Below are 57326 nucleotides of genomic sequence, written 5' to 3'. Positions count from 1 at the left end.
GAGGCCAGGTGGGTGTTTTTTTTTTTCAAAATATAATTTTAATAATATTCTACTGTCAAGTCTTGCAGACAGTAAAAGTAGATTTTTTTTTAAACTTTTACTTAAATACAGTTGTTAAACTATCCATCCATCCATCCATTTTCTGAGCCGCTTCTCCTCACTAGGGTCGCGGGAGTGCTGGAGCCTATCCCAGCTATCATCGGGCAGGAGGCGGGGTACACCCTGAACTGGTTGCCAGCCAATCGCTGGGCACAAAGACACAAACAACCATTCGCACTCACAGTCATGCCTACGGGGAATTTAGAGTCTCCAATTAATGCATGTTTTTGGGATGTGGGAGGAAACCGGAGTGCCCGGAGAAAACCCACGCAGGCACGGGGAGAACATGCAAACTCCACACAGGTGGCGACGAAGATTGAACCCCGCACCTCAGAACTGTGAGGCTGACGCTCGAACCAGTCGGCCACCGTGCCGCCTTGTTAAACTAGTACATTGTTTTTTACACAATTATCAGACTTCTTCTTATGTTCTGAGTGCGCGTGTTTTTGCCACCTCTGGAAACCGAGCTGCCAAATTTTATGTAGATAATAAACATGACAGTAAGTTATCCAGTTGTAAAACACACCAATTAAATTATATACCCCTAAAAATGTCTGTGCCCAAGAAAAAAAAAAATAAAAAATCCGGATAAGAGCATGGATTTCCGAGGTGGCTTGAATGTATCTCTGTGGGTTCCACCCATTTTGTAGTGACGTCACTACTCTTGTTTCCGGGAGCTGGGCTGCCTGACGCCCTCCAGTCTGCTGCCAGTCCAGTCGAGCCTCGCGCGCCATCGTGATTGCAGTGGTGGGCACCTGGCAAGCGCCAACACGAAAAGTCACTCCAAAAGTTTTCAGACTTTTAGTGAGGATTTCAAACTCGGGGTGACTTAACGGAACCAGACCGAGGGTAGCCCAGGTGATGTAAGAACACATTTCTTTTATTTTATGCTGTCGTACTGGTACTCGTAATTTGATTAGCTTCTGGTGGATTTTCATTTATCTGTATTCATGAGTCTACTATTGACTATTGTCAGAGAGTAAGCATGCAACATAGAGTAAATGTCCGACTAGTTCTTTTCCTACTATCTGCCCTTTCTTGGTTGTCTTTCCCACGCCACTGTCTGAGATAATTACTGTAACGTACTGAATTTTGCTGCTGGCGGTGATCACTGAAATAATGATGATAATGGTAGCGAAGCCAATTGTCTCCTGTTTGTCTCACTGGTCGGAGGTGAGTCAGTCCCAGGATGTGCAGCTGGCAAAGAGCGCTCAGGAACCAGGAGCTCCCTTTGCATGTGGGAAATGCACGAGGCGCAAATGGCTCACTAGCTTCATGTAATAACGTTGTTTCCGCAGATTAAATTCAAAGGTGTGCATGATGTCAAACGAGAAGACTTAACAGATGGTGTAGCACACAGGTGTCAAACTGGTGGCCCGGGGGCCAGACCTGGACCGCCGCGTCATTTCACGTGGCCCGCGAGAGTGTGCATCGACTTTGTGTTTCTTGCTAGAATACCAACATTGCAAATTGGCTTCACTTTTAAAAATATTGAGTTATTGCAAGCATTTTTTGTTATCAACCCCCCTTTTAAAATACAATTGATTCATACTGTAGTTGAACAAACAGTTTTTACTGGCTTCTGATTTAAAAAGTAATTATCCATTAATTTGTGTATATGTAATAATATGAGGCCATCATATGGGTTTGCAGCCATAACGGCCCTCCGAGTGGAACCATAACTGCAATGTGGCCCGTGACAAAAATGGTGTAGCAGGTCACTCGCCTGCAGACAGCACAGGTTTAGTTCCCACTCACTGACTGTGTGAATTGTTGTCTGTCTCTTTTGTGACATTTGCCTGACTGGCAACCAATCCAGGGTGGATTGAACCTTTTTTCTCAAAGTCAGCTGGGATAGGCCGGCGCCTACAACCCTAAAGGGAATAAGCCGTATAGAAAATGGACGGTGTTTGTAATAAGTAGCTCTGATTTTCAAAGAGGTTGGTGACCCCTGCTGTAGTGAAAGATTCTTGTCATAGCACATCACAGGTGCACATTAAAATGTTGACATGGCATAACCATAGTCTGAATCAGGATGTTACAGTTTGTAGCTTTTATTGAATAAGTCACAGCAGTGTTCTCGAAACAGTTTCTCCCTGTCAGGTCTCTTGGAAACGGAACTCCAGAAATTGTGCACTGCTTAACAGTTATGACTCCGCACACAACTTTTTAAAATGAATTTTCATGCTCGTTTGGAACATCTGGAGTTGAGTAAAACTAAACTGCCCTTCAGACAGTTGCGATGACAATAAGTGATGCAAGCGTTTTATGGGGATATGGCTTCCACTTACTGTTTCCAAAGCACCCCATTCTCTGTGTAGCTCACTGCCAACAAACCCCTCAACACATTCACAAATACTCACATTCACTGATCACAGTTCACCTGTATAAGTGGATGTTTTTCATTTTGGCTCAGGTCTATGATATCACTGAATTAATTAATACACGTGCTTACCAGCTGGTGTGAAGTCGTATGACATCACCTGCCCTTTTGCTCGTTTACGTGGGTCAAACCAAGCAAATAATTAATTTATGAATAAACATTGGCTGTCCTACCCAAAACAAAAACAAACAAAAAAAGCTAATTCAATTGGTCATTCTTATCTAAATGCTGCTTGTCATTCCTCAAACTGATCCACGTTCATTGTGATGACATGACGGGCACAAGTGGGGGATTTATTTATTTATTTTTAAATTGGGCGGGACGGTGGACGACTGGTTAGAGTGTCAGCCTCACAGTTCTGAGGACCGGGGTTCAATCCCCAGCCCCGCCTGTGTGGAGTTTGCATGTTCTCCCCGTGCCTGCGTGGGTCATCGCCGGGGACTCCGGTTTCCTCCCACATCCCAAAAACATGCATTAATTGGAGACTCTAAATTGCCCGTAGGTGTGACTGTGAGTGTGAATGGTTGTTTGTTTGTATGAGCCCTGCGAGTGGCTGGCAACCAGTTCAGGGTGTACCCCGCCTCCTGCCCGATGACAGCTGGGATAGGCTCCAGCACGCCCGCGACCCTCGTGAGGAGAAGCGGCTCAGAAAATCGATGGATGGATGGATGAATGGATTTTTAAATTGTTTTAAGGCGAATAAACAATCACAAATCACTTTTTCTTTTTCATGCAGTAAAAGCTAGGACAAGTCCAGCAAAGCCATGCCCACTCTTTGAATGCAACAATGTAAGTAGTGGCATGTAGTCATCAGAATCAATAAGATTTTTACTGTGAAAATGAACGCGCCGAGTGTGAAAGCCTGACTGTGTGGAATGACTGCAGTGGGCGGTGTCAAAACAGTGCCTGACATCATTAGTATGACAGAAGAGTGGTGCGAATTATAACATTGGCATTACAACTACCTGATAGCATCAGTATATGAAAACAAAAGTAAACCAATTGACTGTATAGTAACTGGTAATGATACAGAACAAAAGCCATGAAATGTCAAAAAGCAGGAATTATATGCCTAATTATTGCATTGTGATATCAGGTTAATTAAGTACACAGTTCTTCTTCGTAAATAAAAATGACAATGTAAAAAAATTATCTTTGTTGCTGTTTTGATATAATCATCACAACACAATAGGCTGCTTAATAATGATCCCCTTTCATTTAGGTTTTCTTGGGTCAAAATGCAGGCTAAACCCCTGAGTTTTTTTCCTCTCACATACCCTATTTTTGTCCCTCCACAGGTGTCAATCTGCGATGTTGTCCGTCCTCACCCATGTTTTGCTGTTATCCAGCGGTGAGTTTAACCTCCAGATGTGAGCTCTGAAGTGTCTATGGCTCCAATGTGAGCTGGTCGACTTTTTTTCATGTATCATTTTAAGCTCTCCTCACATCAGGTGTAAACTGGATTTATTGATTATAGTTGATGTTAATAGTGAAAGAAAATTGCTTTTAACAATCCATGTTCCCACATAATGTTTAGATATTTTCATTTAAAGCGTTGCGGAATACCAATACGGTGCTTTATTATGTGCTGTATTATTGCTGTCTCATGTCCAAGTAGTTGTGATGATTTTTTAAATCTTCTAATATGATGTGAATCCCAGTATTGTCTTCCATGTTTTGCTCTCACTGTGTCATACGGTGTAAGTTAATTTAAGAATTGTACAGAATAGTGATGACTGAAATGATTAGTTAATATTTTAAATACCTTACATTAGTATTATAAATGCATTTCTGAATAGTGATCCTTTTTAGGGCGGCACGGTGGCCGACTGGTTAGAGCGTCAGCCTCACAGTTCTGAGGACCAGGGTTCAATCCCGGGCCCCGCCTGTGTGGAGTTTGCATGTTCTCCCCGTGTCTGCGTGGGTTTTCTCCGGGCACTCCGGTTTCCTCCCACATCCCAAAAACATGCATGAATTGGAGTCTCTAAATTGCCCGTAGGCATGACTGTGAGTGCGAATGGTTGTTTGTTTGTATGTGCCCTGCGATTGGCTGGCAACCAGTTCAGGGTGTACCCCGCCTCCTGCCCGATGACAGCTGGGATAGGCTCCAGCACGCCTGCGACCCTAGTGAGGAAAGGCGGCTCAGAAAATGGATGGATGGATCTTTTTTAGTGGTGACAGTAAGGGCAATAGTAATGCTGTGATAGTTTATCCTTCAAGTTGTATTGTCTGCCCAAGTGGTTTAATGATTGTAGTCAACATTCCAATTGGGAGCGTGTTATTAATTACCTGTATACAGTATGCCATTTTCAAAAATGTAAACTACATAGATTAAACACAATCCCTCACCCCCCGAACTTGAAAACAATGTTTCGCTGTTTATTGAAGGTAGATATACACAAAAAGTTATACAAGTTAACAGTGAGTCAAGTCAACAAAACAAACAAGACCAGGTTGAATTTGAAGTTTCACTTTTATCATAAAAGTCAACTTCCCAATTCTGAACAGTTCACTTGGTAATCGATGAGGTAACACTGAGCATGTTGTATGAAGTCCTACAACAACCTGAACAACTCATTCCATTCTTGACACACTTGACGTAGTTGTAGAGAAGACAGATTTCCCTTGAGTGGAGAAAAAAATAAATAAAATAAAGTGAATTTATTGTCTCCTGCCAGTTGACAAACAAGTGACATCACTTTCACCGAAGTTAAATCAATAATCAGTTACACCCTAATCCAATACATGCCATGTTATAGCCACGGACGGTATTCACTATAAGGACACTTTTTGCACTTCACTATTGCAAAAGAAGAAACAGACAGAATAAACTGAAAGTGTTTATATAGGAGACCCACTGCTCACCTCACCGTCTCTCTGTCACTAGGAACATTGTGCTTGAAGCCTGAGGCGGGAGCAGGACTCCTTTCAGGTGCTCGAGACTTGCCATGGCAGGACCAACTGTGCTATGACTCACCCTCAGCACACGAAAGGAAGGGTGGCGGCACGCCTCCACCTGAGAGAAACCGTTCTGAAACAAACCTCCCACAACACCCTCACTGCTACTTCAGGAGCATTTCACCTGGATCAAGTCCTAATAAGGCCTCTGGTAGTAAGACTTTTTCATAATCATACTTGTGCAGAAATGTCATTGAACACATTTTTAGATCATTCTGTTATACTTTGTAGGATGTTAAAATTATTTGAGCTAATTTGATGATTATTGTGGATTCTATGGTCAGGATTATGCAAAAACAACTTTTTCTGAAGAAACAACTTCACAGCAGGGCATTTCTACAAATATTTGTGCGGTGGGTCATTGTCTAAGGAAAGCCCAGTTAATTCTAATGCTAATACAGATGCTATTGGTGATGCACAAATTTTGTTTTTCACTATTGTTCAGATGCATTTTTTTGACGAGCCATGTATTGGATCACATAGTTGCTTGTTGGACTGGGATCAATTACTTTTTAATTAATTGTTAATCATACTTAATTCAGTGATTGTTTTGTGGACCACTAAAGATAGCCCGTGTACCACTAGTGGTACTCAAACCACACCGAGAATCAGTAGTCCAAGGCATTTGCTTTGCGATATCAGCCACAAATCGAACACAGCACCAACTACATGGCCTTTGTCCAAGTCAAGTTTATAGGTCTCCATAGGTACAGTGGGTACGGAAAGTATTCAGACCCACTTAAAATTTTCACTCATTGTTATATTGCAGCCATTTGCTAAAATCACATAAGTTATTTTTTTCCCCTCATTAATGTACACACTGCACCCCATATTGACAGAAAAAAACTGAATTGTTGAAATTTTTGCAGATTAATTAAAAAAGAAAAACTGAAATATCACACAGCCATAAGTATTCAGATCCTTTGCTGTGACACTCATATATTTAACGTAGGTGATGTCCATTTCTTCTGATCATCCTTGAGATGATTCTACACCTTCATTGAAGTCCCATCTGTGTTTGATTATACTGATTGTACTTGATTAGGAAAGCCACACCCCTGTCTATACAAGACCTTACAGCTCACAGTGCATGTCAGAGCAAATTAGAATCATGAGCTCAAAGGAACTGCCTGAAGAGCTCAGAGATAGAATTGTGGGAAGGCACAGATCTGGCCAAGGTTACCAAACAATTTCTGCTGCACGAAAGCTTCCTAAAAGCACAGTGGCCTCCATAATCCTTAAATGCAAGACGTTTGGGATGACAAGAACCCTTCCTAGAGCTGGCCGTCCGGCCAAACTGAGCAATTGGGGGAGAAGAGCCTTGGTGAGAGAGGTAAAGAAGAACCCAAAGATCACTGTGGCTGAGCTCCAGCGATGCAGTCGGGAGATGGGAGAAAGTTCTAGAAAGTCAACCATCACTGCAGCCCTCCACCAGTCTGGGCTTTATGGCAGAGTGGCCCGACGGAAGCCTCTCCTCAGTGCAAGACACATGAAAGCCCGCATGGAGTTTGCTAAAAAAACACCTGTAGGACTCCAAGATGGTGAGAAATAAGATACTCTTTTCTGATGAGACCAAGATAAAACCTTTTGGCTTTAATGCTAAGCGGTATGTTGTGGAAAAAAACAGGCACTGCTCATCAGCTGTCCAATACAGTCCCAACAGTGAAGCATAGTGGTGGTGCAGTGGGGGTGTTTTTCAGCTGCAGGCACAGAACGACTGGTTGCAATGGAAGGAAAGACGAATGCGGCCAAGTACAGGGATATCTTGGACAAAAACCTTCTCCAGAGTGCTCAGGACCTCAGACTGGGCCAATGGTTCACCTTCCAACAAGACAATGACCCGAAGCACACAGCTAAAATAACAAAGGAGTGGCTTCAGAACAACTCCGTGACTGTTCTTGAATGGCCCAGCCAGAGCCCTGACTTAAACCCAATTGAGCATCTCTGGAGAGACCTGAAAATGGCTGCCCACCAACGTTCACCATCCAACCTGACAGAACTGGAGAGGATCTGCAAGGAGGAATGGGAGCGGATCCCCAAATCCAGGTGTGAAAAACTTGTTGCATCATTCCCAAAAAGACTATGTCTATATTAGCGCAAAAGGTTGCTTCTACTAAATCCTGAGCAAAGGGTCTGAGTACTTATGGCTGTGTGATATTTGAGTTTTTCTTTTTTAATAAATCTACAAAAATGTCAACGATTCCGTTCTTTTTTTTTTTCTGTCAATATGGGGTGCTGTGTGTACATTCATGAGAGGGGAAAAAAATAACTTAAATGATTTTAGCAAATGGCTTCAATATTACAGTGAAAAATGTAAGGGGGTCTGAATACTTTCCGTTTCCCGCTGTATACTGTTAAGGTTGAGAGCTATCTAAGTCACAATTGTTCAGCCTTTGGCTTTGTGTGTTAAAATTAAAAACATACTTGACTTGAATTAGAGCAGACTTTTATATATGCAGTGTTTCGTTTACTTCTATTATGAGATGTGACGATTCACTCTTGTTGACCGATTCAATCGAGGCCAAACATCAGTCATTGCATGAAGGAACACAGCCGTGACTGTTAAAAAAAAAATAAAGCTCTTGATACACCAAGCCAAAGGGCTAATGATGTAACTACTGCTCATCATAGAAAACAGCAGTGTGTCACGGGATCACAATGCCGCACAATCACTTGTCACTGGCAAAGATCACTCCCACAGGATCATTGCACTTTATTGCCATTTTATCTGGCATTCCCTGCAGCCTCTGGTTAAGGTGGGGGACCTTGACACTCCTGTGCTGTGATCCAAGACATGGCTGTGATGAGATCAAGCCTCTTACTCTACAGTATGAGAGAAAACTACTTGAAATTAGTTTTATTTGGGGGAAATGCATTCATACATACATACTTACATACTTACTGCATACAAAATGATTGTGGGTGTCAGTTATAAAATATCAATGGATATTATTACTGGATATTATTAGTGCAGTGGTAAAGATGATGGTGTGTAATGATGAGATGTCGGGGAGATGGCTGGTCTGCTGTGAAACACATCAATAATCTACTCATTGTATTTCATCTTCTGGTCCAATCAAAGCGAATTAGATAGGGAAGATAAAATGACAGTACTTTGCCCCTGGTCATATTTACACATTGTGTTCAAATATTTTTACATGGCTATCAATCTAAAGGCTTTTACAGATTACAGATTATTTGTCAACTGAAATACATACTAGTGTCTGAAAATAGGCACTGGACATATAGATATGAACATAAGAATTTAGTCGCATTTCATGTGAAAAATAATTATAAATAAATAAATAAAATAATGACTCTCTCCAACATCCTAAACAAGCACCTTTGTCTGAAGATTGTTTGTCGACTCAGCAGTGCATACTGCACTTTTTAGTGGACAATTCACTGTAATTTAAAAAAAATCTCATTTGTTTGTACAATATCCGACTAAATTCTTGCAACGTTATTCTGTGATTTCTTGGACAACTATTAATGATCAACTGAAGTAAACGGGCAGTAGCTTTCATTAATGAAAAACGTTATATTCATATATTATTAGTATTTTTCATGTATGTTTCCAAAAATTACACATTTGTGCTATTCTTTGTAACATTTCTCTATTCATGAAAATATCCAATATTCCGTTGTGTGTACCTACAGAGTGTATACATTTGATATAATGTACAGATGTCTGTTTAAAAAAAAGAAATTGGCAGGAAATATAAAAATATTAGTTTCTCATGACATCATTGGCATAAAAATGGCTCTACATTTAAAAAAATTCCAAATGACTTAATTTCTGAAAGGCTTTAAACATTCCTTTTTCTCAGAAACCTAAAATAGGAAGTAACATTTAATTGGTGCTGCTTTCCAAGTTTCAGTTTCATGTGAATGTTATGTAAATGTGTCGACAGGCACCTGTTTGAACATGCTGTGCGGGATTGATGAAAACTGGGAAACTTTGACTTGTGATTTGGGGGTTCCCAAACTTCCTTCAGGCAGGCTGAACTCTGCTCTTGTGACAGTTAGCCTACAGCGCTCGATGTGAGTATGAAACTCCTTTTATTTTATTCCTGTTGTTTTCCACCACTTGTGCGCACGTCCCCAAATTGTCTCCTTCCAATTTAAACACGCATGTGACTTTTGATCAGCAGATGTCAAGTCACTTAAGATCACTCGCCCTCCAGGCTTTCTCCGTGGGTGGCTGAAAGACAAATTCAAAACTCATCTAAGTTGTTTGATTCTGCATGTTGACCCTGGTGTGGCTTAACTCAGTAGGTGGAGCCTCCTCCTCACTCTGCCTGTGACCATGTTGAAGTGTGAAGGCCACTAAGCAATTTAGCACTTAGCTTCCGGTTGTCACAGTAACATTTCATGTGACCTTCCTATGATTATCAGTCTCATGTCATATCATAATGTTAATTTCATGCATCGTGAATACAATATTGGGAAAGAAATGTGTAAAATCTGTCAAATTTTATGAAGAGGGCAATATGAAACATGAGCAAAGAGGCACATTACTACCAAATGTAACAGATGACATTATGTGTCAATGTCCTGAAACACAGTTACTTAACACATTAAGATGTTGCTGCATGTTTTACATTTGAATGTTTTTCCCTGCACATGAAGTTGTTATAAGAATGGATATATGTTTTTTTTGTATGTGACTTCATTGAGAAAATAACTTCCCCAAAAGTAAATTATCTTTTGTCTCCATTTCCAGGTTCCCCCAAAATTATACAAAAATTAACCACGCGAGTATGGAATCTTATGAACCTGTTGTTTGTGAAACAAAGGATTCTTGCATGTGCTCAATTCCCATTGGCCCTGCAAGTTTTGTTACCATTGTAAATGTCATCCTATCCGGCTGTGAAGCTGGACCAGTTCTGCTCAACGTACCAGCTCGACCTGGTAAAAAAAGAACTTTCTTTTTGAAATGTTTTTATGTGTTTATGTATGTTCAAAATCCTTCGAAAAGTTCTAAGTCAGAACGACCCAACATTGAAATGAGTTTTAGGTAAAGCATACAATTGGCTTTAGTCAGTGTCACATTATGGTTGTAATTTTCCAACTGGTACTATTAGTGCTTGATTTATATGATTTTTATCTTGCAGTAAAACCCAGGAGTCCTTTGAACCTGTCACATTTCCAGACCATCAAGCCAGAACTGATTTTACAGTGGGATGAGCCAAAAGACTATGTTTCCGGCGCATTAAGATATGAAGTCCGATACTCAAATGACACTCGTCCTTCTTGGCAGGTGAATACTAATCCTTAGTATACATTTTTTGTTTGGTACTATATACAATTATGTGTTGTGTCTTAATTGCCATTTTGCATTGCACGGTACCCACTGAACACCGCTCACACAGATAAAAGCAGGTACTATTTCTAGTACTTGATCAGTCAGGATTCCAAAACCATATTGGTGATGTCAGTCACTGCTGGTCCTTCATTCATCGCCGTAGCATTGTAACAACTGAGGATACATGACTAGAAATGAACAAATAAACACAGATGCTGAAAAAGCTTACCCGATTTCTGAACTTTAGTTCTGGACGCTGCATTATTATACTCCGCCGTCTCCACATTACTGCAGAGCTTCCGTTTTCTGGAAAAAAAATATGTGCCAGTTTACAATGGCCCACAGCCACATTCAGAGAAGTAAATACAGGCGACCCTTATGTCTGACAGATGCGTTTAATGCAGAATGGTTTTCGCAGTTCCCTGTGACTACTGAGGCGCATTAATTTGGAGTAGTAAACCAATGGCGATGGCCCAAACCGAGGCGAGTAAAGCTTAGCTGGTACTGTGCAATGAAAAAGCAACCTGACAGGGTTTGTGATTGGTCTAAGTATTTTAATTATTATTTAATAAATTGACAGCTGACGATGACGTGACACACAAGACTTTACATGTTACAGTACATAGGCAGCAGGTCACCAGGTTATCCACTTTGACTGTTTGCTTTCATGTACATACTTTATGTATGTGTTACTTGCTGACAGGCAGTCAAGGAAATGTTTATCATTCAGCATGTTACACTAGCAAATTAATTCATTTACAAGTGTTTCAAATACTTCGACAAAGATCCTGGTCCAATATAAATGTTAGGATTTTGTGTTGTGGTAACGCTTAAGGATATTGGGAAAACATCATTGTTTTTATTAAAGCGAGGCCAACTGACATATTTCGGCATGCAGGCGTTTTCTCACCTCTCCCTGCTGCCTGCAGGTGGTGTCGACAGGCCTGGATCGCAGGTTGATTCTGGGCCTGAAGCCTGAAGTCAACTACACGATGCAGGTTCGCTGCTCTGGCCTTCAGGAACCTCCATTGTGGAGCAACTGGAGTCAACCCTATCTCATCTACCTCGGCAGTAAGGAACACTTTTTTCTTTTGCGTTGCTGTTGTTTTTTTGACAGTTTGACATTCTAAAGATATTCAACAGGCACACACACAGACATACATGGACGCGCAGAGTCATACACACACACACACACCTGTTTACTGTTTATCAGTTGAATGATTTTTGTCACTGAGAGTGTTTTGGATTGAACTCCACATTTTAGACTGAGGCAGTCAGTCATTACAATCAGAAGTTTTATTTTGGTGTTATGTGATGGAGTTATGCTCAGGGGAAAAAAAAACTAATAAAGGTGTTGTGATGAAATCTCAGTCAGACCTGTTTGGTTTTCTGCCTTGTGCCAACCTTACGTCGCTAACATCTGCCTCAACCCAACTGGTCCACGTTGCTCAAAGAGAGGATTAATTTTAGAATGTGTTGCATTAATCCAATGACCTCAATTATTTCCTAGGTAAATTTATATCAGCGCTTGAGCATTAAAAATGGCTGTTGCTCATTAGCAATAGCCTTTAATAAGACACTTGTCCTATTATGGCCAACGTCAACGGACTGTAAAGGTCACCTCACCATTATAGACCTGCTACAAATCGCACATCTTGGAAGCATGTCCATGTTGTTATAATCTATTTACTGCCCTTCTATAGTGGTGTAATTTAAATGTAATTTAGTAAGACAGATGATTGGTGTGACCAGTTTTAGACTTAAAGTGAAGAATAATGAAAATATCTGCAGATGCTCATGTTTTTTTTTTAAGACACATGGTACTATTGATATACTGTAATGTGCTGTACCACAGCAGAAAAATATGAAAACCAGCAAATGTAAATAAAATATTTTTGCTAGTGTACCTGTTCATCCAATGACTGACCTGACTAAAATGTTCTGTCCAATAGAAAAATGTAATGCCAATAAGCACTAATATTGTTAATGACTGTGTGACTGAAATCTTCTTGCTCTAAGCCTATTTGACTTATTTTCTGTATTTTTGCCCTGTGTTTGCTGCCTTTACATATATGATATTTGTATGTGTATGTTCAGTGGTGAGCTACATCCCTGAAGAAGTTTTGGCCCATACGGGGGAGAACGTAAGCGTTTATTGTGTGTTCAACGACCACAGCATCAATGCCAACTCTGCCGTGTGGGTGCTGAACTTCCAACAGTCTGTCTCCCCCAGCCAGTATCACTCAGTCAATCAATGGGTATGAGTGCAAGCTTACCTTCTTTCCATGATTGTGGTATTTTTCCAAACCATTGTCCTCACTAAATGTTGTCCAAACTAGGTCAGTCACATCACACTACAGCCATCAGACTCTGGGATGTATGACATGCTACAGTGTAGGGTTACAAAGGAGTGGAACCTCCCTTACAGCACCATCTACATAGAAGGTGAGTTGTAGTCTAGTTCATAAACAACAGCAAAACTACATCTACATTTTGGAGCTTTTAACATTTAAAAAAACAAATAATAATAATTGTATCATCATATACCGTATTATGGTGACACAGTGGTTAGCACCTGGTTGGGGGATCGAAGCTGGGCTCCCGCCTTCCTGTATGGAGTTTGAATGTTGTCTCCGTGCTTATGTGCATTTTGTCCAGATACTCCAGCTTGCATGCATGTTAGGTTAATTGAAGACTAAAGGTGTGACAGTGAACGGGTGTTTGTCTATATTTGTCCATAATGTGGCCTGCAACTGACTGGCTACCGGTCCAGGGTATTCTCGCCCAAAGTCAGCTGGAAAAGGTTACAGCACACGCATGACCCTAATGAGGATAAGTGGTATAAAAGATGGATGGGTGGTTATTATGTAATTCTGTAATAATGTTTATGCTTTCACCTCTGATGTTTTGAAAGTATTTGTTCCTTCTTCCTGCTGCTGACAAAGGCAGGAAAGAGCGGAGACATGTGACAATGCAAACCCGAGTATCACAATGAAGCGTGAGCTGTTCTTGTTTTCCTTTTCCACAATCTAAGTGTATCTCTGTATTTTTGCAGGAGCCTCTGTTGACATCACATGTAAAACCAGTGGTGATATTGATGCTCTGACCTGTCGCTGGAAAAACACACCGTGGTTCAACCAACCCCAAAAACCAACATTCCAGTTCTTGTAGGTCATGATTTTTATTTAGTTGCTATTGACTTTGGAGTGCCCTCGCATGTCCTCATATTAGTGAATACTCAAATAAACCCTTGTTATTCCGCGCAACTTCACTGAACACAGCGTACTGAATGAGGCAAGGCTCCTTTTGGGCACACCCTATAAATACATGTGTCCAATCCTGCACAGCAAGAGGATGCCAGGAAGTTGCTCAATATAATAGTTTTCTCCCCCCCTCCTCAGAGCAGTGAATTAATTTGTAAATAAATCAGTGAAGAGAAACTAACAGTTAGCGTTCCTGTTGAGACATGTTTTGTAACTGTTGTGCCGCACTTCAAATGGTTTTCTTCGCGTCCTTTCTACAAGTTATTGTAATATAGTCAAAGAGCATTTCATTTTCATTCATTATAACCATTTTCCCCAATGGAATAATTCAATGTAATTTCTTTACATGCGTTGGATACATTGAGGTATTCTAAATATGAAATATCATACCAAATAAAGATGATTGCCATCCTAAAAATCTTCAGTCTTTCACTACAGATGGTCTTATCTACCCTGTGACGAGATGGAGGAGAGAGAGAAAAAGGGCGAGAAAGTTGGAACGATGGGGCCTAAATGTGTGCCGATCCTCGAGTCCGACCAACAAGTCTGCACCATCAAGCCTATAGAGATGAATTGCTACAAACTGTGGCTGGAGGGGCTGTCCCATCAGGGCCCTTTCAGATCCAAACCCTTCTACATATTACCTATAGATCATGGTAAGCGAACTGCAAACCAGGAAAAGGCAGCAGGAATCCAATTACCTAGATGGGGACAAATTGAATAAAAACAAATTTAAAAAACACTTTAAAAATGTTATATGCATTATAAACTTCTTAATATTTGTGTACTCTCTCGGGTAACTAAAATACGATACACGGATGATGAAGTACACTTGTACACTGCAAACTACAACCACAGAAATGAACCCACCTTAGCAGTGCCGATCAAAACTGGGCATTATCATCTTTGTAAAGCCAGAATATTGATCTTGTATTGAATAGCATTACACTATATTGTGCAAGTGGTCAAAACGTTGTGGCTGACCCCTGTATATAATTGTCTTAAATGTCTGCAAAGACAATCAGGCAACACTTCCTTTTGACTTATGACCTATTATTTTTTTATTTAAATATGCCATTAAATACACCCTAAAATAATCTATAAATACCTCAAAAATATATTGACTGCTAGTTTATAATCCTGTGCTTTCACTACTAGATTGCCACATACAGCATTTTTCGAAATATTCAGAAAAATAAAATGTGTCTTCATACATAGAACTATGCAGCAACATACTTGGAGCTGCTCCTCAGGTTTTTGAGGTAAGCAAATATTAGACACAGCTCTCAGTATGTGGCAGTGCAGTTCTACAGTACCTGTGCTGTGAAATGAGTACCTCTTTGACCGTGTCAGTCAAAACTGAACGTTATTATCTTGAATTAAATATCATTATATATTGTGTCCTGGATATTTTTCTAAGGTTATATAAACTAACACGGTCTGGTCCTCAATTGTCTGACTTGCAGTAAAGCCCCACCCACCAACTAATGTGACGGCAGTGAATCTGAGAAGTGGGGTCCTGAGGATCACATGGGAGCCTCCGTCTTTTCCTGTACAGGGGCTCCAGTGTCAGTTCCGTCTCCGGTGTCCTTCTGCCTTGAGAGCTCAGCCAGAGTGGAAGGTGAGTTATTCTGGAACCATTTAAAATAGCAAAATGAGTTTGATCACTAAATACTATAGTTCTATGAAATACAATTCCTTTGAAGACCCACCTAGTAAGTACAAACATATGTAAAATGTCTGAATCTGAAGTTTTGTTTTCTTTTCCAGTTGTGAATTTTGATATTGGATGTTTTTTTTAGTTAATAGTTTAACAGAATATCTCTAAACTCTAAAAGAAAAAAGTCTTGTGAGATATTGTTTTAAACCTTTCAGGGAAACCCCTTTATATGGAATAATATGTTGTTATAGTAACAATGTTAGCTCCACGCTATTCCTAACACAAGATGGCAAGTAGTCAACAAATACATCACATCTGTGTTGCAATGACAGACAGACACACTAGTAGTGTACACTAGTGGCTAGTGTAACGTCATAATCAGTTTGAAGTTCTTTTTGTTACTGTATGTCTTGAAAACACAATGTTACATTAAATCAATTTTAAAAAATCCTTATCCTTTTTTCGAAGAAATTATCAGAAACCAAAGGACCAAACTTTTCGGTCAAAATACTTATCCTGGTGAACGTGTGAACTTCTCGAGTCTGGATTCCATTCTGCAAATAACACTCTTCTTCATGGCCCTTTCCCCCCCTTCATTCAGTCAAGAATGATGATGAGTTAAGGCAGAGGTTTTGCTATACCACTGTGATCTTTGCCTTTGGTTTAACCTTTTCTTCTCACTAAATGCAGCTCTATGATCCAGTGTCGGTACTGTGGGCGGAGGTTCCAATTCCGGACATGTGCCAGGTTTACACAGTTCAGGTGAGGTGCATTCCCACCAACCTCACTGGCTACTGGAGCGACTGGAGTGTCTTGAACTACTCTATACCCCAAAACAATAGAGGTAACACATCATTGATATCGCCTCTTTGGCACTTCTGAACTCCTGATGTGCCTCTCCCACATAATGTACCCACCACAGGAGACCCTACAGCCAACACGACGATGCTGATCATCACCCTCCTCTCCATCGTCCTCTTTGTCACCGTGGCCCTCTCCCAGAACCAGTAAGAGTAGCTAAGTGGCTTCATTGATGAGATTTATATAAATTGATCAGCCACAGCATTGTTTTAGCTGATAGAAGAATCGGAATGGAAAAGCTGTAGATGTATATGTAAACGCATCCTTAAACCAGCTGTACTTGTTGACAGGATGAAACGGTTTGTGTGGAAGGATGTGCCCAACCCAAAGAAATGCTCCTGGGCAAAAGGACTCAACTTTAAGAAGGTAAAACAATATCTGCAATCTTTCATTTATGCATTATCTTTTGCTCCCACGGGTGAGCCGCAGTCTGCCCCGGCTAACTTTGGGCAACCTTTGACTGCCGACCTGTCAATCACAGGGCTGACGGACAAACAACCATTCACACTTTCCTTCACTTACAAAGGCCAGTTTAAAGTCTCTGACTAAATAAACAACAGTTTCAGAATGCAGGAGAAACCTGTAGTACCAGTGCAAAGACAACATGACCCAAGAGAGAATTTGCAAATTTCACAATCAATATGTTTGCTGTGTCAGACACACTAACCAGATTCACCAATGTGCCCCCTTTTTGTAGATTTGTCCATTAAAACAAGTTGGTCTAGTCTAATCATGTGTAAAATTTGATGTATACAGTGGAACCTCCGTCGATACATTTTTTTAAGTCGAAATAATCAGTTCCCGTGTCAAACTGTCGCCGTCATAAAACATTTATTAACATTTGGAACAGTTTAAAATGTGTGGATGCGTCATATAAATGTACAAATTGGTTAACTACAGTAACAAAATACTGTATTCACTTACTACGTTGTCAACATTAACTTTGACGCAGTTGCAAACGTGCAGAGGGAGAACTGAATGAGTCAGTGAGGTCAGCCTTTTTACATTAACCTGCTACCCTCTTCGACAGAGCTGACTTTGCTATGCACATTCCAATTTTTGTTTTAATCAATGATAATGTACTATTGACTCTTCAGCCATTATATACTGAGTAGCCAAGACATTTCGGCTTTCCAACACTGCAATTAGTTGTCATCACACTGCCATTGCCATCACGCTAGCCTTCTGTGGTGGCATTACAAAAACAAAGAGTGGGAATAATGATTTCGATGCTCACTGAGCTGAAGTCTCCATTACTGTCTATAATGACTTAATAGAAACTTTTGAGGCTTTTTTGTTTCACAGAAAAGGTAGACTGAACTCCAAATTGTCTTTAGAAGCATTCAAATTTGGAGGTTCCAGTCTAAATGGTTTAGACTAGAGCACTGATTCACAACTACTCTGCTGAGGCACAGTGTGTGCCGTAAAAGATAAGGTGTACTGCGGGGAAATCATCAGATTTTACTGAATTGGTCTAAAAATTCTTATTCACTACATATAATATATCTTTGTTCATCTATTGACGCCAGCAACATATAGTGACAGGCAGAACAATTAAATGTTCTTCTACTAGAAGAAGAAGAATTGGATACACAATTAACTTGTGTATCCACCTCTTGCCATAGAACAGAATTATAGTTTTGTTTTCAACTAAACGCCCAGATCGTTATTTCAGGATATACTGTACACTTCTTGTGACATGTATGTTTAGTGGAGTGAGATTTATTTAATATAAAATGTGCCTTGGCTGAATAAAGATTGGAAAACAGTTTAGAGCGAGAGCACCATCAAGTTCTTTTTTTTTTTTTTTTTTTTTAAATAATTTCTGCAGGCTGACAACTTCCAGGAGCTCTTCCACGCCTCAGATGTACTCCCAGCTTGGCCACTGCTGCTCCCCTCTGAGAACATTTCCAAAGTGGTCATCATGGAAAAGGCTAACCTCTCAGTTCTCAGCACTGCCTTGGTCCGAAGTCCACTTATGTCCCCAACTCCTGACATAGTGTCCCTTCCTGCATTTCTTGAGGGGAACCAAAATATCTCAGTGGGCAGCGAGGCTCTCTTGGGTGACATTCCCCCATCAGTCCTAGATTTGGATATTTTAAGCACACCCAGCCCGCGGCTAGATGAGCTGCAGCTCGTGGACGCCTCACCAAGTATCATGGAGAATTCAGCCCAGTCTTCAGTAGCATATGCCACAGTGCTGCTCTCCAACCCAGAGCAGCAGCAACAGTCCATTCATCTCCACACCCGGGACGGCAGTGGCAGCAGCTCCAGTGACGAGGGCAATTTCTCTGCCAACAACTCTGATATTTCTGGATCTTTCCCCGGTGGCCTGTGGGAACTGGAGAGTTGCCATGGCGGAGAGATGGAGGACCCGCGTCGATCCTGCTCCTACAACTCGGTGGAGGAACTTTCTGAAACGTCAGATCAAGAAGATGCGACAGAAGAGAAGGACTTGTACTGTCTTGGCATGGACTATCAAGCTGAGGATGAGGAGGGTGCGGGAGAGGCCCAGCAGAAAGAAGAGCGGCGGAAAAGTGTTATTTTGAACAGAGATGACTGCTCAGCGGAGTCGCACCTTCCGCCCACTGAGGTACTTTCCTCATCCACTTGCGTTTTATCGCCACTCTACATGCCACAGTTCAGGACTGCGCCGTACATCAGGCAACTCCCGGATTAAAAACCGCGTGATTGGCACAATGTTCCGTGTTCGATTTCCTGTGTTGTGAACTGCATCGTCACTAAAGACTTTCAAATGGAAATCAGTTCCTGCAGACTTTAATTTACACAGAATGTCCAACAGCGTCAAAAAGCTTCAAATGGTATGTGTGACTCCAGAGTGATGTTCATCGATGCTGCTATTTCTTTGTTCAGTGTGGGGTAATGACCCTCGCAGTGGGCATGTATTTTGTTGTGATTGGGTCCGTAGATCCGAGTCCCAAGTTTTGGCCCGACCAAATTGCTTCTTTGCAGTTGTTATTCTGAATAAAACATGTGAGGTTCAAGAGAATATCCAGAGCGAAAAGAATGCTGTCAATTCATAGATTATGTATATAATATACAAAGATCTAAAGAGTAGCTGTGTAGAAACATCTGCATTTATTAATATACACAGATCATTATGTTGTTCTGATTGTCCAGTGAGTCTAAATCTGAAAACAGAAAATGAAAGTGAACATACTGAAATATGACAGCTGTTGTTGCACATTTATATATTGTCTATTTTTCATAGTGAATATAAATTATTTGTTATTAGATTTTGTGTGTCTTTATTAATACTCCAGTAACACTGTGACGTATTGAGGCCAGCACCTTTCTTCACCTAACTTTGTAGAACACAGTTTGTTCAAATGTAATTTGTTAAAATGTTGTATGAATCTAAAACTCACGTGGCTCCAGAGAATCACAGCGTTTGTTTAAAATGCGTGACGAGTAAAAACAAAACAAAACAACAACAAAAAAACAGAGACATGTCGCACAGTAGGATCCATCTGAAAGAATTTTTAAAAAAACACCAACACGCGACACTGAGACTACTCAACCATAGTAATATGTCGCCCCTTTGTGGCTGCCAGTGGTAAACAAATGTGTACTTTTTCTGAGGACTTTTTACGTTTAAGCCCTACTATTGGTCAAAATAGGCTCATTACTTTTGGGAAATTCGCAGATGATAACGATTTAAAGAAATTAAAAGCCTAGTATAGAGGTAAAATCAACCGCAGTTGAGATCCTGATTGATTGAGGATCAGAATGTGGAAAAAACAGGGACAGGAGCAACATGCAACCATGTGAACCAGAGATCATTAATGATGATGAAGCGACAGATTAAGAGATGCAAGATATTCCCATCCATTGCCTTATTTAAGAAAACTGCCTGATGTCATCTCTGAGAGTAATCCAGGGTAATGTAGCAGCCTAAAAATCACAAATTTACGGAATTCAAAAACTCTTTGTCTAATCTGAAAAACCCATATTGGTAAGGTGTATTGTTTTCAATTGTAATCATTTGATAATTTTGCCTTTTTTCTTTGTTCACAACGTCACCAAAGCTATGGGAAACACATTGTTTTGATAGCATAAAGGTTTCAGCTAATGCTAGCGAGCACTGTGTTTTCAAAACAACCAACATGCAACATGGCGGTTTCAGGGCCACTTTCACCACCAAACGGGTTTGAATACTATTGACAGTAAAAAAAAAAATAATAATAACAATAATTAGAAATACATTAGGTCTGTAAAATGCATAATGTATACATAGACACTGCCTTAACGCTACGTCGTTAAAGTTCGTCCAAGTCGCTGCTGTGCTGTCCCTGTTTTATCTGCCTTACAAGGCCACAAGATCCCAACCAATGAAGATAATTCATTGGGTAATTCATTATATTTTGTTCATGCTGTAGAATTTATTGTCTGGCTTTTTTAAAATATTTTTTTTATGAATAGCCTACATCCTGCACTTGCTTCCCTGCACTTGGGCCCTCCACATTTGTCTTCCATACCAGTACTGTGAAAACCCTCATCTATGACAGTTGACTGTACCTCTCTCTGCTTACCAGTATGTCTTTTTTCTTTTAATCTTGTGTCATCTTCTGTAAAGGTTGAAAAAAGTAACAGGCCAAAATTTGAAAATGTAAGGAGTACAAAGTCATATTTTAATAAATACTCATGTAAAGTAGGCTACAAATCCAAGATAAATAGGTTTATGTACTTTGTTAGTTCTCCCAACACTCCAAAGAAAGTTCTGGTGCCTTTGCGTATTTCAGCCATGAGGAGGCAGAATAGTAGCTGTCGTGTGACACAGTCGGTGGAGTCGCCTTCAAGGCCCTTTGTTTTGGCTTGCAAGTGTTCACCGTAGAAGGACATGATGGTGCAAAGAGCAACTGGCTCAAGTGAAGACAGCGCAAAGGCCTGATGCCATGCTAGGTTCAGATATGGTTATGGAAAGAAAAAACAAAACTCACCATCAGGTTTGTTGTCACTGTGCAGGCAGCCATGGAGGTTGGGTATGTTTCTGATTTGCCTTGGAAAGAATGTTTCCCATCAAGGGAAAATGAATCAATTTGAACAAGCTGAAAAAAAAGCATCCATAGATATGCCATGTCCAGTTAAGTGTTTTATACATTGCCCAGAAGAACCTGCTCACCTGCTTTGCCAGAAAACCAACAGCTTTCCAAGTGGTCCGGTGATAAGACTTGGGACTACTGTCTGCTCAGCACGGGATAGTTCTTTGCATTTTACACAATCCAGTATGAATAAGGCCTGCTGGAGTTTTCATTTTTGTAAGTAACTGTAGGAACCTTAGTTACCCTCGCCAAAAATAATTCTGGTTAGAAATGAACTGAAATCAAATGAAACTTGTAAGACGATATGCTATACGCGTTGTTATTACTTTATCTCAGTATTTTCTGTTATAATTGAAAATGTTTTGAGCTGCTTACGTCATTGAAGTGTCATACAGTCAGGGGTGTTGAACCCACTCTGCTCTCTGTGAATCGTGGATTAGGACAACATTGAAATCTGAGCATTTTCGACCTGCAATCGGTGGATTACAAAGTCTTGCCTCACTTTGGCTGATCTTCAAAGTCTGAACCTTTCGACTGTGAAGTCTTAAGTTGACTGCCCTTAACTGAACTGTATGCTGGCCTTGATTTGACCTGTCACAGTTGATCTCAAATGTATTATTAAAATCCTTTCCTGGTGTTATTATGGTACATCTACCTCACAGTTCTGAGGACCGTGGTTCAAATCCCGGCTGCGCCTGTGTGGAGTTTGCATGTTCTCCTCGTGCCTGCGTGGGTTTTCTTCGGGTATTCCGGTTTCCTCCCACGTCCCAAAAACATGCATGGTAGGTTGATTGAAGTCTAAATTGCCCGTAGGTGTGAATTTGAGTGCGAATGGTTGTTTGTTTTTATGTGCCCTGCGATTGGCTGGCGACCAGTTCAGGGTCGCCCGAAGATATCTAGGATAGGCTCCAGCACGCCCGTGACCATAGTGAGGATAAGTGGTACAGAAAATGGATGGATGGATGACTGTTACATTATAAATGAAACACTGAATGACTACCTCCCAAGTCTTTACTGAAGCAACGTTTTCGTATAGGTCTTCATGAGATTGTACAGGTGTACCTATTCAAAATCGCAACACAGTATTGTATATATATTTATTGTAACTATTACATATTCATCACAGGCAAACAAAATTGCATTCGTTGCAGGCTGCTGATGTGCTACACGAGAAATGTGTTCATGCCGCTCAGCATCAACTTTGTTTATGGGCACCTAGAAAAGGCTTTAGCAGCTTGACATTAGAAATCCTTCATTGATCGCCTGACATGAATTCATGCAGAAGTGGTTATGGGCCTTCGCTACTGATGTTTATCCTCGCCGGCTTTGAAGGCCTTAACATGTGGGCAAAGGTCAGTTTGTGGCAAACTCACTACAAAACTCCACAACCACAAAGGAAATCTATGGTGGTTGTGTGAGACCTGCAAACTCACTGCCGTCCCTCTTTCAGTAAACAGAGAGCTTTGGTTGCCTGGCACCGCACTACTTTGTGCTGGACACACTTTGGCTCCCAGGGAATGTAAATCCTCTCTCACCCTGTAGTCTGTAATCTTAGCTCAAATGCAGCTCAGTTGTGTGGAAATTCATCGTTACATTCACAAGTGTGCACAAAAACAAAAAAGCTGAGAAAATGGATGAAAGATGTGAATTTGGAGACCTGATGAATAATTACATAGAATACTGTCACAGAATTTAACAAACACAAGACTCAGTTTGGAATATTTAGAAAGGGGGGCGGGGGGGGGGGGGGGACAATACGCAGACAGAAGTTTGCCCGACCACTGCTGCCCTCTGTTGACGCCCCTCCCTGAGTGGAGGCCTGAAAAAGAGTGCTTGGGAAGACGTTTCACTCTGGAAATACATCAAGCTCTACATGACTAATTTCAGATAGAGCTGTCATTAATTTTAGTAATAGCTTTCCATGGCATTCCATCAGGATCTCTATTGCCAGAAAGGTTTGAGTTGCATCAGTGACCCCTCCTGAAAATGGTACAACATAATTTCTTCAGCTTCAAGGTTGTACACAATCTGTTTCTGTTCTGCCATTTCCCAGCTGACAATGGGCCAGTGATGGGGTACACCCAGTACTCGTCGCCAATTGCAAGGCACATATTGACGCACAACCATTTACATTCGCAACTATGTGGACAATTTAGAATACCCAATAAACCTAACATGCATATTTTAGGAAAGTGGGAGGTAGTTCGAGTACCAATGGCAAAACCCACATAAGCAATCATATATCTGCATAATAAGAATAAGAATAATGAGAATGAAGCAAACGTACTCACTCTTTGCCAAACCCTGACAAACAAATACAGCAGAAACAGTAAAGTTAGGCTGCTTGGTAAAATGTCATTCAATTCAATTGTTTATTTCAAACTCAAGGTTCATAAAATAAACAAATATATAAAAATCTTCCTCAAGAACTGTACACCATCTTATGATAGGGGATGAGGATGTAAAATAACTTGATGTTAAAAAAAAAAAAAAATATATATATTCACCAGACAATATATTCCAAGAGGATTCCAGCCAGCCTTAAAGATCATAACTACCTAATGTGACGCCACACGTTCTATTGGTTTGGACTTTGATTTGACTTTTTACAAAGTAGGTTCCACTGTACTTACTGTATACCGTACTAATGGAATCTCATTTCTTAAAGCTCCCAACATTGTGAGTAGAGTCATAACATCTAGGTCATTCACACTCAATGTTGACGAACACTTTTACACTCTCAAGCTACCATTAAAAACTATTGATTCCAGCCTATGGTCTGAATGTTTGCAAGTGTAAAGCAATAAGGTAACCTTAAACCAAAACCATTAGCACCTTGTGTTTTGTGAGACAAAACCCATCTATTATTTATAGCCAGGCATGTGAAATGCACATTTTTAACAACAACTACCACCAAGGACAGCCCTCTGGCCCAAGCCTTGTCTGCCATAAGTGGGTCGGGTGAGAGGAATGCCTTCAGATCAGTGGGTGCGTGTGTCACAAAGCATGCTTGTCTCTAGCTAACAGGGTGAAAGAGGGGCAGTTGAAAGGACCCCTTTCACTCCGATACTCAATTAAGACCTAATTGGTTCGGCCCGGGGTCCACATGGCCCCATGTAGCACAGCGACACCCCATGCTTCTGTGCACTTGTTTGCTATTTTATAACTCCACCCCCTGGAAATATGCCCTTTGATGGGAATAAGCGAGGTCTTAAGCGTCCGGCTGAGAGGCTATTTTCCTCATGAACAGGGGTCGGAGAGCAGACTTTCTTATGGTTCATTTGACTAACAGATGATGTCGGCACTGATAACTTGACCTAGACAGATCACAAAAGTCAAGTGTGGTTATGAACTCGCATGAACTATGGAGCCACTTGTCTTTGAAATATGCGGGTATAGCGATGAATGTGTATTCATGCATCCAAGTGTAGTTGACATTTGTATGAGCTGCATCAGCAGTGCGGAGGAGGAAGAGGTTCTTTATGGCTAATAATGTAGAACATTATTGGAAGGAAAGCACCATCTCACCACGTCCCTTCTGAGGTCTATACAGTTAATCTGGATTGTAAACTTCATCAAATAGATATGAGAGAAAGCAATTTAGCATGATAACTAAAGGCAAAATAAAATGCATCCTTAATTGTTTTCGTCTTGTCTTTCAACATTCACTATTTGTGCAAAAATATTGAGACACACCACTTAATGCATTAATGAATCAGGTATTTGAATTGATGTGAGCAGAGTGTAGCTCTCTACACCCCGCAATTTATTTTGTAACATCTGTCAGCAATTGCATCATAACCACCAGTGAGTCTGTTCAATTACTGTATATCACTCAGTCTCAAACCAGTTACACCAAGTACCACCCACCATCATGACAAACATTAAAATACAGTAGTGTACCATGAAAATAATATTGTTGCAAGTCACTGTAACATTATGCACAGTTCAAACATTAACACTGTGCCTTAATACAGTATAGGAAAATTGTACTAAAAAGTTAAATACAACTGAACTATACTTGGGCAGTGATTCTTTCGCATACCAGTAGAAAGATCCACTGGACTGCAATATTTGTACCACACTTTTAGAATGACTGATTTATACAATTACAGTATATTGTGCAGTTACAGTAAACACACCTACAGTATGTCATAATGCTGCCTCCACTGTGTTTGACACATGATGTGAAATTCTTGGATCAGGAGGTGTGCCTTCCTTCCTCATAGTTTCTCTTCCGATCATACACGTTGACCTTTGTTTTATTTGTCCAAAGTCTCTGATTCCACAACTTTGGAGGTTTCTTGTGTTTTCAGACAGTCTAATCTGCCTTTCATTTTTGAATGGTACCAGCGGTTTGCATGTTGTTGTGAACCATCATTTATGAATGGATCTCTTTATTGTTTTTTCTTGCATCACCTACTTGAGTTGTTTTCTGCCTCTCGCCTTTTTGAAGACAGACCTAGAAATTAAAACCCCTAAAATGAAAGTCTACACACCCATTACATCAGAAATCTCCTAAATTGGGGCGCTTGTAGGTCAACATACGGCTGTAAATTTTAATTGCTAATAATATAAAATATATATACAGAATTTATATATATGCAATATTTAATCTTGCAACCTTCTTTAAAGTAGAGAAAATACAGGAATTTTAGTGAAAAATATGTTGAATGCTTTTGGACAGCAATTACTCAGACTTTCCCCAAACAGTTTCTTTCATATCTTTCGTTCATTGAGATGTGAACCCAAACACCTAGCATGCAAATGTAGTCTTAACAAACGAATGAAACTGATGACTTCATTCTCAATATTGTTTCTCCAAACATTGAGGAAATTATTGGAAAGTCACTTACTCCCAGAATTCCCCAATGGCCTCTGCTCATCCTGATCCGTGATAGATTGCATCACTTTATGGGAACACTATGCCCCAGTTAACCCCCCTTTGTTTGTCTCCCTGACGATCCCATGGAGCCCAAGGACCCCTGGATAAAAAAAATCCAAAAGCAGTACCAAGCTCTTGGGATTCCATTATCTGGGAATGGCCTAACAACTGCAGGTTGTTTCTAATGGGAAGAGAAGAAGCCATTTTGATATGTCAGCATCATAATTTGTTTTGGCCTAACAAAACAATGGGTTGTATTTGTGGCAAAGGGAGAAGTGCAATGACGGAAATCAGTGGAAATTTTGAACTTGTAGGGCACTGTCATAAAATATGTACTCGTTTTCCAAGTGCCTCTGATAACAGCTCCTGAGTCAGCTCAGGCTATTAAAATAAAAACCCAGAAGAGTTATAATCAGAGCTTTTTAAATCTCCAACATCTATCCCATCAGATTTAGATTCGATCATCCTTCTTTTTCAAATGCAACTCTAAAAAGTCAGTAAGTGCTTTAACTGCAAATGCATCCATATTCAGAAACCTTTGTGGGAAGAGTGAGAGCAGGTATTGATTGGAAAAAGACTTTGTTCACTTAATGCCCTCGCATTAGTAGGAGTAGTTTGCTACGAGAAACAAACAGATCCTGATAGAAACATTGGGGAGGTCCAACATCGATTACTGTATTTTTTCTGTAAACGGATCCCAAAGGAACCTCAATTAACAAGTAGCATTCAGGATCACTGTGATCTAGTCTTTACCAAAAACATGTGTTAGGAACTTTAATTAGTTGAACACAACATAATACGTTCACCAGGAAACAATCTAATATAATTCATCAAATAGTTCGCCTTGACAAATATAAAAATGCTCAGTTTTTAATTGATCAATGCGTTTATTATTCTGGGTATAGTGGTGTAGAATGTCTCAGCTTGATGCAGTGTAGTTTTTCCACCATTTGGAACTAAAACCACGATAATAAACATAGTTAATATAATATTCTTAATAATGTTGGGGTTAGCCACCAACATTGTTTATAGTTTATTGGATCTGATTAGGTTGTGCAGATGTACTGTACCTGTCATTTCTGATGCAAAAACAACATAATTGCAATGGAAACTATTAAATGGATCAATACAGTGGACTGCAGTTGGTCAAAGTGGCGTCAGTATCACTGAGCTCAGTTACTTGAGTTGAGGTTAGGACACAGTTCAGGGTCAGTGGCTGTCCAACTGGATTTCTTTTTCATTCATGTTCTTGTGCAGTTTGAAGGGTGAAACAAAACAATGCTGGAGGGATAAATAAGAACCAAGGGAATGAGACGCTCCTTTTAATGATTCTCAGTGAGGTGCCGATGAGACTTCCACCTGCCCAATGTGTTTGTGAGAATCCGTCTGTGTGTTAAAAAGGAAAGGAAGAAAGCAGCAGGAAGCTTCCTTCCTCCCAGCCTCATGATGAGACCTAAAGTAACTGTTCAGCTCTCTTTTTGGCCTCCTGGGAAACACCAGCGGCCTTCTGTCTTTTAGCTCCTCAGAAATGGACACAGTCAAAGCAAAAGCATTTTGAGAGCACACAAGATAGCTAATGGCATGGATGACTTGGCTACTGCTCAAAAGAATGATGAGCATGAGGAGAAAAACAACTGCTCTTGTGAATCAAACCCTTCATTTCAAGAGCTCGAAAGAATATAATGAATTCCAAACTTGCCTCCATCCACATTCTGCCTTTTCAGATGCTTTGTTTATGAATCCAAAACACAAAAGGTAAATACTGGACTGATTTAAGTTTTTCGGGACATACTGTACTGTAGCTCCACCAAGACACCTGTGCTTTATTTTGACTCGCAGCAGTGTGGCATTGGCCTTGACATGTGAAAGCCTTGAGGGGATGTGGCAGTTGCCTGTTGGAAGATGATTTGAACTGCAAAAGAGAAGAAATAAAAACGTGCCGCCGTATGAAATTACTGGACACAATTTATTTTATCTTCTTTTGGTGCAAATAATAAACATTTATTGAGAGAGAGGAAGCCGGAGTACTTCGATAAAATGCACGCAAGCATAGGGAGAACATGCAAACTCCACACAGGTTGGCCAGAGCCAAGATTTTCAACTCCAAACCTCAGATATCAAAGGCAGATGTGCTAACCACTAGACCACTGTGGTGCCAGGTTTTTGTTAATCCAAAGAAAACTGGTTTTACTGTCTGTAATGAGTACATCAATGCATATTGTTTCCCCCCTCCCCCATTCCTAATGTATGCGTGACCCCCTACACCCACCACCCCACCCACCCAAAAAACTCAACTAAACAAAAAAACGGTAGCATTGTGATTAACACTGCATGATCACAAGAGCTAAAGACACGCCATTATATTGTCATGGTAACTGGTGATCTGTCTCGTGCCCAGAATAGCAAATGAAGGTCAACACTCAACGATCTTCTGATAAACCTGCAGCGTCTGAAGAGAATTAAAATAAAATATAAAAAGTCTAAACTCCACTTGTCAGAGCGAGAAGAGACATCTATCAACTTTCACACACACAAAAAAAGTATTTCAACTCATCACAGTTATGAGTGTTGATCTTTTATTTGAATCGACCACCATTTCATCTTCCTGCCACCTATGCATAGGTTTTTGCTTTGAAACAATGTTCGTTTTCTATGCAAAATTGAATATGCAGTGAAATACACTACATTAGTTTGCCAAAGAGATGCACTATAGCTTCATATAATGAGTTTTACAGCTTTGCTCACTGCATTGCTTCCCCCCCCCCCCCATGATCTGGCTGAACTAATTTGGAAAGAAAACCACAAACTAGTGGAGCAGACGGTCCCTTTGGCATGCAGTGTTGCTTTACAGCCAGCACATATGTTAAAAGTGGAAGGAGGGCTCTGATGACGTCACATCGACACTGCAGATGGATTGTCTAACAGTGCTCGAGTTATATTCCTGAAAAATAATTTAAAGATGGAAAAAGGCCTTTCTAATGCTATACTTTAGGGAGTGCTCCCTGACTGTTTTACGGACAGTGTTTCTGGATTACAAGTGGTGTCTCCAGCCAGAGGTCATTGCAAGTGTGTGTGCATGCACGTGTATGTGTGTGTTGGCGCAGGCTGCACTTTCCATCCAACCAGTGTGGTTCAGGAAAGTGGGACGAAAAGTCAAGCAGAAATAAGAGAGGGGAAATATTTGAGGGGATCCGACAAAGGGATTTGATGGGTTGTAGAATTTTATCGTGACAGTCTTATGTAGGTCGCTCTAGTCTATACTGCACATACCCTGTGATGGGTGATATAGGCTGACCTATAGTTATAGGACAAGTGGTACACAAAATGGATAGAGTTTTGAAAAAAGATTTACAAAGTAATTTCACTGACACCTCTTGTGTATATAATTGTACAATGAAAAATTGTGCCCTGTGCATATGAGTTTGAATAATCCACATGCTGACGCAGCTGACAATAAACTCCCACTGGCATTCATGCTCCTTAGAAATGAAGCCATAACTAGGCCAACACACTTCCCGCAAATTTTGGTCCAAAGGTTTAAGCACCATTCAGTTCCTAACTGGAGCCACATGAGTGTCACTTTGTGACATCCACGCACAAAACACTCACGAGGCTCTCCAAAAATTGCTCCCAACGATGAAGCCTGTCGATACGATCCACTGTATTGCCACAATGTCAAAGCAGATAGATATAGCTTCGAGGGGGGGGGGGTTATAAACTATCATTAACAGTTTGTTAGTTTCAGTGCTTTGCATATGCTATTTTACAAATTTCTCCCATTTCAGTTGAAGTTCTTCTAGAATATATGGATCTTCTTTTACATGTTAGACACAGCAGGTTCTCGGTATAACATATTCTATGATGAAAATGGCCCAATGTCGACAAGGCAATTTACAGTCTAAACTCTAGATGCTAACCAGTGATTTTCCCGCCACAGCATGCATGCCATAAACTGTCTAGAAGACTACTAATCCCTCCCTGCTGTTTACAAAAGAACAACCACTAAATGAAAGACGGAATTCATCGACTAAGTTCAAGTGTTGGCCTCAAGATTTTATTTGGTGATGTGAAGTCCAATTTTTATAGGAATATATATATATAGAAGATTTTAGTTTCAAAACAAAAAGAAACTTAAATGGCACTGTGTAAAATGTAGACCTCTACCAAGGCCAAACAGTTAACATAATAAAAGTGTTTACAGCAGGGGTCTACAATCACTGGCCCGCACACCGGTACGGGGCCGCATGCCATTTGGTACCGGGTGCCACAAAGAGACTGAAAAATCTTGTTTTCTTTTTGAGCAGAGCAGTAGGCTGCCTGCCTCTGTGTCCTCTCGGGGCCGGGAGTATGGCCGACGAGGTGGCGGGCTCCGTGAGAGGCTGGCTGGCTCTTGCTGTGCCGCCGTCGACTCCTCCGACCTGAACTTGCAGGTCGGAGGAGTCGTCGACTTGAATACCAGCGAAAGGCTGGCCGGCGGGCCCTCCGATGGCAGGTCACCGGTGCCAAACGGTCGGAACAAAAATCATTTTATTAATCAGCGTGTGAAAGAAGTTTTATTTTAAAAATCAGCTGTCCACTGTCCAATGCTCATCTCAGTCACATGAAAAAAAGAAAAGATGACCAGAATTTTGTACCAGCTTTTTGAAAGAAACAAGCACAGGGCCCCACTAATTACTACAATAACTACGTTCAGCATTTGTTCTTATGCCGGTCTGTCAAAATAATCTTTACATGAAACCGGTCTGTAGCGCAAAAAAAGGTTGGGGACCAGCCATCTGTTTGTTGGTTTATTAGTATTTCCTGATTCATGGTGATGGCATACAAACACTACATAAGTGTTAAGAATGAATAGCTTGCACAATTATGATTAATAAGGGTGGTCGATTGACAGCATAGTGACTGAAACAATGCAAAAAATGTAGCCAGATCCTGACCAGAATTGAATGGCTTCTTCCTTGAAGAGTTGCCACTACGACAGATGTCAATCTCACATACACACTGTGCTCAAGTAAGCCACCTAATTTTCTTACACGCACACACACGGTTTAGATCAGAGAGGACACACATTGATAGTCTAGCCATTTATAGACATAAGCAGAAGGTAGGAGCAGGCAAAAATACATTGATAACCCGATACTATCATAGCAACAGTGCATCCATCTCAAGAGGGAAAGAGCAGGCCAAGCATATACAGTATATTTAGTTTTCACCAATCAGGCACAAATCTGCTTGCGATAAAGAAGTCATAAGGTCAAGATTTGGGGTCTCAAAAAGAAGGCCTACTCAAAATGCACCGACAACCAGTCGTGACAGGTACAGAGTAGCTGTACTGTGACATCAACATATGGCAGACGATAGGTTCAGCACTTGAGGGTTTTAGCGCCACATAGACACCGCATTGCATAATGTGTATACGTAGTATAGAGAACGAGGGGGACACCCTCTGCTTTTAGCTCAGGACACAAACATGCTCACAGATCCTAACGCATTAATGGATGCATGCGTTTCCCTTGTTAATTAGCAAGTAGCATGTAACTGATGTAATATTTTAGTTATACTGTGTACAAGCAAGGATACACACTTAAATAATTACGTGACCCAAATGTACTGTAGTCCAATAGCGCTAAACTTTGGTTTTCTCCCACACTGAAATGGTTTGGACTGTTGATACAGAAAATCACAGTGGTCTTCAAAGAAGGGAAACTATATCCAAAGAATATAGCCAGCGTGATCCCAAAGGTGAGAAATTGTTGTTGTGCCACTAATTAAGAGGTTGTACGAATGAAGACAGTCAAAGATAAAATCACAATATTTATGTTTATAAATAGGTTGACGTTTCAGATTTCTGGTAGATTATCTCACTGTGCTTTGAAGGGGAATATAAACTAAAAGAGAGAATGCTTACACAACACTTTTGCACAGGATTTTAGAGTTGTAGTAGAGTAACTTAATACTGTTTAACTGAAGATCATCGAAATCCCTTAGTGTGTATTGATCCAATTGACACCAAAGTGCCAAAGTTTTTCCTTTGCAGTCACTCTTATAGCAGGGGAAGCAACCCACTGGCCATTTCTCGACATCATCAGAAGTAAACTGGTCAGTAGTTTCACAAAAACGTCACATCTTCTTGTGACTGCACCCACCGCCAGTGAGCATCATACTCCAGATGCATTTTGCCATTTAGCTTGCAAGTATCCAAGTCAACCTTTCCATTTTTGTAAGGTTTACGTTTGGGGCTCTGTTTCATGCCCAGTTTTTCACTGAGACCGATCCGAGCGTGGCTGCCTGTTGGTGTGATTGTCTTCTCTCGGTTCCCGTTGGCCTCGATGGTCTGGGTCTGGGCATTGTTCAAAGAAACCAGGGCTGCCTCTGCCACCTTGGTGCAAACTAATGCATCTTGCTTGGCATCGGGCCGAGCTTCAGGAATGTTGCTAGGAACCGATTGCTTTCCATTTTCACTTCCGACTATCCCATTCCCATTGACATCGCTGATAACGACTTTTCTAGTTCCATTCTCATTTGATCTCGACCGAATGTCTATGGCAACTCCATTCCCTATCCCTGTATTAGCCCCTGGCCTCTCCCCAGTAGCACAAGCAGAGACCGTGTTTGCGGAAACTCCCGCTGTCCGGCCCCCAGCGGTAGCCTCTGAGACCCGTGGCCTGGAAGAGCAGATGACCGACTCGGAGCTCGAGGGGCAGTATTCATCCATATCATCTGCCAGCGTGTCCAGGTAACTGCCGATGGAAATGTTGTCCATCTTGTCGTTGGGGTCATGAAGGCTGCTCCAGGAGCCTCTCCAGGAGGTGTCGGGGCCCTCGCCCAGGCTGTACTGGCTGCTGGTCAGGCTGCTGCATCGGCTTGTCAGTGTGCTGCGCTCCTCCAGCAACCATTTGACGGCCTCGATGCCCTCGTGGACAGCCAGCAGCTGCTGTAGGATCTTAATGTCCACCGAGCGCAAGTGTGCCTGTGGAAACATACAGTATGATGAAAAGTGAGTGTAAGAGCTTTTCTAAACGTTCTTAAAAACACAGTGCTTACAAAGGAGAATAAATAAAGAGCAATAGATTAATTAATGTAAAGATGATGTATTTTCTGTCATTTAGATTAAGCGGGTGCATCTAAATCAACAAAATAATAGCCTCACAAAAAGAAGGACATTTTGGAATGGCCCAGTCAGAGCCCAGACTCCTACAGGGCAAATACTGGCACATTAAAATGGGTCATGCTGATACACCCAATCCGCAAAAGGTCAGAGGTCACCATTTTTGATGAGGCTTCTCCATATGTTCCTGATTTGATTAATTAATGCTAAAATTAAAGTAAAAGGTTCTACAATTTGCCCTGTGATTGGCTGGCGACTATTCCAGGGTGTATCCCACTTTTCGCCCAAAGTCAGCTCAGATGAACTAATCCTAGGCTATCCTAATAAGGATAATAAGCGGTATAGAAAACAGTTGGATGGATGGTCAGTTGGTTATTACTTTATAGATGTGTACACTGCAACTACATTAGTTTTAATGTGTTAAGATTTTTTTTTTTTTTTTTTTTTTAAACTCATGTTGCTGAACCTTACGCCAGGGTCCTTGCACTGACCTTATGCCATAAAACCTGCCTGACCTGATATCGTCTTGTTTGTGAAATGCGGTCTTGATGACCTCCGGGTCACGTAAATAAATTAGAAAGTAAAGTAACAACATCATTGTTACTTTGCACTAAGCAATTTGTGTGTTGATTCTGCGCATTTATAGACTTATAGATATTGTCTAGCTCTCACCTTCCATCGGTATGCGTTTAAAAATACTCTTTGCGATTCGCATAGCTGTCATACATCCTCTGAAAGGGATTATTACAACTCGATTACCCTGCATAAAAGCTCAAAATGTTTGAGGCTTGGCATCGAGACTAGTATATTTAGTATCAATATGAGAATGTCTGCGCTTTAAAAAGCCAAATGTGGGTGCAGTACCCCCAAGACTCTCTGAAATAAATTTGAAAGGAAGATGGTTCCAAAATAATATAAACAAAATATACACGATATACAGTATGCATTGTCTTTTCTTTTCTAGTCAGTAATGACTGTTTCATATGCAATATTTCCTTGACCTGTTGGAGCTTGTATCACATAAAGCATTGCTTCACCCCACCCTAGTCAAAACGAGTCTTGATCTGTGCTGTATTTTGTAAGAAGATACAAAACGATTCACAAAAAATCTAAAAAACTAAATAAATAGTGACAAATGCTGACGCAGTAATGCTTGTGCAGTAGCTGATGTTAAAGGAACACCATTCTAACAATCATCTGATGCTGAAGTTGATCTTTACAATCACTGCACACTAACAGACTGCAAAAACGTGAGGCGTATCCTCCCTCTAGTCGGCTACTTACGACACACATATTGTGTACGTGTAATTAACCCCTGCAGTGCTAGCACAACGCATGTCGCGTGATGATGTATTCTTAGGCCACTGCACACCTCCTGTATTTCATAAATATGAACAAATCAGGAGTTGACTAGCGTCCAGGAATTGGTTTGATTTTGAAACCACTTTGAGAAAACTATAAGGTTTTGCTCTTCCCCTCAAGATACAGGGCTTACTGTACATATTGCTATACATGTATTATTGCATTATTGTATTACTTTTAAATGCTGTACTTTTAATCATGTAAATCACATTGTTACCTTGTGTATGAAATGCACTATATAAATAAAGTTGCCTTACCTTCCCTTGTCTATTATCCATATCACAATGTCCAATCTTCTGTTGTTGTTGTTGTTTTAAATTATATATCGGGAGTAAATCAGAAGATTTAACAGAAATCACTTGAGCAACGTCGTGCCTTGTATGAACTATTTCAATATTAGATTTGCTTTGCATCATGTAAACAGTACTCCGACTGTTGGGACGCATGCCAATAGTATCTGGTATTTTATTAAAGTCAAACTAGAGGCAAGTTTCTGGCTTGAGAAGGAACCAATAAAGAACATACAGTTACTTGCAAACACATCAGAAAAAGGTTTGTAGTGCCATAAAATCCCTTTTCAACATTTTTACTGATGGATATTTTGTTGGACATCTGCTATGGTGTAGTTTTCTTTGGACACTTTCTGTGACTTTTTTTCTGTTGAACTAATGGCAAAAGAAGTTGTGGCTTAAATGGAGTTTGGAACTTTGGTTGGTTTCTCTCCTTGGGGATCTCCAGAGAAAGGAGAAGCCGGGTTGGTTTTATTCGACGATACTGCTGAAAGACGATTTTTATTATTATTATTTTTTTTTAAACAACATCTCATTATTAATGGTTGTCCTCGTGTTAAAAAATGAACACTGTGGCTGTTTAATCGGCAAGCTTCATGTCAGCCTACTGGCGCACAGACACGCTTTGAGCAGTGCGAGTGAACCCAAACAGTTAACTTGTGGCTGGAAAATCAAGCCTGGAAGCTAAGAGATGCTATAAAGTTTTGCTGAGGGAAGGAAACTGTAGACAGCATGTGATAGTCATTAATGTTTGACTTATAAATGACGAACCTAGCGTATAATTGACACACTTTTACACCATGGAGTAGGGTATACCAAATATTTAGACCATTCAAGTATTACACGCAACATGCTTTATGAGGAGAATGTTCCTTGAATGATATATCAAACGGCGGTACGGTGAACGACTGGTTAGCACATCTGCCTCACAGTTCTGAAGAGCGGGGTTCAAATCCAGCCTCGCCTGTGTGGAGTTCGCATGTTCTCCCCGTGCTTGCGTGGGTTTTCTCCGGGTACTTCGGGTTCCTCCCACATCCCAAAAACATGCAGGGTAGGTTAATTGAAGACTCTAAATTGTCCGTAGGTGTGAATGTGAGTGCGAATGTTTGTTTGTTCATATGTACCCTGTGATTGTCTGGTGACCAGTTCAGGGTGTACCCCGCCTCTCGCCCGGAGTTAGCTGGGATAGGCTCCAGTACTCCCGCGACCCGAGTGAGGATAAGCGGAACGGGAAATGAATGAATGAATGAATGAATGAATGCTATATCAAACTTTATGTGCGTGGCTGCACTAACGTAATAGTAATGTACAGTAATCCCTCGACCCTCGTTTATCGCGGGGTTTAGGTTCCGGACCACCTCCGCAATAGGTGAAATCTAGTAACTAGCGACCACATTTAAAAGAAAAATATTATTTATAGATATTTTAAAGCTCTATAAAGCTCCCCAGACTTATAGTAATCTTTTCTTCACTTCGATTAACCGCTATTATATTATGAACACTTTCTATACCCACCTTTTAAACTCTTAAACACACTAGTGCTGTATACCATGTACAGTACATTTTATTTGTTGTCATATGTTTGTGTTTTTTTATTTTCCTTCTTTCTCTTTTTTTCAGTTTTTAATGTTTTAGTCTAGGAAGCTTTTATTTCACCCCCAAACAATTACCGCACAAGCTCAAAAGCCCCCGATAGGGCGACCTATGCACGATATGAATATATTTTAAAAAAACAACAAAAAAAACAAATGCAGTGCACTGAATCTGCAATAGGTGATATAGCGAGGTAAAACTGCATTCTTTTGGTAAACTGATACCCTAACCTTCTAAATACAAACGCCTGATTATTGCCATTGCTCTCAGCTCGTCTCCCAAAGTCACGCAGTCACCTCCTTAACTGCTGAATCACTGCTGGTAGAAAGAGCAGCAATACAGCAACAAGCATCCAATAATAACAGCAGCAACGTACCACCCGCCCCCATCTTGTTCTGCAAGACCAGCCCTTTCATCTCCCTCGGTGTCATTTCACTTTTCCAGGACAACTCAGGCAGGCGTTTGGGATCCTTGCACTCACCATGAGACAACAGAGCGTTAACTACCATGCCATATCATACCATTGCTCTACCAATATGGTTTTTGCCATTTGCGAAACATCCACACACATAAATACTGTATGATACAAATAGAGAATTTAACACACAGTAGTAACTATGCGACGGAAGATTAACGATTTGGCATCATTTATGCAACTACTGTATGTCTTTGGCACTCTTTGAGGTGCCCGTTTGCCAATATCCACAGAGGGACAGATGGTAGACTAATTCATTGATATTGCCTCTTAGCAGATACGCTTTGTACAGAAAACTGACATCACACTGACATTTGCCCATGCAAAGGCTAGAAGGCGACTATAGCAAGTGACAGAAAAGAGAGAAGAAAAAGAAGAGGGAAAAAAAACACGTCCCTGCAGGCATTTTAGCTTGGAGTGTGACTCCTGCAGAGCTTCCTGCAGGAGTGAAAAGGTAGACTCCTTTTAAGGGAAAAGGTAAGTACAATCCTTGGCGTGCATGTTTAAAGTGCACACCACCAAAGTGTCGATTAACTCCATGTGTGTCAATTGATTACTTGATGTAATTTTTAGACATTGAAATTATTGCACAGAGATTGTTGATTCAAGTAAACCCACTATAAATACTAATAATACACATGCATATACTGTGTGTATATATACTATTTATTGTGTACTTTAAACAATTTAATGTAATTAAGATCACTGTATGTTCTGAACTACTTTCTATGGTAGTATTGTGTAGAGATGAAATGGTATGAACGTTTCACATCACAATTATAGTGACCAAAAATATCACGTTTATCAGCACGACTTTCACATTATTGCTGAAATAAATGTAAATCCACCAAAAGCAGCCCCACCCGTCGTAATGACCTTCTGCATTCTCTTTACAAATTACAAATTATCTTTTTTTTTATTTTTTTATCATATTCCATCTGCTGTGTTAGAAAAACTGAAAAATGTCCTATGCTGTATGAGTGGCGCCCTATTTTCATCATCATATTCTTGGGAGAAGCAAAAAAAACAAAAACAAAAGAACTCTCAGAGATGCTAAATACGGTAGTAGCAATCACAAAATTTAAACAGTAATACTAACCATCTGAAATGTTATCACAGTTTATCAATGAATGGTTAATCTCTAGTGTCATTTTGAATTGAATAATACTGCCCGCAGGAGGGCTACATGCTGTGAATGTGCCCCACTTCAAACAGTGCCTCTGCTGGTTGCAGCCAAACGGTGCACGCCATTTTGCCGTTGCTTGAAGGGTATTAATCAACAATCAATTCCACGCAATTGACAGGATTCTTAATTATCAACTGAAGGGTTGTTGCACACGAAGACTCATGTGACTATAGAACAGACACTTACTGCTGCCTGTGCCTGACGTGATCTTTCTGTATGGTTAATGAGGTAAGGCAAAGACATCACAGCATGTATGTGTTGATGATTGTGAAAGGGTTCATCTCCAAAGAGGGACAGAGGAGGTTCGACGTCTCAGAAACGTGAGAAAATCACAACTAGTCACAACATAATTACTGCATTTATGTTAGCAGGGGGAGAGTGCACTTGTCACTTCGGATGCAACTATTTCAGATGGTCACAAAAAAATGTTTGACTTTTTGTTTTCTCAACATTTGTTTAAAAAAATATTTTAAAAGGAGAGAGCAAGAGAGAATGAGAGAGCAATGTTTTTTTCTTCTGGTGCCATTTTGTAGCAAATTCTCATTGGTGGTCCCAAGGAAAAAGAAAACAAACTGGGAAAATGCCTTAGTGTTTATCTTTGTATGAAGGGTGCTGATAAAGTGCAATGTTCACAAGTCTACTCTTATTACAGTATAGTGTAGTACTCCCACAGAAGAATAAAACACATATACACTAGAGCGCTATGTGGAAATTTCACACCTTTGCTAATAGAAAGTGGCTCTTTGCCCACATTCACTTTTCCATTTTCTAGCAGACATGATTCTTGGCCCGAAATGTTAATCAGTCCATCTGGTTGTTTGCTCTTGGTGGAGCTCAAAGAGCCATCTGTCATTAAAACTAAACTAGCACTTCAGTCAACCAGACTCGAAGGATATGACTGGCATATAGGGGAGTTTATCATTACTAAATTGTCTGGAATAAACGACACACTGACCACTTTTTGTCACATATAATCTATTGAGATGTTGGTTATCTAAGCAAAATATTGGAAAGTGCTTTCTTTCAGTATGACGCAGTGCATTTCTACATGACGTAAAACTACAATCAAAATAATAAACTTTTTTAAAAAATCAACATGGTGTGATTATTAAATCTCTTGGATCTCGACCGAGCATTGATATTAGGTTTTGTCTGAATGGTGCAGCCTATCTCAGCTGACTTTGGGCAAGACGCGGGGTACACGCTAAACTGGTTGACAGCCAATCACAGGCTACATACTGTATATGAACAACCATTCACACTGAGGCGGAGACGGTGTGTCGCAAATCAAATGACTCTGCATTGTTATATAATATGCAAGCAGACGACACAATATTCTGGCATCTAGCAAATAGAAATAATGTTGGTAATCCTAATTAACCTAAAACTGGAACCCTTTAGTCTGATTTCAGGTCACACAGTCAGTTTTTGTCTTTGTTTTTAACAAGCCATGACTGTATCTGCTGTTGCTGCTGTACACGGCTTGGCCTCTTGTGGGCAATGTGCTGCAGCTATAAAAAAAAAAAAAAAAAAAGAGTAGAAGAAGAAAGTTGCAGTCAAACTTTATTAAACTGTTGTTCAAAATCAAAATCACAATTACATTTCGATTAACCCCCCGGCCCCACTGCAAACTTACGTCATTATTGAAAAGTCTAATAATTTGGGTGATCTTAACTGACCTAAAACAGGAAAAGATTTGTCTGATTTCATGCCAGACCGAGAAAAAGAAGAAGCATATGTGCACAGCTTGACGTTTCACTCTACAGTAACTCCACTGACAACATTGTCAAATCAATGTTTCAATTCACCGCAGCGCTGATGAGTGATACAAGGTAAACAGGAGCGCTTTTGTCTTGCCGAAAAAGTAGACCAGGTAACACTTATTTTAGATTCACTTGGCAGACAGCAGAACTGACCGGGATTACACTCTATTGCACACAACCCACAGTCAGGGTTTAATGGGGGCGGGGCGGGGCGGGGCGGGGCGGGGGTTATGTGTCAATCCATGCTGGGAGCACCCTGCTTCACAATTCTGCTGCACGAAAAATACAGTAGCTCTCTGTGTGATGCCAAGCAAAATCCCATGATGCGGTGGAAACTGGAGTTAACTGTAAAATGACTTTTAAGTATTTTACTGTCGGGTATGTGGTAAATAACTACAATCGAATATGTCATCACAGGGACGCCAGGCATGCACCCTCTAACGACCTTTGAGTAATGGGGATTTGGGATTATTATATATCTTTTTTTTTTCAACGTGGAAAAGGTGCTTCAGTTCAAGAATTAGCCTGAGGCGTACTTTAGACTGTCTGACTGTCAATACGGGACTAAACCACTTACCATCTCAGTCTTCAGTTTTCTTATCTTTTCATCCAGGCTCTTCTTTCCAGTGCCCTTCGCGATTTCCTGCGCGGCGGGGGCCAGTTTGTCTTCTCCCCGGAGAGAGGATGCCTCTTCCCGCATCCACCTGAGCAAACCCTCGGGGGTCTTCCGGCCGATTTTCGCCTCGACGTCTCTCAACTCTGGAGTGTTCTCACAAGAAGTTCCTTCATCCATCATGGCCGGGGAGCGCTGATGAACAAAAAAAAAATAATAATAATAATAACTGTTACTGCGCGAAATTGTCTGGAGAGTGACTTCCCGCAGTACTGTGGGGCATCACATGCGAGCCCAGCTGAGCTGAGGCACTGCGGTCTGCGCCAGCCGACAAAAAAAAAAAGTGTCAGCATCCGACACGACAACGAGCGCTCATCGCAGCTCAATCTAACGGAAAGAGATCCGAAGCGTGTGACTCCGGGTTTTCCCGGCTGCAAGCCTCCTACCAGCGGCTAAACTGCGCACATTCCACCTGCACGATGACAGCCGCCTCGCCGGAGAAAGGCTGCGAACCGCAGTCCAGACTGTCAAAGTCAGTCAAAGATGACGACGCATAGCTTCCGGTAAGCATTTTCAAAATAAAACAGCCGAAGGAACACGCTGGTCTGCTCGTAAAACTGCCCAAAATAAGACAAACACACGTTCCAAAGGAAAACTTGGGGAGGAAAAAAACAACAACAATCAAAACATATTGAAAAAGACGAAACAAGGTACATACAATAATGATTCATTTTGAATATAAAGCTCTGGAAAAGAAAATATGAGCTCAAAGAACGCTTTTACCTTTTGGGGGATTTTGATATACAGTGTTTTCATGTTCTGCAAATAAATGTTCTAAATGACTATTTATATTTGAGTTTTGGGAGTCATGTTTTCAGTAGCTTATCGAGTAAAACTGCCCCCCCCCCCCCCCCCCTCCCGCACAGAGCTGCATATACTGTGCTCCAAAAAATGTTCTTTCCTACAATAACCAGGGCTGTGTTTTGAATCATTCACTCATTTTCCATTCCTTAATCATTATACAGTACACGTATTGGAATTTTTTTATATTGTGGGTTGTATAGTTAACCTAATAGTCAAATTCTTGTCTAGTTTCTAGGTTTGAGTGTATTTTACAAAATTAATACAAAGCACTTTATGTCCATAATTCTGTCCTTATCAGTATAAAGGGGTCATTTCGATTCTAATTGAAACAATATTCTAAATCCCTGAAAAGCAATATAAGCTTGGGTTAACAATTCTTTGTTAGAAGCAAGGTTAAACTACATCAATATCATTGTTGATATATACCATTTGCATTTACTATAAATGTGACCAAGCCTGCGTTTGTTGGGTTGGATGAGACAACCCAATACTGAGTCAGACTAATAGTTTTTGCTCACCACATTCACTGATTCAGGGTAAACGTTGCAATTCAAATGTACTGTATCTTGAGCAGGACATGCTCTTATGTTGCATAATACAGTACACCTTCAAGTATGTGTCAAATGAGTAACACACTGCTATTTTGGTAGAAGTGAGCGCTGGGAAGGCGATCGCAAAAAAAACAAAAAAGAGCTGAACTGCACCTACTCAGACCGGTGAGAAGCTCAGAAGAGAAAATACATTTCAAGTCAAAAGTGATGTTATTAATGTGACTATAACTCTGTACTGAATGATGAAACCCCACCATTCCATGTCTGAGACACAGCTAGTGATGGATAGGGATTGTCATAGAAGGAGGAGCCTGAAGGTATCAAGTCTGGATTATTGAAGCTTTCCTCTGATCCTATATGAGCGTTTGTGCTCTGCTAATATGGGCCCCCAAATTCTCACCCACGTGCCTGTCAGTGTAAACACCTTAAAAGAAAGACAATGTAGAACGCCTGCATTTGCATTACTGCACAGTTGTGAACTCTATAGATTAACATAATGACACTCGGACAATTGATCCACACGTTTGTCGTTCCTGAGTAGCACGTATTTCGAAATATCTGTTACATTTTGTTTGTCTCCATCTATGCCTTGTCTGTAATTAAGTGGGTTAACATGGGGTTACCTTTAAGGGCAATACAGCCTTTGTCGACCTGTGGCACATACTCTAATCCCCCTTTGAAGGGGAGCATATACTGACATTTTCATCTGTAATCATTATCTCGCTCGTGAAAACTATATCTTACGTATTTGGTCTGAATTTTGTATTTTTTTTATTTTTTTTTATTTCTTTTTTTTACATGCAATCATCCCGGTTACCATGATAACCACCATGGCAACCGTGATGCAAGGGTTTCTGAACACCCACGAGCTGTAAGCAGAAAGTGCCGCTCACAGAGAGTCAATTATCTACGCTAAAAAAAAACACATTATGCAATCTGAGTGTTGTCAGCATAATACTGTTTGTTTTATCACAGTCTACTGCAACAAATAAATCAAACTGCAACTATTGAAAAATGTAAAGAAGACACTATCAACTTTTTAGGATTTAAAAAAAAAAGACAGCATCATGTATTCATCATTCATGTGGCATGCCAAATGACTCTCAAGTACTTTGGTATTTAATGCTTTTTCAGCAGTGGGTAGTGGTGAATTGCTTTTTATAGGAAATCACATACCAACACTCACAAAACTAAACTAACTTTTTTAAAATCTGTTCTTTCTAGGGATACAATTAACAATTATTTTAATAATCGATTAATCTGTGGATTTCTTTCGATTAATCAATGAATCAGATTTTAAGAAACTTAAACATTTCCATCTCTTTATTCAAAAACAGGACATTATTTCAAATTGACAGCGCAGAGAATACACAAACATAAATTATGATTCAGTTGCTGGTTTGGTCTGTAAAATGTCAGAAAATTGGCAAAAATGTTGATAACTTTTGTGAAAGATTTTTGCAAATGTCATATTTTGTCAAAAGACAAAGTCTGCTGTATTAATATCCATCCATCCATCCATTTTCTGAGCCGCTTCTCCTCACTAGGGTCGCGGGCGTGCTGGAGCCTATCCCAGCTGTCATCGGGCAGGAGGCGGGGTACACCCTGAACTGGTTGCCAGCCAATCGCAGGGCACATACAAACAAACAACCATTCGCACTCACAGCCACACCTACGGGCAATTTAGAGTCTCCAATTAATGCATGTTTTTGGGATGTGGGAGGAAACCGGAGTGCCCGGAGAAAACCCACGCAGGCACGGGGAGAACATGCAAACTCCACACAGGCGGAGCCGGCGATTGAACCCGGGTCCTCAGAACTGTGAGGCTGACGCCTGTATTAATACAATAAATATAATTAATATTAACTTCTTTATTATTGTAATGATAATATTTACTGTCAAAAGGGAGTAATTATGAGGTTGTGGACAGTTAAATGAGATCTCTAAAGGATTAATTGATTATACAAAAATCGTTATTGATTAATTTGATAATCGATTAGTTGTTGAGTACAGTAATCGATTCATCGTTGCACCACTAGTTATTTCTGATAACCAAGTTACTGTATTGTGTGTGTGTGTGTGTGTGTGTGTGTTATTATTTTATTATATCCATCCATCCATTTACTGCCGCTTATCCGAGGTCGGGTTGCGGGGTCAGCAGCTGAAGCAGGTAAGCCCAGACCACCCCGTCCCCAGCCACTTCGGCCAGCTCTATTGTATTATATTATTATTATTATTTGCAATGCAGCCCTATGGGGGGCACAAGTCAGTGCAAACTGTAGGCCGGTCCCAAGCCCGGATAAATGCAGAGGGTTGCGTCAGGAAGGGCATCCGGCTTAAAACCTTGCCAAACAAATATGAGCGTTCATCCAAAGAATTCCATACCGGATCGGTCGTGGCCCGGGTTAACAACGTCCGCCACCGGCACCGTCAACCTGCGGGGCGCCATTGGAAATTCAGCTACTGTGGGTCGAAGTCAAAGAAGAAGAAGAGGTGGAAAGCGGGTTCTTCGGCAGAAAGAGAAGAGGAAAACACAGAGCCTAGAACTGAATGTGGGGACTATGACAGGAAAATCTCGGGAGTTGGTTGACATGATGATTAGGAGAAAGGTTGATATATTGTGTGTCCAGGAGACCAGGTGGAAAGGCAGTAAGGCTAGAAGTTTAGGGGCAGGGTTTAAATTATTTTACCATGGTGTAGATGGGAAGAGAAATGGAGTCGGGGTTATTTTAAAAGAAGAGTTGGCTAAGAATGTCTTGGAGGTGAAAAGAGTATCAGATCGAGTGATGAGGCTGAAATTTGAAGTTAAGGGTGTTATGTGTAATGTGATTAGTGGCTACGCCCCACAGGTAGGATGTGACCGAGAGGTGAAAGAGAAATTCTGGAAGGAGCGAGACGAAGTAGTTCTGAGCATCCCAGACAGAGAGAGAGTCATGATTGGTGCAGATTGTAATGGACATGTTGGTGAAGGTAATAGGGGTGATGAAGAAGTGATGGGTAAGTACGGCATCCAGGAAAGGAACTTGGAGGGACAGATGGTGGTAGACTTTGCAACAAGGATGCAAATGGCTGTAGTGAACACTTTTTTCCAGAAGAGGCACGAACATAGTGTGACCTACAAGAGCGGAGGTAGAAGCACACAGGTGGATTACATCTTGTGCAGACGATGTAATCTGAAGGAGGTTACCAACTGTAAGGTAGTGGTAGGGGAGAGTGTGGCTAGACAGCATAGGATGGTGGTGTGTAAAATGACTCTGGTGGTGGAGAGGAAAATTAAGAAGACAAAGGCAGAGAAGAAAACCATGTGGTGGAAGCTGAGACAGGACGAGTGTTGTGCAGCTTTTCGGGAAGAGGTGATACAGGCTCTCGGTGGACGGGAGGAGCTTCCAGAAGACTGGACCACTGCAGCCAAGGTGATCAGAGAAGCAGGCAGGAGAGTACTTGGTGTATCTTCTGGCAGGAAAGGAGAGAAGGAGACTTGGTGGTGGAACCTCACAGTACAGGAAATCATACAAGGAAAAAAGGTTAGCTAGGAAGAAGTGGGACACTGAGAGGACCGAGGAGAGGCGAAAGGAATACATTGAGATACGACCCAGGGCAAAGGTAGAGGTGGCAAAGGCAAAACAAGAGGCATATGATGACATGTATGGCAGGTTGGACACTAAAGAAGGAGAAAAGGATCTATACAGGCTGGCCAGACAGAGGGATAGAGATGGGAAGGATGTGCAGCAGGTTAGGGTGATTAAGGATAGAGATGGAAATATGTTGACTGGTGCCAGTAGTGTGCTAGACAGATGGAAAGAATACTTCAAGGAGTTGATGAATGAGGAAAATGATAGAGAAGGGAGAGTAGAAGAGGCACGTGTGGTGGACCAGGAAGTGGTAATGATTAGTAAGGGGGAAGTTAGACAGGCATTAAAGAGAATGAAAAATGGAAAGGCAGTTGGTCCTGATGACATTCCTGTGGAGGTATGGAAGCATCTAGGAGAGGTGCCTGTGGAGTTTTTGACTAGCTTGTTCAATAGAATTCTAGCGGGTGAGAAGATGCCTGAGGAATGGAGGAAAAGCGTACTGGTGTGCATTTTTAAGAACAAAGGTGATGTGCAGAGCTGTGGCAACTATCGAGGAATAAAGTTGATGAGCGACACAATGAAGTTATGGGAAAGAGTAATGGAGGCTAGACTCAGGACAGAAGTGAGTATTTGCGAGCAACAGTGTGGTTTCATGCCTAGAAAGAGTACCACAGATGCATTATATTTGCCTTGAGGATGTTGATGGAAAAGTACAGAGAAGGTCAGAAGGAGCTACATTGTGTCTTTGTAGATCTAGAGAAAGCCTATGACAGAGTACCCAGAGAGGAACTGTGGTACTGCATGCGGAAGTCTGGAGTGGCAGAGAAGTATGTTAGAATAATACAGGACATGTACGAGGGCGGCAGAACAGCGGTGAGGTGTTCTGTAGGTGTGACAGAAGAATTTAAGGTGGACGTGGGACTGCATCAGGGATCAGCCCTGAGCCCCTTCCTTTTTGCAGTGGTGATGGATAGGCTGACAGATGAGGTTAGACTGGAATCCCCGTGGACCATGATGTTTGCAGATGACATTGTGATCTGCAGTGAAAGAAGGGAGCAGCTGGAGGAACAGTTGGAAAGATGGAGGCATGCACTGGAAAGAAGAGGAATGAAGATTAGCCCAAGTAAAACAGAATATATGTGCATGAATGAGAGGGGTGGTGGGGGAAGAATGAGGCTACAGGGAGAAGAGATAGCAAGGGTGGAGGAGTTTAAATACTTGGGGTCAACCGTCCAGAGCAACGGTGAGTGTGGTCAGGAAGTGAAGCAACGGGTCCAAGCAGGTTGGAACGGGTGGAGGAAGGTGTCAGGTGTGTTACGTGACAGAAGAGTCTCTGCTCGGATGAAGGGCAAAGTTTATAAAACAGTGGTGAGGCCAGCCGTGATGTACGGATTAGAGACAGCGGCACTGAAGAGACAACAGGAAGCAGAGTTGGAGGGGGCGGAAATGAAGATGTTGAGGTTCGCTCTCGGAGTGACCAGGTTGGATAAAATTAGAAATGAGCTCATCAGAGGGACAGCCGAGGTTCGATGTTTTGGAGACAAAGTTAGAGAGAGCAGACTTCAATGGTTTGGACACGTCCAGAGGAGAAATAGTGAGGATATTGGTAGAAGGATGATGAGGATGGAGCTGCCAGGCAAGAGAGCTAGAGGAAGACCAAAATGGATGTCGTGAGGGAAGACATGATGGCAGTTGGTGTTCGAGAGGAGGATGCAGGAGACCCCTAACGGGACAAGCCGAAAGGAAAAGAAGAAGAAGAAGAAGATGATTATTATTATTTGCCAATGTATTCTTTACTGAGATGGACCTATAGGACTTAACACATAGGGCTCTATCTTCGATTTGTATTTGACTGGTGTAAATCCGGCTTTGTAAAGCGCTTTGGGCACTGTGGTGGTGTAGATAAAGTGCTATATAAGTGCCGTCCGCTTACCATTTAAAGTGCTGTATGAATACAATTTTGTTGAGTCGCTTTACACATTTGGCAGCAGATGCAAAAGTAGTCTTGTAAAATGTGCATATATTATTCTACATATGGACATAACCTAATTGTATGCATGTATTCTTATTGACATTGCATTCAGACTAGAATATAGTTATGCATTTAAACTGCATGCTTGGTTTACATTCTTCAGTTAGCTACTTGGGACACACTAGCTAGATTAAACTCACTCATTGTTTGAAATAAGTTGTCACTTCACTATAATCAACATCCCTATCAGAAAAGAAATATTAACAGAATGTCATTTCAGCTGGTGTTCCTACAAAAGAGAGAATAAAGTGAGAGCACCTCGTAAGTGTTCAGATTGAAAATGCCCTTTAAAAAAGGCCACAGATAAATTGTATGCATTGATTGCGAGTGTCAATTCACAAAGGGAGTAGATGTTTGCGAAATATGGCTTTCCTTTTCGGCCAGTATTCCACTCCCTGGTCACTCCCAAGTCCAACCTGTTCAACCTGTCTGCAACAGGTGAGTGCAGCCAAAGCAGCAACTTAGCGTGGGGTGAGCAGGATTGTCGCCATTATTGTTCCACTACTCAATGCCAGCACATAAAGTATTTTAATCTTATGTCTTACTGTATTCTGCCTTATTTTTTTTAACAAAGCCTATGTAGGAGGATAGGAGGGGGAGGAGGAGGAGGAGGCCATGGAAGCGGCTAAAACAGAGGACATTGAGTCCCTAATGGAGGACATGGACTACATTCCTGGTCACTTCCACCTGGACCTAAACCTCAACTGTGATCTCGCTGGACCTTTGAAACTGAGACACCGAGACATTTACTTGAAACAGGAGAGTCTCAGGGGGGAGCTGGAGGCTGAGGCTGGATATTTACAGTATGCTGTTCGCAATCTTCTCGGTCTACTGGCTTTTCACCTCAACCACCTTCAAACTGCAGAGGAAATATTCAGGTGATAACGTGCGCACAAGTTTTTTGTTTGTTTGTTTTGTTTTAATGTAGGCTACTTTGTATAATAAACTTTAAGTGGGTCACATCTTTGAAATATAGAAACTGGACCATCGCTGCTATGAAGTATGGATTGCTATCAGTATGTTTTGTCCATTTTTTTTTTTTTTCTTAAAGTAACATTATCTTTATACCGCCAAGATATTCATTTCCATTTGCTAAGGCCAGCAGCAATATGGTAACCTGATAACAAGTCTACAGCCATGCTGGCTTCCAGTTCAGGGTGTACCCCGCCTCTTGCCCGAAGATAGCTGGGATAGGCTCCGGCACGCCCGCGACCCTAGTGAGGAGAAGCGGTACGGAAGATGGATGGATGGAGTATATTTCATGTTACAAGCCACTGTAACATTTTGCACAGTTTTAACCTTAGCATTGTGTTTGACACTCATTCACTGTCAGCCAGCCAGCCAGCCCTGCCAGTTTAAATGGATATCCATCCATCCATTTTCTGAGCCGCTTATCCTCACTCGGGTCGCGGGGGTGCTGGAGCCTATCCCAGCTGTCATCGGGCAGGAGGCGGGGTACACCCTGAACTGGTTGCCAGCCAATCGCAGGGCACATACGAACAGACAACCATTCGCACTCACAGTCATGCCTACGGGCAATTTAGAGTCTCCAATTCATGCATGTTTTTGGGATGTGGGAGGAAACCGGAGAGCCCGGAGAAAACCCACGCAGGCACGGGGAGAACATGCAAACTCCACACAGGCGGGGCCGGGGATTGAACCCGGGTCCTCAGAACTGTGAGGCTGACGCCGTAACCAGTCGTCCACCGTGCCGTCTCAAATGGATATTCGACTTCTAAAGCGTCAATAGCAGTGAATGAGTAAAATATACCCTGTTAAAAATTCCTGTGAATTCGACAGTTACCACATACCCCACGGTAAAATACTTGAAAGTGATTTTTCAGTAATTAACTACAGTTCCCATTGCATCATGGGATTTTACACAGAGACTTACTGTATTTTGCATGCAGCGCAATTGTGAAGTCGTGTACTCCCAGCATGCAGTACGTCATAAAATGACGATATGGATTAACGGAACATTGAACATGTGTGTTAATGTTACCCGTAGTTGGTTGAATTTAAGTCTCGCGTTACATGTATGTTCCACTTTCTTTTCATGAAACCCTGACTTTGGCGCAGGCAGCGTGGGTTCAGTTCCCACTCAGTGACGGTGTGAATGTGAGTGCGAATGGTTGTCCGTGTCTATATGTGCCCTGCGACTGACTGGCGACCAGTTCAGGGTGTAGTCCGCCTTTCGCCCGTAAGTCAGCTGGGAATAGGCTCCAGCGCCCCGCGACCCGAACCAGGATAAGCGCTGTTGAAAATGGATGGAAAAATGGATGGATGGATTATTATCACATTATTACAAATGTAATAATTCATCGCTTGAGGTACTTTTCTCCACAAGTCTGTCAGACAGGAACGTTTTTCCTTTCATTGTAGTTATTGTAAGCAGCCACGTTTGGTAACTTAAACTTCAGTTATGAAATGGACACCACATACCTCACTATCAGGCAGGGACAATGAACTGTTGTTTTATTATTAAAATGAAGCGTTTTACATATTACAGTGCAGTCAAATGTTCACAATTTAATTTGGCACTCTCCTTTAACCCCATGTGTATAATGTATATGTCGGCCTTTCAGGGGCATTTGTAAAGAAGACCCAGGGAACCTCAACGCTTGGGCCAACCTTGGCTATGCGTACGACAAGCTGGGAAGAGAGCTGGATGCCGGGGAATGTGTGGAGAAAGTGTCCCAACTGATGGGTTTAGACGCTGGCGAGACCACCAAGGAAGACACCATGCAAATGGCAGCCCGCTGCCTGGCAGAGCAGGCCTATGTTTACCCCTATGACGTGGAGCTGGAGAAAGAAGACGACTTGAGGGAGAGGCTGACTGCAGCGCTGATGCTGTTTAACAGGGCCCTGGACTACGGCGGTCAACTGGTGAGCTGGAAACATGGACGTGAGAATGTAATATGAAAGAAGGAGCATTTTGTATATCCTAATGGATGGTAATACATCAGCCTTTTACTGTATGTAGTATTCCAACCTTTTTGTCAGATGAGCAAAAATATCTTTCTTTTAAACCATTGCCTAATCGATTTTTGACCGCTAATCTTTTGAACAAGTAGCGGGCTTTTAACGTCTTCATACTGAATTGAATTTCCCTCAAAGTCCAGTCAAATTCCTTTTCGAAGCCTACATTTGCCTCAAACATAACTAAAATTAAGATCAAATGTATACATACCCTAGTCAGAGTTAGCGTGCATTTCCATTTGGTGTATGCCTGAGTTGAAAATGGCACAAGAAAGTGACAAAAACTGTGTTGTAGTTCATATTGCTATGAGAATCTTTTTTTTTTTTTTTTTTACATTACGGCAAAAGGTTCCATGTCCAAAATTATTCGCTGTCATTACATTCAAATGTTCGTTTATGATTGTTAATAAGAATGCTAATAAGAATGCTCAGTGATTCTCAAAGTGTAGTACAAGTAACACCAATGGTACACGGGCTCTCGGTAGTGGTATGCAAAATGATGACTATTACTACTACTACGATTAACTACAATTCAGTTGTATTTAACTTTAAAGTACAATACATTTGCATTTAATCTTCTCAAACTGTTTGTATTCACATTTGTTTTTTTAAAAATTGTATTTAACGTCTATGTGCGCTACACTTTAATTGTTAATCATATTTCAGTTGTTTTTTATTTTCCAATATTTAAGCGCATTGCTAAAGTTCAAACTGTGCATAATGTTACAGTGTATTAGAATAATTGTAAATGTAACTTTTAGGAATAAAACCTCTGTCTTATTTTCGATGACCAACTAGGCTACTGTATTTTAATGTTGGTCATGATGGTGGTACTTGGAGAGTATTTTTTCAGGTGCTACTTGATATAAAAAGTTTGAGAAACTCTGCTCTAGATTAAGTCAATTAAAAAATACAAACATTTACATAATGAATATAATGAAATGAATATCTCGAACTTTTACGGAGTATTTTATGTCTTTCACACCATAGTCTGCATTTTAATGCATAAAACACAAGCGAGAAATATTTTACAGACACACAAATTCAGCTTTGGATGTCAAAATGAGTTGTAACAATGTTTTTCAGATATCAGTGGAAGAAAAGCGAAGCTGGTACTTTAAGATGGCAACCATTTATATCAGGTATATAACTAGCTATAACTAATGAAAACCATAATACATTGTCATGCATTAGAAGGACGATTACTAGGGTAATGCTGTTTGCTCCTGTGTCCTCCCTGCAGACTGGACGACATCGTAAGGACCAAAGAGGATGCTGATTACTCCAGACTCTCTCAATATAATAAAGGGCTAAGGCTTCTCAGAGAAACACTTGAATCTGAGAAAACACAACAAAAAGGTCAACACAACTTATCATATTATACAGTATGTCTACATGACAACTAAGTGGGGCTGTACAGAATGTACAAATATTGAGTTTGTCTGCTCTCGTGGGTGATAACACGTCTTATTTAAGAATTCCCAGTGTCTCGTTTCCAGCTCTCTCCTGGTGTTATGTTGGCATCATGCTGGAGAGACGGGATGAGTTCACCACAGTGCCCATGTCGATACACGACTGTGGCTACTCTGCCACTGATCCTTTATCCTGCTATGGAAATGTAAGTTTTACTCCACTCAAGTCGGAAAAAGCCCCAAATTGGATCAACCCGATCATCTTAAGAGTGCAGCTCCGAAGAAATAGATTCACCAAATCTATTTTTGCAGGCCATAAAGTTGGCTAATGATGACGCATTCATCCTAAACCTCCTGGCCAAGCTGTTCTTTCTGCTGGGTAAACATGAGATGGCCACGGGGATCTGCAACATGGCTCTCAATGTGCTGCCCGATCCGGAGATCAATTGGCAGGCTTACTGCACCCTCGCCAAGGTACCAAACAGTGCCAGTATCACACCACCCCAAACATTTTGTCATAGCCGACTCAATTTGATTATGCATGCATTTGGGCTGACATTTTTGATCGTATGAAATACAATAGTTTTGCAGTATTATTGAAAAAGCAGTGGATGTTCGTACATGAAGAAATGTTGGGGTAATCACACTGGCAAAACTACAGTACTCTTTTCAACTGTTGTACTAAACATCAAAAACAAGAAATAGTAATTATGATTTATTGTAAACCTTTAAACCTTAAACCAGCTGCAATGAAATTTTATCTGGGTTGTAGGCACACCACAATAACGTTTCCATGGTCACCCGTTCCTTGGTCGAATGATAATTTGCCCCAAACTCCAATATGAAAATTGTCAGATGTCAGCCACACTCGCTCTGCGGTTTCCATGGCAACGTGGCCCCTCACTGCCAAATAGATAAGGTGGCCAGAAAGGGTCAACATCAACATTGTTCTGTGGGAAGACAAGCAGTCATTTGAGACTAATTTATTTATAAACACGTTTGAAAATTAATCAGAATCATCTTTATCTTTATTTGCCAAGTATGTCCAAAAAACACACAAGGAATTTGTCTCCGGTAGTTGGAGCCGCAAAAAAGGGTTGCTGGTTATCTGTTAATGCCGGTACAATTTATTATATATATATATATTTTTTTGGACAATTGTGCAAAAGGATGCAGAGTCCTCGAGCACTGAGAGCAGTTCGAATGACTAATATTGCAATCGTCCGGTGCAATGACCGTCGTGCAAAGGGCGCCGAGACTTCAAGGAGTGTATGCGGTTTAAAGTGACGAGTAGCGCGATAATCTGGGACAATGTCGATTGTGCAAATGTTGCAGAAACTCCTCAGTCAGTGTGCAGATGGGGCAGATGCTACTCTGGCATGAGTGGCCAGTATTGGTCAACAACAGATATGCAAATAGTGCAGCGTGGCGAGACTTCTACAGTGAGTGCACGAGTAATATATAATTGGCCCGACAGAAATGCGACAACAGACTCGGACAAAAGAAATTGGCAGCATGTTGCAATGGAATTGTAAGTTAGTTGTTGAAGACGTTGATGGCAAGAGGGAAGAAGCTGTTGGAATGTCTGCTAGTTCTAGCTTGCATAATATATCCTCTGTACCCAATTTAAAATACACGTTGGAAATTTGCTAAGACTGACTCGAGGCAACTGGACACATCTAGTTTGTTGAAGACGTTTTGCTGGCGAATGACCAGGTAAATTCACCAGACACGCCTCGTAACAAAAACAACCATATTGTGACCACCCTCAGGGGACGCGCACACCAGAGACATACTGTAAATATGTAAATATGTAAGACTCCACCCCTAAAATTTAGAACTTAAAAGATCTTCAACAAACAACAAGCGTTACGTTGCCTTAAGTCAAGCTTTGCGAAATTGACCTCGATGACTAACAATCTAAACATAATGGAAAGGAAGAAGAAATAAAGCTTTTTTTCACGACAGCACCTTCTGTTGGATCGTGTAGGTCACTGTCTCACTTGCCCCTAATGCACGTGTCTCTGTTGTACAATGTTTTACGTGTATAACACTGCATCAAATGATATTTTGTTCACAATTTGACACAAGCAAAAATTAAGAAATTGCCATTCATTTAGATCAACACAACGCTTTACGTCAAGGACCTAGAAAAGGCCAAATGTGGAGAAGGCGGAGTCCCGGATAGACAGATGTTAACCGAGGCCCAGAAAAACCTGGGAAAAGTCTTGGCTGTGTGTCCTTGCTTGAGGACTCACCTGGAGATGGCACAGGTAAGCCACAAAGTCACAGGTAAGCCACTTTTTATGGCATCGTCTTTTTCTTCATTAAATATCTTCTCCATTAGGTGTACTACTACATGGGTGTAGACGCACTCCAGGAAAGCCTTTTGGTGGACGAGGGCGCAATAAACAACGCCTTAGTGAGCCTGTCCCAAGCCCAACTGTATGAACTGGGAGACAGCTTGCCTGACCTCCACTTGCTCAAAGGACGCTGCCTCCTGCTGAAGGGCGAGGAACAAAACGCCACAGACTGCTTCAAATGCGCCCTGGACTTAGAGAGACCGACAAGTACCGATACCACGGCCCTGCGCTGCCTCCTACAGGCCTTACTGGCCGTGTTCATGCAGGGGGTTCATGACCCCAACCACGTTATAACCCAGATGGAGCAGTGTTTGCAGAGGGCCGAGGAGAAGTACCCCGAAGATGTCGTGAAGGCTGAGCTGAGGTGTCTTTACAGGACGAACACCGCGGAGGTCACAGAGCTGTCTCGAGCTCTCATCAGGACGGGACGACTGGAACTGGTCAGAAGGCTCCTGCGGACTGTGGCACCGAAACAAATAGCTAAGAAGAGAACCCTTACAAAATCTTTATCCTTTGTGTGATGCAAAAAATGCCATCTGACTCGGGACAAAGGAACTGCGCGACTGCATTTTGACATCAAGCGAGGCTGTACTGTAATCAAGTTCTGCTTCAACTAGATTTCTACACTGTGAAATTACTATGACAAATAGTATGCTATTTCCGTCACACATTCTTATTATATTCTGCTAAGTTGGTCTACATATCAGTAACAACTTCAATTAATGTTATGATTACATTGCTTGGACAGGCGGCACGGTGACCGACCGGTTAGAGCGTCAGCCTCACAGTTCTGAGGACCGGGGTTCAATCCCCGGCCCCGCCTGTGTGGAGTTTGCATGTTTCCCCCCGTACCTGCGGGGGTTTTCTCCGGGCACTCCGGTTTCCTCCCACATCCCAAAAAACACGCAGAAATTGGAGACTCTAAATTGCCCGTAGGTGTGAATGTGAGTGTGAATGGTTGTTTGTTTGTTTGTTTGTATGTGCCCTGCGATTGGCTGGCAACCAGTTCAGGGTGTACCCCGCCTCCTGCCCGATGACAGCTGGGGATAGGCTCCGGCACGCCCGCGACCCTAGTGAGGAGAAGCGGCTCAGAAAATGGATGGATGCTTGGACAGGAGTTGGCAGATCATCTATGTTGGCCATTGTCCTTCACCATCAGGCAGGCACAACTGGAGGGATTTTACGGATCCTCTTTTGTGTTTTTTTTTTTTTTTTTTTTTGGCAAAACCCTTCGAAACCCCCTCACAATGAATACTTTCCAAAACGATTCAATTGCGATTTTATAAATACAATAAAATTTACTCTATCCCTCATCACTGTCAGTAAAGCTGTGTTGACCATTACTTTGGTTGTTTGTATCCAACTTCCTGTCCACTGTTTTTAATGTCAGCCCTTTTTTAAGAAAAAAAAAAAAAGCTCAACTTACATGAGAAAAATGTTGAAATAATCATGGAAAGAACATGCTATGTACTGTATACCCTGTACCTTGAGATTCAGTATTTTAAGCCCAGAAATTTTTTTGTGTAACTTTTTTAATGTTTTATTTCTATTTTTACTGTGCATTAGTTACTTTTTACATTTCCATCATTTGTTTTTATTACACTTATACTCATGATCAATATCAACATGATATACTTTGCATGTGTCCTTTTCGACTTAAACTTAAGGGAACAATTACATTGCTGTCCACCAATGTCAGTTCAGGTTGGAATTTGTTGTGCCTACCTAAGATGGTATTAGATTGTGTTCCAGAAGAAACTATGATATTGAGATCATGGATTTGAGCCGTTACCTCAATGATTTTCGAGAAGACAGGTATTCATAATTCATCCATCCATTTTCCATCCCGTTTCTCCTCACTGGGGTCGCGGGCGTGCTGGAGCCGATCCCAGCTGACTTCAGGTGAAAGGCGGGGTACACCCTGAACCGGTCGCCAGACAATCGCAGGGCACAAAAACAACCAACCATTTGCACTCACATTCACACCTATGGGCTATTTTAGGCCTTCAATTAACCTACCATCCCTGTTTTGGGGATGTGGGAGGAAAACCGGAGCGTATTCATAAGTAATATTACAAATTGCTCAGTGTTTGTAGTGCATACAATATAAACTCTTCTCTGCATTGGACATATTACAAGTTGATTAAAGTACATGCAATGGATAATGTTCATATGTTTACGACACAAGAAAATACATTCTGTTTATCCTGTATCGAGGAGACAGTGTTATCTCTAAAATGTGTCTGGAAAATAAATAAATAAATACATAAATAAAATCAGTGAGTTTCCCCATGAGTAACTTTAAGGGCGTTGGCGAGGCTAATATGTTACAGGTTTTTCAGGACGGACTATGTTGTGTGTCTAAGTCGTCCGACACGCCTGTACGACAGAACAATGGCTACTTGTCGAAATGCACATTGCTGTGATGTATTCAGGTTCTGCTGCATTTTTTAGCCGCCTCTGAATTGGACAAGAGCCTCGGAGAGACTCGTACTCTTTTCAAGCTTTACCCCGCGATAAGACGCAAGATCGACCAGGTAAGAAATAGTTGTATTTCTGATGATGTTTCTTTGCCATGTCGTTCCCCAGTGTAGCTTAAAGCTTGAGGGTCACAGATCAAACCCTTGACACACTTTGGGACGTTTCCAATGAATTTTCTTTGCTTCTGCAGACAACTCAACAAAAG

The 57326-nt window shown here is 41.2% G+C and overlaps 3 protein-coding genes across 4 annotated transcripts; 2 read left to right on the top strand and 1 right to left on the bottom strand.

Annotated features, from left to right (window-relative positions):
- The first annotated feature begins 815 nt into the window (after positions 1-815).
- Positions 816-19789, top strand: lepr (leptin receptor). Its single transcript, XM_061683877.1, has 16 exons — positions 816-962; positions 3781-3833; positions 5370-5594; positions 9355-9484; positions 10167-10354; positions 10558-10703; positions 11678-11819; positions 12846-13006; positions 13088-13193; positions 13804-13915; positions 14450-14667; positions 15478-15632; positions 16362-16515; positions 16594-16678; positions 16823-16898; positions 18364-19789. Coding segments are annotated over exons 1-16 (2802 nt in total). The 5' UTR covers positions 816-960; the 3' UTR covers positions 19213-19789.
- Positions 19790-31246: 11457 nt separating this feature from the next.
- On the bottom strand, positions 31247-41395 carry lurap1 (leucine rich adaptor protein 1). The gene is made up of 2 exons (XM_061683835.1): positions 40832-41395; positions 31247-33447 (listed from the first exon to the last, which is right to left on the bottom strand). Exons 1-2 carry the CDS (start codon positions 41048-41050, stop codon positions 32587-32589), a joined length of 1080 nt encoding a protein of 359 aa, XP_061539819.1. The 5' UTR covers positions 41051-41395; the 3' UTR covers positions 31247-32586.
- Positions 41396-48330: 6935 nt separating this feature from the next.
- ttc22 (tetratricopeptide repeat domain 22) lies at positions 48331-56878 on the top strand. Of its 2 annotated transcripts, XM_061683762.1 has the most exons (9): positions 48331-48357; positions 48461-48764; positions 50472-50772; positions 51952-52007; positions 52109-52224; positions 52365-52483; positions 52590-52751; positions 54398-54550; positions 54625-56878. In XM_061683762.1, the coding sequence occupies exons 2-9, from the start codon at positions 48502-48504 to the stop codon at positions 55159-55161; spliced, it is 1707 nt and encodes a 568-aa protein (XP_061539746.1). In that variant the 5' UTR covers positions 48331-48357; positions 48461-48501; the 3' UTR covers positions 55162-56878. The 2 variants fall into 2 exon arrangements, with proteins under 2 accessions (XP_061539746.1, XP_061539745.1); XM_061683761.1 differs by having other exon boundaries at positions 48353-48764.
- The last annotated feature ends 448 nt before the right edge of the window (positions 56879-57326 follow it).

Source organism: Phycodurus eques, chromosome 8 (assembly GCF_024500275.1).
Source record: "Phycodurus eques isolate BA_2022a chromosome 8, UOR_Pequ_1.1, whole genome shotgun sequence".
Classification (NCBI taxonomy): domain Eukaryota; kingdom Metazoa; phylum Chordata; class Actinopteri; order Syngnathiformes; family Syngnathidae; genus Phycodurus; species Phycodurus eques.
The sequence above is the reverse complement of the archived record's forward strand: the minus strand, read 5'-3'. Positions and strand labels throughout refer to the sequence as shown.

Bases quoted from the DNA above. Each gene is read 5' to 3' on its own strand.
- lepr (XM_061683877.1), top strand. The intron at 14,668-15,477 runs GTAAGCGAACTG...TCTGACTTGCAG, and splicing joins CATATTACCTATAGATCATG to TAAAGCCCCACCCACCAACT. The intron at 16,516-16,593 runs GTAACACATCAT...TACCCACCACAG, and splicing joins TATACCCCAAAACAATAGAG to GAGACCCTACAGCCAACACG.
- lurap1 (XM_061683835.1), bottom strand. From the start codon at position 41,050: ATGATGGATGAAGGAACTTCTTGTGAGAACACTCCAGAGTTGAGAGAC. The intron at 33,448-40,831 runs GTAAGTGGTTTA...ATGTTTCCACAG, and splicing joins GAAAACTGAAGACTGAGATG to GCACACTTGCGCTCGGTGGA.
- ttc22 (XM_061683762.1), top strand. From the start codon at position 48,502: ATGGAAGCGGCTAAAACAGAGGACATTGAGTCCCTAATGGAGGACATG. The intron at 48,765-50,471 runs GTGATAACGTGC...TCGGCCTTTCAG, and splicing joins ACTGCAGAGGAAATATTCAG to GGGCATTTGTAAAGAAGACC. The intron at 50,773-51,951 runs GTGAGCTGGAAA...AATGTTTTTCAG, and splicing joins TGGACTACGGCGGTCAACTG to ATATCAGTGGAAGAAAAGCG.